Source organism: Silene latifolia, chromosome 3, assembly GCF_048544455.1.
Source record: "Silene latifolia isolate original U9 population chromosome 3, ASM4854445v1, whole genome shotgun sequence".
NCBI lineage: Eukaryota > Viridiplantae > Streptophyta > Magnoliopsida > Caryophyllales > Caryophyllaceae > Silene > Silene latifolia.
Window position 1 is genome coordinate 69,346,175 of NC_133528.1, and position 72,089 is coordinate 69,418,263.

The 72,089-nt window shown below is 38.5% G+C and overlaps 1 protein-coding gene and 1 long non-coding RNA gene across 2 annotated transcripts; one reads left to right on the forward strand and one right to left on the reverse strand.

Moving 5' to 3' along the window:
• Nucleotides 1–16,272: 16,272 nt before the first annotated feature.
• Nucleotides 16,273–39,368, reverse strand: LOC141649181 (uncharacterized). Its single transcript, XM_074457876.1, has 4 exons — nucleotides 39,136–39,368; nucleotides 19,992–20,742; nucleotides 19,233–19,376; nucleotides 16,273–19,143 (listed from the first exon to the last, which is right to left on the reverse strand). The coding sequence occupies exons 1-4, from the start codon at nucleotides 39,366–39,368 to the stop codon at nucleotides 16,273–16,275; spliced, it is 3,999 nt and encodes a 1,332-aa protein (XP_074313977.1).
• Nucleotides 39,369–46,812: 7,444 nt separating this feature from the next.
• On the forward strand, nucleotides 46,813–50,154 carry LOC141646130 (uncharacterized). The gene is made up of 3 exons (XR_012545365.1): nucleotides 46,813–46,963; nucleotides 49,261–49,324; nucleotides 49,974–50,154. It is a non-coding gene; the product is annotated as an uncharacterized LOC141646130 (long non-coding RNA).
• The last annotated feature ends 21,935 nt before the right edge of the window (nucleotides 50,155–72,089 follow it).

Below are 72,089 nucleotides of genomic sequence, written 5' to 3' on the forward strand. Positions count from 1 at the left end.
TAAATGTCTTGCGTTATTTGGATGGTTACTTTGGTCATATCTCCTTGAAATACGTGCTCATGGCTAAGTGGTCGGGCCTGTTTCCTTGTCTTTCTCCTCCATTTATTTATTGTTGCTTATGCCTTACCTGTTTATTCCATCATTTCTTTATTCCTTGTTGGTTTAAACACGTATAATCTCATGTTTAGTTATGATTCGATTCATTCTTATATTATCTAATATGATTGTTTGTTTATGATCTTTGTTATGTTCGTTTCGACATATTGTGGCTGGGAGAACCTTGAGTTACTCCCCACTGACTGTGGCGTTCATGTTTACATGAATGACAGGTTGTGAAGATGCTTATGTGGGGAAGACGTGTGGGCTAGCGAGAACTAAACCCTTGGACCTTAGTTTCTAATTTAGAAACCCTTTGTATGTTTATTTGTGGGATATCTTTTCCCCGCCTTCTAGACTTGGGTTGTAATAACCTAATTTTGTCTATTGTTGTATTTGTTTCTTTTCGTTAGTGGCACCCGCGTGCTATTCTTTAACTAGTAAATTTTAAAAGTTTTCAAAATCTCACAAATTTCCGCTTTAATTTATTAGTTATATTTTCCGCTTTATCGCGGGGTGTCACATGTTTGATTTGATTTTTGCGAGATCAAAAACTCGGATTTGCAAGAATTTGAATTTTTTTGAGAAATATTGACGTCGTGTTATCAATTTTGATTTTTGTGAAAAATGCGATAAATTTCGCAATTTTCAACTGACATGGAAACGATTCGTCGTGGATCGGGGCGACTAGCCCTTCCCCCTTTTAAAAAAGAAAAGAAAATCCGTATGTTTAAAGCTGCGTCATGGAAACCGTGTCGGATTTCGTAAAACTCGACAACAAGGAAATGTGAGTGTGAGAAAACACAAGATTCATGGATAGGCCTGAAGAGGCGCGAGCCTTAAGGCGAGAAAAGCTATGTGTCAGGAAGAAACACAAGTTGATAGGGACAAATCAAGGTGCAGATCCTGGGAATCAGCCCAAAGAGGCGCGGGCTCCTGGGCGAAGCAAGTGAGTTTCTCCCTTTTTTGGAAAAAAGCTCTGATTGTTTTGTAGGGACGTATGTGCTTCATTGTTTCATCATTCCAAACACGAAAAACATCTCTACGAAATACTTTCTTCTTCTTCCACAAAATAATTCATGGATACTTTCAAAAATAGGTTGCGACATTGGTGTCGGGATTTGTTGTCTCCCGAGAAGTATCAACTCATTGTAATGGGAGTTGGTCAATTGTTGGTGCTTCATTAAGTTAAGGTGCAATCCTCATTCCATGAAGCATGTTCTCGATTTTGGGATTCGAAACATCATGTTTTTGTTTCCCGAAAGGTGAAATTTGCCCTCTTACCGAAGAAGTGTGCGCCATTGGAGGGTTGCCGGGTTGTACTCTGGTGCTTCCTCCTACTCGGTTGTGTTACAAGAAGAAGTTTCGTTCAATGTTGGGCTTGTCGACGATCCAAGTGAGCTTTCTCCTTGCTCCCCATGGTGTGGATATGCTGTCTCTCATCAACATCTTCTCGAACCGGTTGGATGTTAATGTCTCAGAGGTGGCTAGGAGAAGGGCTCCTGCCTTTTGCCTAGTGCATGCTTGTCGATGCCTTGAAGAAGGAGGGGTCAAGATGGTACGGTAGTATGACCCTTGTGCATATAGTTGAGCAAATGGAGCACGGGTGGGATCCATCGTGGTTGGTGCTTGGCGAGATCATCCAAGCTTTGGATAAGAAGGGCTCTTGTGGAGAAGCTCCTTCGTTTGGAGCTCCAAGGATCCTCCAAGTGTGGCTCATGAAGAGGCTAAGGTATGTAGAATCTCTGGTTGATTCTTCTTCTTACTCCTTCCGTCACCTTACTATGAGAAAGAAGTTGTATTCGGATAGCTTTGCGTCCACCGAGACCTATTGGACCTCGAGATTGGTAGAGGAGGGTGGTCCTCATATCCATTGGCTGGTGTCGTGGTGGCACTAGAGGTCCTTCACGGGGTTGCCCGCTTCGGCCGCTTGTTCTTACTCCTTGATGGTTGTGGGCTTGAAGGTTGCTTCCTTCATTTATCCCGAAAGGCTTATGAGGCAAATACGCCGCCAACAAAAGGTGCCCGCTCAAGATACTCTCGCTCAAGAGAGTGTTTTTCGAAACTCCGAGCTTATGGAGATTTTCGAGAGGTGGTGGGCCACTCGGCCGACTTGGGGGGTATAAAACCCCATTGCCACCACATGGGTGACCCCCGCTTATGTCAAGTGGTCATGAGCTCAAACCTTAGAAGAAAGGTCCATGTTCCGTAAGGACGAGGTCGTCGATTTGAAGTATAGAGAAGTTGGCAAGGCCAACAGTGCTTTCTTTGACGACTTTGCCGGTGATGTTAGCCGGATGTAGTGAGGCCACCGAAGAGGAGAAACTCGGGTCCCAAAGAGATGACGGGCCTTGTATGGGCTCGGCTAAGACTGAGTATAGGGTCGTGCAAGAGACCGGATGCCGTTGCCGTTGTAGATCCATTGAGGATCCGTTCCGAAGAAGAAGTCCACGCTAGGCGGGCTAACAAGAAGAACAAGAGGAAGATGCACCCCGAGGGAAAAGGCAAGGGTAGAATGGAAGAGTGAAGACCTCCACTACTCGTTTTACTATTATGTTGTAATAGTGTTGTGTGTTTTTATTATGTTGTAGTAGCTATGTATTGTATTTTTTTTTTGTGCTAGTGTTACTATGTGAGATGTCTTAGTCGACATCCTAGCTTTGACAAGTTGTAGACTTGCTTAGCTTTATTTGTTGTCAAGTTTGTAATCCTTCTCATTATTAATTAAATAAGAGGATTGCTTGTGTTAAAAGAAGTTGCGAACGCTTGTTGCTTCTTCCATCCGTTTTGTAAAGGCAATTCAGTTTGAATTATCCTAAACATTGCACCTGTGAAAGTGGATTTTTGTGGGAAGAGAGAAAGGCTTTTCTTTCTTGCTTTTTTGTGGAAAAGGGAATGTTTTCCCCTTCTCTTTGTTTTGAAGTTGTCGGTGATTGTTTTTTTTTTTTTTGTGGGGATGGTTGTATCCTTCTTGTGTAAGAAAGGATTACCAACGTATCCACCTGAAGAGGCGAAATCAAACCATGCTCGTAGTTCGAATGTTTTGTTGATTTTGTTTGGGTGTTGTGGTTGTATCCTTCTTTTGTAACAAAGGACTGCCTACGTATCCACCTGAAGAGGTGAAATCAAACCATGGTCGTAGTTCGGGTGTTTTGTTTGAGTGCAAATGGATGTTACCTTTGACAGATCAAAAGTTGTTTGAAACATGGCACGGTGCCATAACTTAGACTCGATAGAACATGCAATTTCAAATCAGAACGCGTTGAGGAATTAACTTGAAAGGGATATTGTTGTCACTAGTTGTGAAACTAGGGTACAGTTTGTGGTCACTAGGGTTCAAGGGTAGTATTTCTTGAGTTGGTCTAGGTTGGTCGGGTTTGTGAAATCGTCCTCATCTAGGTCATTCAGTCACACTGCGCCTCCTGAAAGTATTTTCTTGACCATGTATGGCTCGGCCCAATTGGGTTTGAGTTTCCCCCTCGGATTGACATGCAGTGGTGCTCGAACCGACTTGAGGACAAAGTCGCCTTCTTTGATGTTTCTGGGTTTGACCTTTTTGTTGAATGCCCGTTGTATACGTCGTTGGTATAGCCGGACGTTGTGTAAGGCGTTGAGTCGTCGTTCGTCCAGAAGCGCGAGTTGTTCGAACCGTCGACGGGTCCATTCCGCCTCAGGAACTTGACTTTCCAGTAGAATGCGTAGAGATGGGACCTCAAACTCGACTAGTTGTACTTCCTCCATACCGTATTCTAGGTAGAAGGGTGTTGCTCCTGTTGGTGTTCGAATGGGGGTTCGGTACCCCAGAGTTCGAATGGGAGTTTGCTCGGCCAATCGCGGTAATTGTCTTGCATCTTTTTTATCATGGTGACAATATTTTTGTTTGCTGCCTCTACCGCTCCGTTGGTTTTGGGACGATAGGAGGACGATCGATGTCGTTTGATCTTGTACTTGTCCAGCAAGGCTTGTGTTTCCGCCCGAAAGTGGGAGCCTTGGTCGCTGATGATTTCATGGGGTACCCCATATCTGCAGATGATGTTGTCTTGGATGAACTTGGCCACTTGTTTGGCGGTCAAGACTGCATAGGACTGTGCTTCTACCCATTTGGTGAAGTAGTCGATGGCGACGAGGACGAAGCAATGCCCTTTGGTGCCTATCTGGTTGACTTTCCCGATGATGTCGATGCCCCAGGTCGAGAAAGGCTAGGGTGATATCATAGTGTATAAGAGGGATGGTGGTATGTGTTTTATGTTGGCGAAGATTTGGCAATTGTGGCAATGTTTGACGTAGTTTCTGCAATCGGCTTCCATGGTGGTCCAGTAGTAGCCTAACCGCATGATTTTTCGGGCTAGCATCATTGCGCTCATGTGAGGGCCACATTCTCTGTCGTTGACCTCTCCTATGACGTTTTTGTCTTTGTGGTGATCAATTCAGAGAAGAAGGATCCCCTGGGGTGTTCTTATGTATAGTTGTTCTTGGTTTATAACAAATTATGATTCAAGTAAATGGATGGCTCTTTGTCCTCTTGTATCAGAGCTGGGAGGGAATTCATTTTTGGTTTTGTAGTAGAGAATGGCTTGGTACCAAGGTTCGTCATGGTTTTCCTTGTCGTTGTTTATGGCATAGATGTGAGCTGACTCGCTCCTTCGCTCGACACATAGGGGCATCGATGTCATGTCGTCGGGTATGTTGACGAGTGCGGCAAGTTTTGCCAGGGCATCAGCAAATTGATTTTCCTCCCGTGGCAAGTGGAATTAGTCGACTTGGTCGAAGAGTTCGGCCTCTTGATTGATTTTTGCATGGTAGGGTGTTAAGCTGTCGCTTCGGATTTTCCATGATCCGGACACCTGATTGATGATGAGTGAGGAATCACCGTGGACTCTTAATCTCTTGATGCCAAGTGTTATGGCTGCTTGTAGGCCGATGAGGCATGCTTCATATTCGGCGGCATTGTTGGTGACGGTGAAGTCTAGCTTCACTGAGATCGGAACATGTTCCCCTTCCGGTGATATTAGAAGAATTCCTACCCCGAAGCCTCTTAGGTTTGATGCACCATTGAAGAATAGATCCCATGCGTCAGTACCGGCACAAAGGATGTCTTCGTCAGGAAGCGACCATATGTCGGTCGTTGGATCCTCGTTGACGGGATTTTCTGCTAGGAAATCGGCGACTGCCCTTCCCTTGATAACCCTGAGGGGTACGAACTTGAGGTCAAATTCGGATAGCATTAGAGTCTATCTAGACAGCCTTCCCTTTAGTACGGGTTTTTCGAAGATGTATTTGACAGGGTCCATCTTGGAGTAGATGTGGACCGTGTAGCTGAGCATGTAATGTCGCAGCTTCTTTGTTGACCAAACCAGGGCAAGGCATGTGTTTTCTAGTTGGGTGTATCTTGTTTCGTATTGATGAACTTTTTGCTGATGTAGTAGATGGCTCGTTCTTCGCCGTCGACTGTTTGTGCTAGCATTGCTCCCATGGCCGTGTCGGTGACAGTCAGGTATAGGGATAAGGGAATTCCCTGCTGAGGTGGCATGAGGACAAGAGGTTTGGATAGTATTTCCTTTATCCTGTCGAAGGCTTTTTGACAATCGTCGTCCTAATTGGTGTGATCGGAGGCGCGAAGCTTCTTGAAGATTAGTTCACAAATCATAGTGTAATACCACGGTTTTCTAAGTCTGTTACTCGGCCGAATATGGCTTACTCGGCCGAGTAAGTGCGTCATGTGTTTTTGGACAGTTTACTGCCCAGGAATACTCGGCCGAGTATGGGAATACTCGACCGAGTAGAGAAAACTCGGCCGAGTATACTCTATACTCGACCGAGTATCCGATCTGACGAGGTTTAATTCTGTGGTTTGAATTAGAAAGGATTATAGTTATATAAAACGGGATTTACAGTTCTTAATCATTTTAACAAAACCTAAGCAGTACAACGTAACTCTAATCCTCTCCAAATCTCTCCCTCAAGTGCGTGGATCGTTCGTGTGTCTAGTTCATTTTTCCTTTCGTCGATTGTGTCGGTAAGCCTCTGATTTCATAAGTTTCATTAATTTGTCTTTTAGGGTTTTGCCCTAATTTGTGGTTTGGGGGAAAGGGGTTTTTGCATGTGATAATTGGAATTATGTGATTGTTGTTAGGTGGAGACTTCATAGAGGAGCCATTCTAGCTTGTTAATTGTCTCATTGCAGTTTGTGCTAAGGTAGGGTTTTCCTACTCGGTTTACTGTTTAATTGATTTGAGATTATGTGGTAATTGTTTGTACGATTGATATTGTGATCATCTGCTATTGTTAGGTTGGAGTTTGGTGTTGGTGTTGTGATGGTTGTTGGTGATGTTCGCGAGGCGCGTCCTCGGCTGAGTGGAGTCACTTGCGGGAGTGGCTCCACGCCCTAGTTTTGCCCTCTGTGGAACCCGCTACAGAAGGGGATGTGCACATTAATGAACAGGGTTATCTCTCGTTGATGAGCGGGGATTTGGTGGGTACGGCTGCGGTCCCCCACTGGCAGGGCTACACACTTTAGTGTAGTGTGTAGTCAGTTACTTGATGTGATTGGGAGTTGGAGGCGGATGATGATCAGCTGATATCTTATCGTACTTATCTTGTTTTGATTATGCAGTAAACTAACCCCGTTGTTATTTTGTAAAATCTGTGGTGATCCATTCGGGGATGGTGAGCAGATTGTGACAGGTGATGATGATTATTAACTATGGGGACGAGATGGGGAGTCATCACTCGAGTCTAGCTTTCGCTGTCATGAGATTTATCTTTCGGTTTCAGTTGTTGAACATTTGTAACCTTTATTTTGGATTTGATTTTGGAACATGTAATCATTAACTATTTATACTTTAATAAATGTTGTTTTGGAATGGTAACTTTGATATACTAAACTCGGGCAACCGAGATGGTGACGGTCTCTCATGCTAGGGTGGCCCTGGTAAGGCACATTGGTATGTGGGGGTGTCACACATAGTGAGCTTGACTATGAAGTGGCTGATGTATTGGACTTGACCGAGAAATGCCCGAATCTCTTTCTCGTTCTTAGGCCGAGGCATTTGCTGAAGAGCCTTGATTTTGGTAAAATCAATTTCGATGCCCCTTTTACTGACGACGTGTCCCAGGAGTTTTTCGGAGGTGACCCCGAATGCACATTTATGAGGATTTAATCTCATGTTGTATTTTCGAAGACAAGCGAAGAATTTTTAAAGGGCACTGATGTGGCCGTCTCGCTCTTTTGATTTGACGATCATGTCATCGACATATACTTCCACTTCCTTGTGCATCATGTCGTGTAGGAGAGTGGTGGCAGTTCTTTGATAGGTTGCTCCGACGTTGATTAGACCGAAGGGCATGACAGTGTAGCAATACATACCCCATTGTGTAGTGAATTCAGTCTTGTGCATGTCTTCCTAAGCCATTTTGATCTAGTTGTATCTAGCATACCCGTCCATGAATGATAATAGGGCATGCTCGGCGGTGTTATCCACCAGGATGTCAACATGTGGCAGAGGGAAGTCGTCTATTGGACTTGCTTTGTTCAGGTACTTGAAGTCGACGCAAACCCGAATTCTCCCGTCTTTCTTGGGTACGGGGACTATGTTGGCCACCCAGTCAGAGTATTCAGACACTTTGATGAATCCGGCTTTGAACTGTTTGTCTACCTCTTCCTCGATTTTCAGGGCCCATTCAAAGCGCATACGGCATAATTTTTGCTTCACGGGTTTAGGTCCGGGTTAAATAGGTATCCTGTGCTCTGCAAGCTCCCTGTCGATCCCAGGCATGTCTTTGTAGGACCATGCGAATCCGTCCTTGTATTCGTGTAGGAGGTCGATGAACTACTTTCTTTTCGAGGGTCAAGGGTGGTCCCTCTCCTAAGTTCTTGAGGTGTATTGTCGGTCCCTACGTTAATAGGTTCGGTCTCCTCAATGATGGGTGTCCTATCCTCTCGTTTGTCAAGTTCTTTGGCTAGGTGCGGTGGGTAGTCATGGAAGGATTCATTAACCCTCAAAATAAACACTTTTAATTATAGATCTAAACAGATGATGATCTTTGGCATGCATAATAAAAATTAAATAAAGATTTAAGAAGAATACTTCTTACATTACGGAAATCGGATTAGGGGCACAAGTAAGATCACCTTTCTTACTTGTTCTTGAGCTAAAAATAATGGATGATTCCTTTAGTCCCAATAGTATGAGAACCTCCTATTAGTTGCACCAAGACAATCCCCTTAAAACTACTAAATAATTGACTAGATTACTTTAGCAGCCATCCTTAGAATATAATCTAATATTATTTTCTATTACTACTTCTAGTAACTTGAATATTAGATTTTAGAACAATTTATTTTCTAAAACTTATTTTTAGAGAGATAGGGTGAAAGTAAGAAGTGAGAATGTGTAAGAATAAATTTAGAGGAAAATAAGAACAATTCTTATTAGGAAAATTACTAGTTGACCACTAATAAAATTACTAGGGTACATTTGTAGACAATCCCCTTCTAGTAATTTTGTTCTTCTCAAAATTACTAGGGTATAGTTTAGGTTTAGTAGGTAATTATTGTGTTTACCACTAATAAAATGATTTTAACCATTTCACCTAAACCACCCTAAACCCGGTTCCTCTTGTTAATATGGAGTCCATTTTATTTTTGTCAATTTGTCATTTTGTCATATAATATGTGACATGTGACATGTAACATGTTATTAATAATATTAATGCATATTTAACAATTAAATATCATTACATATATTAATTTAATTATATACAACAATTGACTAGTAATTCACAATTACAAGTAAATAAAATGGTTTATGTTAATATAATCTACAACATATTACAATTATAATTAACCGTTCATTCTTATTTTAATTGTTTCATAAACAATACATATTTTAGTAATATAACATCTTAATTACTAAAACGAATCTCATTTAATCGAATTACAACAAGATTCATATTCTTACTCACATTCGTGAATTGTTCCATTTTAAGGAATTAATTAATATGTATCAATATACAATTAATTAATTTTATCTATTAAGGAGATCGTCACTCAAGTGTGACCTTTAGGGATCAACTGATCACCACCGTATAAACGACAGTAATTTCAAACTCTAGTCAGCCAATAATTACCGATTAATGTTGATCAGTTGACTTATAAAAAGAATCATCCCTTTACGTATTCTTATTATGAGTTTCAATAATGTGATCGCACTATTGTTGAGGATACATACTCCAACAATCTCCCACTTGTCCGAGACAAGTGTGCGTCACCAATTCTCTTGTCCTATTACTATCTCCCACTCAATGCAAGATGTCTTGCAGGTTGTCTTGCAAGTGATCATATCAAGAGTGGTTTCCTCGATCTGGAATGTAACTGTCTGACCGGAACTATCTACCAAAGATACCTTCCGAGCGTGGCCACGCATTTTCAGTTCACTACTACTCGAGTGGCCCTGAGATTTTTAAATAACCCTGACAAGGGGGTGGACAATTCCTATCGCACTATTCCCTTTGTTTAGTCACAGCTCATCATGACCCAAGAGATGCCCATTTGACCTCATTTACGAAAGTCATAGAGCATAACCCTAAGTCACTCAGAAACTGTGCCAACTTGGGCGAACAGTCTTTAGTCAAAGAATTGACTCAAAAGAATACTATAGTAGCTCTTGCCACGACCAGGCTATATGAATTACCAGAACTCTATAAGCGGTCACTGCCCGACAGAGTGTCCCTTACAGTCTGCCTATGTGATCGACTAGTCATCTCTTATGACCCTATGGCACTTGAACTTACCATCAATCGCATCACACTCTAGTCACTTGGAGACGTCACCTGATATAAGTGACTAGGGGCCAATACTATGTTAATCCAGTTCACTTAAATAGGGTTCAATATTGTCTCGACAACCTATTTGGAAAACAAAGTATTATGATAAAAAAATGTTTTGAATAAAACTCAAACGATGAATGTATTATCACATATGTAAAATTGATACTATATCAATTACTACATAATCTATAATCCATACTTAATACTGTATACAACTATACATCTCAAATCAATTGAAATGGCATGACTTATCATGCTAAGCCTATGAGAAGGCTTTGGTTAGTAAGTCTTAGCAACACATTGCACTTTCCCTAACCTTATTATATACTTTTTCCCTTGTTATGTATAATCTTTATTATAAAACTTTTGAGTACGTGTCTAAATCCAATCTAGACTTAGGCTTCCGAGCGTTGAATAGCTCCCACTGATCTCACAGTGAGTAGAGATAGGACCTTCGGTTATTGGAATGAATTACCGTAGTTCCTCCAATTCACAAAACCGAATCCTAACATCATCCCCTCTTTCTTGCATATCTCATTATTGTAAGTGTACTCAATTTCTGTTGTATATATCTCATTGTTCAACTGCCTAGGATGTTTCTAGCAGATATCCTCCTTAAATAATATAGCCAAGAAGGTTTTCCAACCATCCTTATCTGTTTAGAATATGGTTTTTGTGTAACTTATTGCACATAAATCCAATGATTATTTCTACATACTTATCCTCTCTTATCTATCACTATAGATTTGGATACTAAATATATCTTGCATCTCTTCCTAGTCTCCCAATCACTTATTCACGGAAGAAAGTATTGGCCCATCATTCTCAATGAATAATATTTTATCAACATATGAGACATAGAAGACATATCATTAGTGCTTCTTGAGTACTAAAGGATAGACTATATGGCTATATAGTGACTTTCACATAAATTCGATTTATAACTTTTCGTCATACTCTAAGTACACGAATTATAAGAATGGCGATACATCTTAGCTTAATGAATTAATCCCGCAGCGGAAGCAAGTGGATTCAATTTCTACACGTTCAATACCTTTGAACATGTCTAAACTCTTATAAATACAAGAATATTCATTTAACGCTAATATCCTCTTAGAACTATCTTTATAGGTCTGGATATCTTAGAGATGTATTATTCCTCTCCTAAGTCTTTCATCATTCACAATGATCAATATGTCCCTTACATATAAGACTATTAACACCACATTACTCCCACTAAACTCCATGTATAAATAGACTACTCGACAATTCCAGACATGTTTATCACATGATCAAAACATACAATTCAACTCCTTAACTTATACTTAAGATTTCTTCGTAAGTTTGTATCCTACCTTAGGATAGTTGCAATTTACAAAACTTATGCAAGATGATTTTTAAAATCCAACTATATCGAATCACATCTGAATATAATGAATTGTTGTTGTTGTGTGCAAGACCTTTGCCACCAACCAACCAAGCTAAATAAATATTCTCATGTTTATGCTTACTTCGGACTTTTGCGGAGTTGAAACTAGATAAAGCATCTTAATTAGTTACATGTTTGTTACTTTCAAAAATAACATGACTTCTGTCCTCTTAGATTTCGAAGAAATATTTACTGATTTTGACCAGGAAGGAACGTCTTCCTACGTCTTATTCTCAGTTTGTGGCTCTTGAACATTTTCTCCCACTATGTCTATAAGAAATAATCCTCTTTTCTCTAATAGACAACATCACGAGCCACAAACTCTTTGTTCTTGTGATCATGTAGGAAGAGAGACCACATGTTCACTATCGAAACAAGCTACAATTTAGGTACCATGCCTAACCATATCTCATATGAAATGTAGATGATTGCTTTTAATTATGTTTTGTTTTAGTGGAAATTTAAATGCGAGACAAATTTTTATAACAGAAACTACCTCCAACTTTATTGTAAAGATTCAATCATATCATAATGAAAGTGAACTTGTGATACCATATCACACTCCTTTTGGTGCATATAAAAGTCTTCACTTTATTGTTCCCAATTTTTAACAAAGTACTAATACTTTGGTTTTATAGTCTCTAGGTCTTGATACTTTTAAACATTCATTTGAACTTATTCAAAGAACTTTTCTTCTTACCTCATTAAGTGGATACTAAGTATCTACCTAGTTCGTTGGTAAAAGAGATGAAGAAGTAATAACCTTCTCTGATTGAAATTGTATTCGACCATACACTTCAAAGTGTAAATAGGGCGAACAACTGTTCTATTCATAATTCTTTTCTAGAAAGAAGTCATGAATTAATCTTGCTTTGAATACACGATTTGCACACACCAAGAGATTCCCAATCAAATGGTTTGGGACACTAGTCAAAACTAGTTTCTAAATGCAATTTTCAATCAAGAATTGAGAAATGATTGGGGTCACCAACTTGAGTTTTGCATATATGACATTTATTTTTAGTTTGAATATAATTACCTTGACTTGTATGGTCTCACCATAAACTTAATCGTGGTATATAAGGGCACAACGCTTGTTTTAATTGCACAATAGTGAAGCCCTTTGCGTTTTTCTACAAAAAAAAAATTGAATTATATTCTTATTTAGACTTAGTGTACATCATAACAATTATTGAGGTACAATTTTAAATACAAAACTAAAATGAGTACACTATAACACTTATATTTCCATGGATGAAATGGCAACTACCCTAGTTTCATTCATGTAAATTTCTGAATTTATTCTTGCTAGTCGTCGTACGATTATTCAATGTTAGGATTCTAAGGATTTACAAAACCCTCGGATTGTGTTATGAACACATCCTCCTCTAAATACCCATTTAGATAGGTGGTTTTGACATCCTTTTGCCATATTTCATAATCATGAAATGTGATAATTTCTAACATTGTTCATAATTTTGTATCAAATACTCATGACGTGATAATTGGCAAGAATACAATGTTAATGTCATAGATATTCAGGAAGGAATATGTTGGAGTCACACAACCAACTTCCTTGAGCTTTAGTTATTTGGGGTTTGTATCTATTTTAGTGTCTAACACCTTCTCTTTCGAGCCTAGTTCTATCCTTAACAATTAAGATAGATACTAACTTCTTATTGCTCCCACTCATTTCAAGAATTTCTACTTGATGAAGACTTATCTTCATGTAAATTCCTAGTTAATCCTTCACAAGGATTAACTTTATTGTGGTATTTGGTCAATCAAAATTTCTAACAAATTAATTAACCAATTTTACATCGTCACGTGCTTAACAACTTAAGTGCTTGATGGCAAGTGTTTAGGTTGAGCAATAAGACTTTTGAACCGTGGATGCATAGAAGACATTATCAGAACATATTTTGACCAATCTTTACCTCTAGTCATATTTCTTCACAAGAAATCATGCATAGGCATGTTAGGAATTTTAAGATGCTAATCTTATATTTGTATTGGATGATTCCTATCGAGTTCTATGGAATAGAACGATTCCTATGGAGCTAGTCCATTACCTATGATACGGTTCATTCGAGGATTTAGAAAGAGATTCTATTTGTTGATAGTAATAGTGGTTTAGCGGAGACTCGTATTACAATCGAATTGATATCATATATTAGTAGGAGCGATAATTAAGAACAATATTAAACAACAAAATAATGGGAAAAACAACATTCATCGTTAAAATATGAAAAACATTTTAGCATGTTTTAGCATTTATATAATGACCTCCACCCAATTATATAAATGATTCCGAGATCCAAATTCATATTAACTCGGGCACGGGAAACCGATACATCCCTCACTAATATAACTCGGTGGGTTAACTCCTTAACCGATTCTACAATTAGAACTCTCAGTCGATGAAATTACGTTAAGTTCATCTCTAGCCTCGCAACATAAGGCTAGTCTTCATGTCCCGTTGAGACCAACCAAATTTCGCGTGTAATAACTTGTTATTACCCCACTTACCCGATGAAAAATGAAAGTACCACGGGAAACCGAATCTACCCCAAATGTCAAAGGGATTCATGGGTCCTACTATTTGGAAAGGCTACTCTCAATTTTAAATATGTGAAAGGTCTTGTCGATTTATTATCTATCACCTTTTATGTGAACTATATAAGTGAACTACGATAATTATAATCGACACGGTCGAAAAACAATTAAATATGCATGTGTAGTTATGGCGATTTGGCAATGCATGCAAACATATAAAGCAAGCAAATAAAGTAAAGTAAATTTCCTAGTATGGCCTTTCCTAAAATAGAAAATCTTATATTCTATTACATATTCGAAAACCAACTCCATTGGTCCCTTGATTCTTCATGTGACACGCCTCCCAAGGACAAACACCGTCTTGATCGGATCTCCTTTCCGAATGGCACCGTCTTTAGAAAACTCCGGGATTACAAATAATTAAATAATACAATGTACATTGTACTTCCTATTATACATTTGTAAAATGAAATCTAATGAAATAAAATAAAAGTGATACGATAAATTACAACCGAATTAATATTCCCTTACATTACGGGCAATATCGATTAAGACTAAGGCCATACTAAGATAAAATTACATAATTCAATAATTATATAAATAAAATATGACATTCATCAAAGGAAAAAATTCAGCATTAATATATGTATCTAACATGCCAAATTATGTGCCAAATCGCCCTATTTAAACTTATATCGTAAATATAATCCGGTTTTATGAAAATTCGTGATTTTTAACTTCTTAAAATCACAAAACAATACTAAAATCTAATTTTAGTCCAAGTTAATTATCCTAATATCTTAGGACTCAAAAATTAGTTATTACTCAATTTTTGACAATAATTCAACTTGATTTAATATACATGCTCATAATAGACCTTAAAATCATAACCTTTTATGAAATAAATCCAAACTAAATTACAATAATTTAAAAATTAGAATTTTAAATTTTTGAACATTCTGGAATAATTCCATGACACTCATAATGTCAAAAATCAAGGTTAAAATTTTCGAATTTAAATCGAGAAAATATAGTGCTATATATCAGTTTTATCAAATAAAACATCTAAAGTATATGAAAATTAATCTAATCAATGTTCTAACTTTAGATCTGATATGTGGGATAATAATGCAACCTTAAATAATTTTCTCATGCCATGTAATTTATTTTAGCTATATATGCTAAAATGGTCACTATTTATGTCATTTTTACACTAAAAATTCATAAATCATGCAAGGTGAGTCGTGTTCATCTCAAATTTTACACACAATGAGTAAAAAGTGCATGTGACAACATATTAAAATTTCATGGCTTGTTTTGAAGTTTAACTAATTTTAACCTTTTTACCTCCATTTATTTCATTTTTATCTCATAAAAATTATAAATCATGCAAAATATATCAAATATATACGACATTTTACATACAATAAGTAAAATATGCATGTGAGGTCATATAAAAATTTCAAGGTCAGAAACTTAGTCTAACTATTTTTAGCATTTTAAACACCATTTTACTCAATAAAATGTAATAAAATTACTAAAAGTTATTAAAATGAGCCATAAATTACCATAAATCATCAAAATGACCTAAATTCATTTTAGGACCAGAATATATGACATGAAAACAATTTTGTGACTTGATTATATAAATCACAAAAATCTAGTTTTAATTTAGTCGGAAAAACTAAGCCGATTATGCATGCAACAACCAAAGCTCATGATACCACTTGAAAGGATTCATTAACCCTCAAAATAAACTCTTTTAATTATAGATCTAAATAGATGATAATCTTAGGCATGCATAACAAAAATTAAATAAAGATTTAAGACGAATACTTCTTACATTACGGAAATCGGATTAGGGGCACAAGTAAGATCACCTTTCTTACTTGTTCTTGAGCTAAAAATAATGGATGATTCCTTTAGTCCCAATAGTATGAGAACCTCCTATTAGTTGCACCAAGACAATCCCCTTAAAACTACTAAATAATTGACTAGATTACTTTACTAGCCATCATTAGAATATAATCTAATATTACTTTCTATTACTACTTCTAGTAACTTGAATATTAGATTTTAGAACAATTTATTTTCTAAAACTTATTTTTAGAGAGATAGGGTGAAAGTAGGAAGTGAGAATGTGTAAGAATAAATTTAGAGGAAAATAAGAACAATTCTTATTAGGAAAATTACTAGTTGACAACTAATAAAATTACTATGGTACATTTGTAGACAATCCCCTTCTAGTAATTTTGTTCTTCTCAAAATTTTTTTTTTGGGGAAAATGTAAGTTCTCATTGATATCAAATTGTCCCATACAAACACCTTTCATACACATCCATCATACAAGCATAATACTAGACTCAATGACATCGAAGGGACTCTACCCAAGCCAAGGCAGAGTTACTACGACTTTTGATAACACATTGAGCTAATCTCATTCTAACATCAGAAATAACCTTTCCTGCTAGACACTTTGGCTGAGGGACATACCCCTCAAGCCTACAACAGTTCCTACAAAGCCATAAATGATACATCAGGCACGCCAAAATCACTGCCAGTATCTTCTTCTTACAAGCAACAGCTTGTCTGTAAGTAATCCACCATCTGATGCAGTCCTGCATTGGCAACTGGATCTTACACCAGTCTGCAACCAGGGAAAGACAAAAAGCATTGTATGGGCATAAGAAAAACAGATGGTCAATGCTCTCTTCCTGCAATCCACATAAAAAGCACGTATTGCCCTGCACAATGTTCATTTTCAGTAACCTGTCCAGAGTTAATAGCCTCCTATGAGCTATCAACCAACAACAAAAGGAATGTTTTGGTATAATCCAATCATTCAGCATCCAAGGATACCATGGCACCAAAGCCCCATCAGGTTTTAGCCATTGATACCCCGCTTTTATAGTATAATGCTCCATACTTATCAAGGATAAAAAGAAAGGTTTGAGAAGCTGCTTCACCTGGCACACTTTCCTCCAAGCCCAACTACAACCACTGCCAGGATTATAGTCCCACCAGGAACACTGTTTTATATAAACAACATGTACACATCTCACCCAAAGGTGATCCTCTTTATTGGCAATCCACCAAACATACTTGCCCACATTTGCAATGTTCCACACAGTAAGATCTCTGAAACCCAAGCCACCTTGCTTCTTAGGTGTACAGACTTGAGCCCAAGAGACCAAGGCAGGGCTTTCTTTCATATCACTACCATGCCACAAGAATTCCCTGCAAATTGCCTCAATCTTAGAGATAACAGTCTTGGGCAAAATAAAGATCCTTGCCCAGTAGCTATGAAGAGAGCTCAGAACAGATTGTATAAGCTCCACTCTCCCTGCATAGGAGAGTTTTCTGGTCCCCAATCCTCTAAGCCTATCCACCATCTTCTCGATCAAACATTGACAATCCATAACAGAGAGTCTTTTTGGAGACACAGAAACACCTAAATAGGTAAAAGGCACAGACCCTCTCTTCATCCCAGTAGAGAGTTCAATGTCTCTAACCACATGATTCTCCATACCATTACAATAAAATCTAGACTTGTTACAGTTCATTACTAGGCCAGTAGCTCTGGAAAAGAAATTAAAAGCTTTCAGCAGCAGACCAATGGATCCCCTCTCACCCTTGCAGAAAAGAATGAGGTCATCAGCAAAGTAAAGGTGAGAGAGCTGGACCCTATTACACAATGGATGAAACTTGAAGTTTCTATGCTTCTGCACCACCACCATAATCCTACTCAAATACTCAAGGCAAATGGTGAAGAGGAGGGGGGAAAGAGGGTCCCCCTGCCTGAGCCCCCTTTTGCCCTTGAAAAATCCAAAAGTCTCACCATTAAGAGCAATGGAATAAGAAGGAGTAGAGATGCATTCCATTAACAACTTACAAAGATGATCTGGGAACCCCAAGGCAGCTAGCATGTTCCCAACAAAATCCCACTCCACTGAGTCATACGCTTTTTGAAGATCAAGCTGCATCATGGCCCTGGGAGAGCAGCACTTCCTATTATACAATTTGATCAAGTCCTGGCAAACAAGAATGTTCCCCACAATATCTCTGCCTTTAATGAAAGCTCCTTGAGAAGGACTGATGATATCAGAGAGAATTTGCCCAATTCTGTTGCAAAGAACTTTGGATAGACATTTATAGACTGTATTACAACACGCAATGGGTCTGAATTGTAATACAGTCTCAGGCATAGACACCTTAGGAACAAGGGTAATTATAGTATTATTGCATTGCTTTAGGAGCTTCCCATACTTAAAAACATTCTGGATAGCAGCAATCACCTTACCTCCAACAAGATTCCAATTATCCTTAAAAAACTGGCTGCTAAAACCATCAGGGCCAGGAGCTTTGTTCCCAGGTATAGAGAACATAGCTTCTTTAATCTCAGCACCAGAAAAAGGAGCACTCAGAATCTCACAGTGCCTAGCAGTGAGGCACTTCCCCTGCTGTACCACCTTCCTATTTATAGGGCAAACAGTCTTTGAGGTGCCCAGCAACGAGATATAATAATCCTCAAAAGCTTTTTGGATCTCCTGAGTAGAACTACACTCACTGCCATACATGTCCTTGACCATAAACACCCTATTCCTAGCTCTCCTACTTTTAATACTAGCATGGAAGAATGCAGTATTAGAATCACCCATACGAAGCCAATCAGCTTTTGCCTTCTGCCTGAGAAAGCTATCCCTAGCCTTCTTAAGCTCCTCCAATTCATTAGCACACACTTTCTCTGCATGACACAACTCCTCATTTAAAGGGTCATGTCTCAGCAGTTCTTGGTAATGATTCAAGGATATCTCAGTAACATTGGTAAGATTCTCAATGTCCCCAAAATGATCCTTATTCAACTTCTTCAACCCAGGTTTTAATGCCTTCAATTTCATTGCCACAATGTACATGGGGGAGCCATGAAACACCTGATTCCACCCAGTACTAACAATCTCTTTATACTCAGGAGCCATAGACCACATATTATAGTACTTAAAAGACTGACCCTTCCTTTGATCCTCCATTTCCATCCTTATAATGACAGGGCAGTGATCAAACAGGCCCTCAGGTAAGAAATGAGAAAAACTATCAGGGAAATCAATAATCCAATCATCATTTATAAGTACTCTTTCCAACCTACTATACACTTTAGAACCAACATCATGTTTGTTGTTCCAAGTGTAAAAAGCTCCCTTTGCACACAGATCAGCTAAATGGCAGTCATGAGTAACCTGGATCAGAGGCCTCATCTCAAAATTGGTGATAGGAGCCCCCCAATTCTCTCATTAGGTGCCATGATAGCATTAAAATCTCCACCTACAAGCCATGGCTCATGAATCATACCATGGTACTGACGCAGGCTATTCCACAATGGCTCCCTCTCAGCCAACTTATTCAGGCCATAGACCACAGTGAACCAAAACCACTTTTTCCTAGCTTTATCAAACACTTTAGAATGAATACTCTGAATTTGAATATCATAGACAGAAACATCATAAGATGAAGGGTCCCACATAAGCCAAATACGACCCCCTTTGTGGAGGCTAGAGTTAGTGCAGATGGACCAGCAATCAAACAAACAAGACCTCCCATTATTCCCCTTTTTTGGTTTAATCTTAGTTTCTAGTAAACCACAAAAAACTACATTATTCTTCCCTAATAAGCTTTTTATTTCTTTTTGCTTATTGGGATTATTCATACCTCTAATATTCCACACACATAGGCTACCCATTTGGAGAGATTGGCTTACTAGTCTCCCCTTTTTCCATCACACTATTCTCCAAAAACCCCATTCTGGTTTTCTGAAGAGACTTAGATAAGGATTCCATGAAGGAAAGACCTCCAGTTGAGAAAGTCCTCTTTTCTCCTGACCCATGCCTCATCAGCTTTGTTATAAATCTCCTGGGCACAGAGTTGTCCACCACTGGAGTATTTGGAACAAGTACAGGAGTTTTTATACTCCCAGCAGTAACAACAGGTGTTTGAGGCACAATAATTTTCCTGACAGTGGGAGTCACCACAGGAGGAGGGGTGTGCACCTTCTGGGTAGGTTTCTGGGCCACCCCCTAGGTTTCCACACCTTCTTCACCACAGGCTTACTACCACCATTCATGCAAACATCAGCCAGGTGACCCATACCCTTGCATTTGGAACATGACAGAGGTAACCAATCATAGACCACTTTGACCTGCTGAGACTTCCCATTCTCATCCAGAAACGTGATCTGATTAGGAAACGCCTGCCCAATTTCCACCTCTATCATAATCCGGGCAAACCCTAAGAAATTTTTTTGCAGAGTATTGTCATCACAGCGAATGAACTTCCCCACTGCACTACTAAGCTTCTTAAGGCTTTCAACACCCCAGAATTTTACATCCAAACCATACAATTTCATCCAAATTGGAACACTTTTCACATCATGCTTAATTAATTCTGTATCAGGCTTCCATTCATTAACAATAACAGGTTTATTGTCAAATAATAGATGTACATTCCCTAACACAAACTGTTGCTGCTCTTTCGTTTTGAAACGCACTAGAAAAATTCCATTTGGAAGGAAAGAAATCTTGTCAATCCTCTGGGCTTGCCATACTCTCTTAACAAACCCAGTAAGCACCGAGCTTGGAGGGTTCGCTCCTAGAACATAACAAAAAATAGACGACGACCAGAAACTTATCTCACCAGCAACATCCTCACGAGTGATTTTTATCGTCGGTGTGAACGGCGCTTCCGGTCTGATCTCCACAGGTTCCTCTTGTTCAAGTTCTTCCTCCTCCTCCAGAATTGATTCTAGGTCTGCTTCAAACTCCTGAGACGAAAACTCTAACTGTCTGTGGTGCGATTTCCCTTTATTCTTAGATTGAGACCCTAAATCAACAATTTTTTGTTTGTTTTTTGAATTTTTTGATTAGAAGAAGCTGAAATCTGAGGATTTTTGTTGGTTTTACGATTGCGAGCCATTGCTTGCACATAAAGAAAACACTCAGAATTAGAGAGGAATTTATCTCTCTAGATTCTCTCTCATCCCTCTATATCAAATTTCTACCTTTGTGTCGTTCTTCTCAAAATTACTAGAGTATAGTTTAGGTTTAGTAGGTAATCATTGTGTTTACCACTAATAAAATGATTTTAACCATTTCACCTAAACCACCCTAAAACCGGTTTCCCTTGTTAATATGGAGTCCATTTTATTTTTGTCAATTTGTCATTTTGTCATATAATGTGACATGTAACATGTAACATGTTATTAATAATATTAATGCATATTTAACAATTAAATATCATTACATATATTAATTTAATTATATACAATAATTGACTAGTAATTCACAATTACAAGTAAATAAAATGGTCTATGTTAATATAATCTACAACATATTGCAATTATAATTAACTGTTCATTCTTATTTGAATTGTTTCATAAACAATATATATTTTAGTAATATAACATCTTAATTACTAAAACGAATCTCATTTAATCGAATTACAACAAGATTCATATTCTTACTCACATTCGTGAATTGTTCCATTTTAAGGAATTAATTAATCTGTATCAATATACAATTAATTAATTTTATCTATTAAGGAGATCGTCACTCAAGTGTGACCTTTAGGGATCAACTGATCACCACCGTATAAACGACAGTAATTTCAAACTCTAGTCAGCCAATAATTACCGATTAATGTTGACCACTTGACTTATAAAAAGAATCATCCCTTTACGTATTCTTATTATGAGTTTCAATAATGTGATCGCACTATTGTTGAGGACACATACTCCAACAATTCACTCAAGTCAAATTTCTCATATTCGTTCAGAATTGCATTGCAGTTAAATTGAGACGAGTCATAAGCAAACTTAGCGTTCAGTAAGTCGACCTGAGCGAAACGCTCGGATAGAAAAGACATCTCATGGGCAGTCAGAGGCGGCACAGTAGAGGAGGTGTCCCTTGGAACAAGCTCCGAGTTGCTACCTTCTGCGGGAGTGGGGATGACCCTAGTTGACTCAGCCTCTGAGGCAGCCACAAGTTTGTGCTAAAATAGTGGAAATGGGACTTTGACCGGGACATCAGTAGCGCTAGGAGCTAAGACATACTCTAACTCAGACCCAGACTCAGACTCCTTCTCATCTTCACTTTTCTCTTTGAACATATGGCCTTCTCAGTTGTGATCTTGATAATGCGGCCCTGACTGTGACACCCCGCGATAAACCGGAAATTATAACTAATAAATTAAAGCGGAATTTTATGAGATTTAAAAAAACTTTTATTTACTAGTTAAATAATAACACGCGGGAGCCAAAAACGAAAAGAAACAAATACAACAATAGACAAACATAGGTTATTACAACCCAAGTCTAGAAAGCGCGGAAAAGATATCCCACGATTAAATAGATAAAGGGTTTCTAAACTAGCAAACTAAGGTCCAAGGGTTTAGTTCTCGCTAGCCCACACGTCTTCCCCACCTGTCATTCATGTAAACATGAACGCCATAGTCAGTGGGGAGTAACTCAAGGTTCTCCCAGCCACAATATGTTGAAACACAGATAAACATGAATATATTAGAACATCATAAATACAACCATTTGATGCAAGCACTGAAACTAAGATTCAAAACATGCGTAGTAAATCATAGATAAGGCATATGATACATCCATGTGAAACAGTCCAACCAAAACGTCAAAAATGATTATACAACTATAAATACGATAGAATATCATATGTCACGGATAAACAAGATTGCATAACAATACATGTGAATGGAAACCTTAGCCACGAACTTTGAAAACCAAATAACATACAATACACAAAATGGGACTACTAACATCACATAATAAGCAAAGCATCCGGCTCAGAGGCTACCTTTAAAGCATGTCCGAGACACAAGTCCTTAGGTACCTTGGCTCAGCGGTTACCATTAAAACATGTCCAAGGCACGACCTCTAAAGTATCTGGCTCAGCGGTTACCTTTAAAACATGTCCAAATACTACAAATAAGTGCCCGACTCAGAGGTTACCTTTAAAACAAGTCCGAGGCACAACACATAAAGTATCTGGCTCAACGGTTACCTTTAAACCATGTCCAAATACTACAAACAAGTGTCCGACTCAGAGGTTACCTTTAAACCATGTCCGAGACACAACAAACAAGTATCTGGCTCAGCGATTACCTTTAAAACATGGCCAAATACAACAAACAAGTACCCGACTCAGAGGTTACCTTTAAAACATGTCCGAGGTACAACAAACAAGTATCTGGCTCAGCGGTTACCTTTAAAACATGTCCAAATACAACAAACAAGTGCCCGACTCAGAGGTTACCTTTAAAACATGTCCGAGACACAACAAACAAGTATCTAGCTCAGCGGTTACCTTTAAAACATGGCCAAATACAACAAACAAGCACATAGTACGGGATTATTAATGTCACATTCATACTTATGGCTTGCATCTCACCATAAGTACGGATGGGAACATCAATCCCGACGATCTTATCGCAACTAGAGGGCCTATGGCTCACCTCTAGTAACCGATAGGACCAAGACTCAGGGACGGGATGATTAATGTCACATTCATACTTATGGCCTGCATCACCATAAGTACGGATGGGAACATCACTCCCGACGATCATATCGCAACTAGAGGGCCTATGGCTCACCCCTAGTATCCGATAGAATCAAGACTCTCTCAACCGAACAATACTAGACATGATCAAGAATATGACTCTTACAAGTACTTGTAATAAATATCTCATACTTGTATTATATTAATAAATATTCCATTTCATAAATTAACATGCCGGTTAAATAAAATATAATGAGTGATAATGAATAATTTACGTTATATGAAATATACGGGATAAAATGTGACCAAGTCCAAGTGGCTCGTTTATGAGCCCAATAAACAAATTATAAGGAGTCCAACAGTTAAATCAAATTAAGCCCAACAAACAAGATATGTTAGACCCAACTTAATACTCATGTAAAATTCAAACATATAATCATGTGAAGCCCAACAATTTGATCATGTGAGAGAAATATATATATAAAGAACAATATTTAACGGATTACGTTATATAAAGCACGAGACGGAAATTAATAATATTTCAAAGGAATCTCGAAAACGCCATAAAAGCACTTCAACCACGACACAAAGTAGGGGACTTGGGCAGTCAATATCACGACCCAACCAACAGCCTTACACGGCCTCACAACGAACCACATACGCAGCCCAAAAACAACCAGAGACGGTCCACGCAACCACTCATTTCACGGCTGCCAAACAGCCTGTAAACAACCCCAAAAACAGTCGCATAAACCGTTACACAAACCATCGAGGCAACCTGAAAAAGGCCCTCAAAACATACCCAACCAGGCCGTGAGCAGCCCCGACACAGCCATTACCCGACTACCTACAACTACCTTTCACACCACTCCATATTCCGTCTGAAATCAGTCCAAGAACAGAACATTAAAACGCATAAACCGAACTCAAACACGGGTCCTGCCGAGGCACTATGACACGGGGTTTCAAAGCACAGAAGGATGAATTGATCATGTAAATAGGCAAGCACAAAAACAGTCCGAGAAACTACTCTACCCGTCCCCAAAACCGAGTTAGTGCAACCATTCCCACTCGTCTAACTGAGTCAGAAACTGAGTTCACGCAAACAAAGCTCACGACAGAACGCTGGCTCGACACAGTCCACCCCAAACACTAATTTGAGACGATATTTACCAAACAAATGAAAGAAAAAGTAAAGAATTGAACTTTATCAAACAAGAGCATGAAAACGACATGTAAGACGGAAATTTTGACATTTGTCGAGTAACCTATCACCGTTACCTCAAACGCTCCTTATTCTTCAAATAAATGGTCCCAAAAGCTTCAATCTTCCACAGGGTCTTCGAAACCTTTGTCATGGGGCAAGAAAACGGAAGAGATTGAGGCAAAACCGAAACTTTATAAGACGGGTCAAAAACGAAAGTCATACAAGACCGCAACTTTCTTACCTTGAAAGAATGAGGAAGGAAAGGGGAAGCTAATGGTGCAAAAATTAGAGGGAAAGGTTGAGAATTGGAGGAGAAATCTGGGTTTGAAAGGGACGAAAATGGAGTTTGTACGGAGAGCTGTGTTTTAATGTTGTTGCTGCTTGTTTCGAAACAAAGGAGAAGAAGAAATGAGGGTGGGGCGAAGACGCGTCAACAGCACAACAACAATAATAGTATCAATAATAATAATAATAATAATAATAATAATAATAATATATATAATAATATATATAATAATAAAAGAATTATTTAAAAAGAGTAGAGTGTGAGTGGGTAGGTGAGTGTGTTGTCGATATAGGATAAGTCGAGAAAAGATTAGTATCACAAGTGGAGATGTGACGGTCTATAGCTGGACGGAATAATGTCTCGAGTCTATATTAACTTGAGACGGAAACTAATATTATTATTGTCACTATTATTACCCGACCAAAAATACGTATTTTTACATGAATTAAGCTTTAAAATATTCTTTTCATAAAAATCGTGCTCAAAATGAATTAATTGATTTAAATAATTTTAAAATATAAAATAATATAATTGAACGGTAAAATAAATTTACAAATGTCAAAATAGAAAATTCGCGGGTGTTACAATCACCCCATCTTTTAAAAGTTTCGTCCTCGAAACTTGAAAGTAGAAATGAAAGGTTATATAAAAATAAAACTGAACTTTTGAAATCGGTAACCAAAACATTAAAAGGTTACTTATCGTAAGAATTAAAATTCTTTCAAAAGTTTCAAACAAAATTTTCCGACAGAACCAGATTCTCATCAAAGGAACGGAAGTGTTCTCGTTGCGCATTCAAGAACATCGCATTCCAAATCAAAGATATGGTCAAAAGCAAATCATTTGTATAAATCAAAATCAAAATACTTTCGAAAACATTAATGAAGAGTTTTCAAAAGTATAAGTCTCATTTATGGAACGAAATTGCTCTTGTTGTGCACACAAGAACGTTAACTTTCCAAGTCAAAGACAAATTTAAAACAAAAATCACTCGCCGACAAGCGTAGAACAAGTTATCAAACGTCTCCAATAACAAGTTCTAACATCCTATCAACGTTAAAATCAAAAGAAAAAGTAATTCACTCAAATTTTCTTTTGCAGAACTCAAAATGGAAATAAAGGTTTTACTTTTAAACTCAAAGGTGAGTCAAATTCTTGAAAATATATCATTAAACTTTGACAAAGAAATCATAAATGGATCAAAGTTAGTTAGAGATTGAGCAAAATTAAAAGCAACTTGTGTATAACAATCAGAATCATGATAAAGAAGTCTATACTCAAGGAACAAATAGGGAAACTAAATCAAATTTTCACTTTCAAACCTTTAAAATAGGCAAAGTTTGTAAGAGTAATATAAACCTTTAGCAACGAATCGAAAATGGTAGCTTGAAATGTTTAGAAATTTTATGAATTGAAAAGAACTTAGATATCGTGAAAACAAGGTACGCTAAGAGAATTCAAACTTAACTAATCAAAAGAGCTATGATGAACTTCCTATGGTAAGAATTGAAGTCGAATCTACAAGCATGTCAAAGATAGAGTTTCACCGGTTACGAGTATCAAATTTAAAGGAGGAGCAGGATGAAACGAAGAAGAGAGGTATGAACGGTAATGCTTATGATCAAGGAGAAAGGGAAATTAGGCAACAAGGAAACGCCAGATACTCAAACCTCAAATAACAACATCAACCTAAGCGGTTCCAAAACTTCTTAGTAACAAAACTCATAACCACATAACTCCCAAGAATTTCCTCAAAACACTCAGGTTACTTCATCTTAAGTTTCTCAAAATGGTAAAATCCTCAATCAAGGATCCTAATTCCAAGCTCTAAATTCCCAGAAAAGGTTTCTCAAATATTCCACAAGGTTCTCCTATAGGTTAAGGTAGTAACAAGTTAACCCAAAGTCTTTTTTCATGAAAGTCCACTCTACTACACTCTTTTGAGAAAGATGCATAAACACCCAACTTTGCAAAATCAATAGGATCTCGAGTCCTTCTATCCTTTTACTTATTACGGATTCCCAAAAGCGGAGCTGCACTCATCTACAACATCATCCCATCATCTCAAGTACTCAATACAACCTCAAGGTTTATAAAACTATAGGGTTAACAAATACTTCTCAATACTAAGTCTCTCTCAACTAAAAAACTCTCAAGAGCCAACTAATATCAAATCACATCACCAATCCATTATGGTCACCATCATCTCCAGGTATATTCATTCAAATCCGATATCCTAGAACTTTACTTACCATTGAGTTCTCAAGAAGCAAGATCTTAGTTGTAACAACGCTTTGCCACCTCATATTTCCTCATCCTAACACCAAAAATTGAAACTATGTCCTTTAACTTAACAATTGGCGTCAACCATACCATTATCTCTTCTAGCTACTAAAACAAGCGCTAACACTTTCCAATAATGTAGCTTAATCTCACTCTCATTCCATACCTCAAGTAGTAATCAAGATCACTCACTTAGACCAACTAATAATCCCACAATTAGTATTTCTCATATGGTAACATATACATTATCAACCCCTCATATCCAAAGTGATTACAAAAGCCGATCGTAAATTTAACTAACTTACTCACTCAATCTTACACCTTCGATTCCACCACTCAATTCCACCTATTTCAAGTCAAGTACTAAGCACTGGTATCCCAAGACACGTCTCACTACACTTCCCAAGGTTTTTACATCCCAAACATAAACAACAAAGCCAGGTTCTACAACCTTAGTAGAAAATGCAACTCACACTTGACACACAGAATCCACCAATCAACCACACTCACTTCATGTCAAGCAACTAAGCATAAGAAACATCCAGGTATGTCCTACTAGGTTAGCTAAGTCTTTCTAACATCACAACCTCTAAAAGCTAGGGTTATAGGTCAACCACAAACAGACTTCACAAAGTCAAATTTTCCAACCAAGGTCAACATTCCTCAAAAGAAAGAGTACTATCAAAAGGCGTAAAAGGGAGGATAAGCAAGGGACAAAGGACAAGTTAGGGGTATAAGAGTAGCTTCCAAGGTAAACAGAAGAGAGTTTAGAAGAAGGATAAGCACCAAGAGTTAAAGAATAAGGCAGGGTACACAAAGAATGAGAAATATCTTCGAGAAAGTAGAAGCATTCTTCAAAGGTTGAACAAATCTTCGATGCTCGACAATAGGCACAAAGTCTTGATCACCACATTGGTAAGCTCACGGTCATTGATCCGAGGGCACAAAAATTATTAAAGGACAATCAACAAACATGTTAGAACCTAACAAAGAGCAAACACACTATAGACTACCACCTTAGGTCCTTAAGTCTACCCATCTCTCATTTATTATTTAAGGTCAAGTTCGATTTAATTTCGGGGTACACGTGTGTGCGTCGGGAGCAACATAGGCTCTGATACCAACTGTGATACCCCGCGATAAAGCGGAAATTATAACTAATAAATTAAAGCGGAATTTTATGAGATTTAAAAAAACTTTTATTTACTAGTTAAATAATAACACGCGGGTGCCAAAAACGAAAAGAAACAAATACAACAATAGACAAACTTAGGTTATTACAACCCAAGTCTAGAAAACGGGGAAAAGATATCCCACGAATAAACAGATAAAGGGTTTCTAAACTAGCAAACTAAGGTCCAAGGGTTTAGTTCTCGCTAGCCCACACGTCTTCCCCACGTAAGCATCTTCACAACCTGTCATTCATGTAAATATGAACGCCATAGTCAGTGGGGAGTAACTCAAGGTTCTCCCAGCCACAATATGCCGAAACACAGATAAACAGGAACATATTAGAACATCATAAATACAACCATTTGATGCAAGCACTGAGACTAAGATTCAAAACATGCGTAGTAAATCATAGATAAGGCATATGATACATCCATGTGAAACAGTCCAACCAAAACGTCATAAATGATAATACAACTATAAATACGATAGAATATCATATGTCACGGATAAACAAGATTGCATAATAATACATGTGAATGGAAACCTTAGCCACGAACTTTGAAAACCAAATAACATACAATACACGAAATGGGACTACTAACATAACATAATAAGCAAAGCATCCGGCTCAGAGGCTACCTGTAAAGCATGTCCGAGACACAAATCCTTAAGTACCTTGGCTCAGCGGTTACCTTTAAAACATGTCCAAGGCACGACCTCTAAAGTATCTCGCTCAGCGGTTACTTTTAAAACTTGTCCAAATACTACAAACAAGTGCCCGACTCAGAGGTTACCTTTAAAACATGTCCGAGGCACAACACATAAAGTATCTGGCTCAGCGGTTACCTTTAAAACATGTCCAAATACTACAAACAAGTGTCCGACTCAGAGGTTACCTTTAAAACATGTCCGAGACACAACAAACAAGTATCTAGCTCAGCGGTTACCTTTAAAACATGGCCAAATACAACAAACAAGTACCCGACTCAGAGGTTACCTTTAAAACATGTCCGAGGCACAACAAACAAGTATCTGGCTCAGCGGTTACCTTTAAAACATGGCCAAATACAACAAACAAGCACATAGGACGGGATTATTAATGTCACATTCATACTTATGGCTTGCATCTCACCATAAGTACGGATGGGAACATCAATTCCGACGATCTTATCCCAACTAGAGGGCCTATGGCTCACCCCTAGTAACCGATAGGACCAAGACTCAGGGACGGGATGATTAATGTCACATTCATACTTATGGCCTGCATCACTATAAGTACGGATGGGAACATCACTCCCGACGATCATATCGCAACTAGAGGGACTATGGCTCACCCCTAGTATCCGATAGAATCAAGACTCTCACAACCGAACAATACTAGACATGATCAAGAATATGACTCTTACAAGTACTTGTAATAAATATCTCATACTTGTATTATATTAATAAATATTCCACTTCATAAATTAACATGCCGGTTAAATAAAATATAATGAGTGATAATGAATAATTTACGTTATATGAAATATACGGGATAAAATGTGACCAAGTCCAAGTGACTCATTTATGAGCCCAATAAACAAATTATAAGGAGTCCAACAATTAAATCACATTAAGCCCAACAAACAAGATATGTTAGACCCAACTTAATACTCATGTAAAATTCAAACATATAATCATGTGAAGCCCAACAATTTGATCATGTGAGAGAAATATATATATATAAAGAACAATATTTAAAGAATTACGTTATATAAAGCACGAGACGGGAATTAATAATATTTCAAAGGAATCTCGAAAACGCCATAAAAGCACTTCAACCACGACTCAAAGTAGGGGACTTGGGCAGTCAATATCACGACCCAACCAACAGCCTTACACGGCCTCACAACTAACCACATACGCAGCCCAAAAACAACCAGAGACGGTCCACGCAACCACTCATTTCACGGCTACCAAACAGCCTGTAAACAACCCCAAAAACAGTCGCATAAACCGTTACACAAACCATCATGGCAACCTGAAAAAGGCCCTCAAAACAGACCCAACCAGGCCGTGAGCAACCCCGACACAAGCATTAACCGACTACCTACAACTACCTTTCACACCACTCCATATTCCGTCTGAAATCAGTCCAAGAACAGAACATTAAAACGCATAAACCGAACTCAAAACACGGGTCCTGCCGAGGCACTATGACACGGAGTTTCAAAGCATACGAAGGATGAATTGACCATGTAAATAGGCAAGCACAAAAACATTCCGAGAAACTACTCTACCCGTCCCCAAAACTGAGTCAGTGCAACCATTCCCACTCGTCTAACTGAGTCAGAAACTAAGTTCACGCAAACAGAGGTCACGACAGAACGCTGGCTCGACACAGTCCACCCCAAACACTAATTTGAGACGATATTTACCAAACAAATGAAAGAAAAAATAAAGAATTGAACTTTATCAAACAAGAGCATGAAAACGACATGTAAGACGGAAATTTCGACATTTGTCGAGTAACTTATCACCGTTACCTCAAACGCTCCTTATTCTTCAAATAAATGGTCCCAAAAGCTTCAATCTTCCACTGGGTCTTCGAAACCTTCGTCATGGGGCAAGAAAACGGAAGAGATTGAGGCAAAACCGAAACTTTATAAGACGGGTCAAAAACGAAAGTTATATAAGACCGCAACTTTCTTACCTTGAAAGAATGAGGAAGGAAAGGGGAAGCTAATGGTGCAAAAATTAGAGAGAAAGGTTGAGAATTGGAGGAGAAATCTGGGTTTGAAAGGGACGAAAATGGAGTTTGTACGGAGAGTTGTGTATTGTTGTTGTTGCTGCTTGTTTCGAAAGAAAGGAGAAGAAGAAATGAGGGTGGGGTTGGGACGCGTCAACAGCACAACAACAATAATAGTATCAATAATAATAGTAATAATAATAATAATAATAATAATAATAATAATAATAATAATAATAATAATAATAATAATAATAATAATAATAATAATAATAATAATAATAATAATAATAATAATAATAATAATAATAATAATAATAATAATAATAATAATAATAATAATAATAATAATAATATTAATAATAATATTAATAATAATATTAATAATATTAATAATAATAATAATATATAATAATAAAAGAATTATTTAAAAAGGGTAGAGTGTGAGAGGGTAGGTGAGTGTGTTGTCGATATAGGATAAGTCGAGAAAATATTAGTATCACAAGTGGAGATGTGAAGGTCTATTGCTGGACGGAATAATGTCTCGAGTCTATATTAACTTGAGACGGAAACTAATATTATTATTGTCACTATTATTACCCGACCAAAAATACGTATTTTTACATGAATTAAGCTTTAAAATATTCTTTTCATAAAAATCGTGCTCAAAATGAATTAAATGATTTAAATAATTTAAAAATATAAAATAATATAATTGAACGGTTAAATAAATTTATAAATGTCAAAGTAGAAAATTCGCGGGTGTTACACTGACGATCGGTCCACTTGACAGTTTTCCTCCACCCTTGTGTAGCTTTCTTTGGGTCAGTATCAGAGATTAAGGCAGTGGGATCGAACTGGTTATCCTTTAGAGCAATGTTGCTGATGTCTCCATAGCCGAGGTGTTTGATGTTATCTTCTCCGAAGAGGAGACTGGCGGCTTGTCCGTCCAGACAAGGGGTCGATTCAGATTTGGTTGACGCAGCTTTGGTGTTCTCGGGGATGAAGTAGTAGTCTTGAAAGACTTCTGGGTGTTTGACCTTTGCTACGGTGTCGTAGATTGGCTCGGGAAGCCGTTTTAGAGCTCGAATTTTCCCTCGAGGACGAAGTATCCATTGAGAGTCACGGCGGAGTATGACTCCGTGCGTTTTGCGCTTTCGTATTTGGAGATTCATTTCTTGGATGTCTTCATCGGCCGGCTTATAGCCTAGCCCAAAGGGGATGTTGGGGACCTTAGCTTGTTTCATGGGAGGCAAGGTACTCTTCAGCGGATTGAGAGGTAGGCCCGGGAAATAACCCTGGCGCATCAAAGTGCGGTTGACTGTGAGGTTCGAGAACGGGTCACAATCAAAGGATGCTGATTTATCGGTTAGGTTATTCACAGCTTGGAATCCCCACATATCACTATGGTCCTCTTCAATGACCTAAGAGGCTATTCCCTTCTGCATGATAGTCTTAATCGGGGATGCGGGAATTGTGATTGTTTTCTCGTTGAAAGGGACCCTGATTTTCAGATGGAGGGTTGAGGCGACGGCCTTGGCGGCGTGAATCCAGGGGCGTCCCAGAAGCATGTTGAAAGGGGCGTCGATATCAGCCACCTGAAAACTGGCTTGTCTTTCCAGGGGTCCAGTTGCAATGGTCAAGGTGATGAGCCCCGCAACCTTGCGACAGGTGCCACCATAGGCGCGTACTCCTTGATTAGTTGGGACCAAGTCAGCTTCCTTGATTCCCAGTTTATGACCCATCTTGAGGGGTATGACGTTGACGGCAGATCCGCCATCCACTAGAACCATAGGCACATTCTTTTTCAGGCATTGCACAGTGATGGACAGGGCCAGGTTATGGTTGGCTCCGAATGGAGGGAAATTTTCGTCAGAGAAGATGACCAGGTTGCTCAGGTCTGGGACATCCCTTGTCATGTACGCTACTACTTCTTCAGGAGAGGAGGTAGAGGGAACCGTCAACTTTCCCAAGGCTTGTAGCAAAGCCTGCCGATGTTTGAAGTATGTAGTGATCAATTTCCAAATTGAAATTTCGGCCTTCGCTTTTTGCAGTTGATTAAGGATCGAATTTTCAGGAACCGTGGGTTGCGTGTACATATCCGGGACGATTTGGTCATTCGTTGTTGGATTGGTCGTCGTATTGTTCGGATTTTGGTAGGGGCGTCCGGATCGGGTGAGGTGACCGATCTCTTTTTCCTGTTTCCCCTTTCCCACAACATTGTAGACATCCTCGGTGTTGTCTCTCCAGATACCGTTGATTTCGGGATCGAGAGGGTACCTTGGAGGGCTATTCCTCGGCGGCTAGTTTTTGTAAGGGAAGTTCTTGTGGGGTTAGTGTTTGTGGTGTTGATTATTGTTGGGTTGATTATTGTGGGGGTGATTATTGTGGGGTTGATTATTGTGGGGTGCATGCCAGAATGGTCGCGGGAGCAATCCTTTCTGGAACTAGGAGTTTAGGGTGCTTGGAGGACCCTTTCTCGGGCGTGGTGTTGGTGTTGGTGGGTTGAAAATCAACCGGTGTTAGGCGTCCTCAAGTCGGGTGATCCTTTTTGAGAGACTGGCTATGGCTTCTTCAACCTGCTGGAACATGGTGAGCACGGTTGCGGCGCTGAATACGAACATCCCATCTGGGGTGTCGTTTTCCAAGGCATTCACCTCGTCATCAGAGATGGCATGGATTCCCAAGGGGTTCGTCTTGTTATTTGGTTTTGTTGGCGGAGGTAAAGGTAATTCCCCTTTCTCGATCATATCTTGAATGACGTGCTTCAACTTGAAACAGGCTTTTGTGTCATGACCTTTGCCCTGGTGGTATTGGCAGTAAGCATTGGGATTCCAGAAATGGGTTTTCTTGGCCTCGGACGGGTCAGGAGTGGGCCCAATCGGCTGTAGTTTCCCTTGATCCATGAGTCTTTTTAGGGCACTAGCATAGGTTGTTCCCAAGTTTGTGAATACCCTTTTGGGACGCTCAATTTTCTATGTGGTTGGATCGAGGAGATTGACCTCATTAATTTTGTTTGTCTGACCATAAGGACGAGATCCGGTTGATGTAGATCCCTGATAGTCCCTACCGGTGGTTTTGGCTAGAACGCCCTTGCGTAGGTCGTCTTCAATGTGGGTTCCGAGGATAAACTGGACAGAGGTTTTTGACAGAGTTCTCCACCAGAGTTGATTCACTCGACTTACTGACCAATTGGGTGCTTACCCTCCTCCAACGGGTTAGGAATTCGGTGAATACCTCCTTACCATTCTGAGTCAAGACCTTCAGAGTGCGGGTGTTGGCTTGAATTTCGACGTTGTCGGCGTACTGTTTGGCAAATTCGATGGCGACTTCGTCCTAAGTGGTAATGCTCTTGGGTTTGAGGGAATAGTACCATTGGCGGGGGATTGGTTCCAGGGATGATGGAAAGATCCAGGTGAAAAGTTCATGTTTGACCCCCTTGATAAAAATGTAATCTTTGAAGGCCCGAATATGGTTAAGTGGGTCCTCCACCCCCCTTAAACTTGGGTACATAAGTCAAGGAGAAGTTGTTGGGTAGTTGATCCCCAACGGGTTCGAATCTTCAATTGTTCTCAAGGTGGATGTTATTACCACGAGCTAGGAGTTGCTTTTCCAAGAGCTCGAGCCTTTTCTCAGTTTCGGTCAAAGGCGGAGTGTTGTGTTCTTCGGTTTCCTTGTTTTCCAAGGTGTCGATACGGGTCTCGACACGGTCGAGGGTGACCTTAAGAGCGGTGAGTAGGCTAGCTAGCTGAGCAGTCGTGACGTATATGTTGTCATTGTTGTTTTTGGATGAAGCTGGGGAATGGGCCATGGCTCTGAGGCAGAAAATGGCTCACGTTACATCCCAATCCGACACGTTTTAATGACTAAAAGCAGACAACACAAAAGACGGAAAGACACTTTTAGACTCAACAAGACGAGGGCAATCGTGTGTGGTGCCACTGTACTGACTCGATTTATGATGTGACGGTGTTGACCGGGCTTTGACCCGCGTTCAACGTAATGGCGTGACGCCGTTGAACGAGTCTCGAGGTGAGACGACTCATAAGTAAAGACCCATAAGTACGTTTGTTTTGACTCGATAGACACGAGGCCGAATTAGAATAATGGACTGAAATTTTCGAAAATAGTGATTTCCAAAAGATTCATTTGTCGATTTATGGACGACTTCCGAAGAGTAGGGATCTTCAAAAGTCGGTCAGTTGAAAAGTTGTCTTAAGTTTGTTTTCAAAAAACGGGTTGAGTTCGAGTTGCGGCGGCTCTTAAAACAATGTACTGTTTCCAAAGACGGCCTTTGAGATCAAAAATCGAGTTTTGAAAGGTTTGAAAAGTTTGTGGTCCCGGGGACGGTGTATGGTCCTTGGGATTTGAAAAGGCCTCGAAAAAAGGGTGTGTCTTCTTTTCGGGTTTTGAAAGAGTCATTGTGTCGGCACGAGACGGGTTGAAATAAGTGTCTTGACGCGGCGATTATAACGGCGTAAAAAGGTGTTTTCGAAGCGGTTGTGAAAACCGGGTTTGAAAATCGTCCTTACGACGGCCTAAAAAGGCGTGCTTTTTGAAATGGTTGTAGAAAACCAGGTTTAAAAATCGTCATAACGACAGCCTAAAAAGGCGTGCTTTTTGAAATGGTTTGTAGAAAACCGAGTTTGAAAATCGTCATTACGACGGCATAAAAAGGCATGCTTTGTGAAATGGTTTGTAGAAAACCGGGTTTGAAAATCGTCATTACGACGGCCTAAAAAGACGCGCAACGGTCGGCGAAAGAACGAGATTTGAAATGGCCATTATAACGGCGCGAAAGGGTGTTTTGAAAGTTTGAAATGACACGGAAGGACTTATGATCACATAACTCATAAGCACTCACAGTTCATTATATTATGCATAATGCTGACACAGGTTTTGGCTTAAAAGGGTGGGTTACACACCAAGCGATCAAACCCCGATTTTCGAGAGGGATAACAATCCAAACAAAATGTGTAAGGAGGGTGCCCTAGCCTCGTACATTAAGGAAATGAAAGCTCTTTGACGAAACAGAAATGTGTAACGTCAACGGTATGCTTGACTCAATCGGGATGAGAAACGCCAGGATGAGAAAATTCACGCCGGCGGGACGAGCCAATTGGTCGATAAAGGTTAGGTTGTGGGCCTGGACAAGGAACCCGACCTATGACCGCAATATAAATTTATGCATTCCAACCAAGACCTCGTTCGAGTCTCACCATCTAGGGATCACAAAGACACAAGTGTCCTAGTTTTCCCCAGCGGAGTCGCCAATCTGTGGACATGGACCACCCACACGCCCAGCCGATCTGTGGACATGAGGCGGTCTTGAAAGCCATTCTCGGTGGCGTAAAAATGCTTTCGACCGGATCGCTTTAGATCGGTTGGTTTCGTCTCGGCAAGGGTCTCGAAACGTTGAAAGAGATGTTCGGAGTCGCCACCAAGCATTTGTGAGATTCTTGGGACCCATTCGAATCCACTTTAAACTTAGGTCAACCAAGGCAAAAAGCGGTGTTTGACATAGGTACCAAAGATAAGGAGTCGTCCCTCTTTAGTATCCTATCTCTAGAGTGACTCTCGTTCGCCCTGGATAAGGTCATCCACTATCCAAAGTTTCTGAGTAAGAGGTGAAGGTACGTATTGGGAAGCCCTTTAATCGGACACCCAATCCCGCCCGTGGTAGCAGCCTCTACTGATCGATCTTGGTTAGTTGAATACAAAAATTGATAAAACGGGTAAATGCATGAATGCGCATCCACAAGTTTAAACCTAACATGTGAGCATTCTATGTCGGTTGTTTATCCAAATATCAAATAATTTATGTCAAATTGGATTTAGTGTTGATTTGCATGCAAGACGGAAATTAAACATCCATTTACCGAGTTAGTTTGATAGTGCATAACGTGATCCATTTGTCTTAGAAAGGCGTTTTACAAATATAAAGTAAAAGGAGCAGGCTTGCCATCTGATCCGTCCTGTATTCGGGTTAACCAAAGTCGGGATCATCCTAGGCAAGTCCTGGAAAGGAGGCAGGACCTGCATCAGGCAACCTGTTGAGGCGCGAGCCATCAGGCGGTGGAAAGGGACCTGTCCTGGTTTGAAAACTGGAAAACAGTTGGCCGGTTGAGGCGCGGGACAGCAGACGATTCAAGGGATGTCTTCTGACTTGTGGAAAATGTTTGTAAAATGATTTGTAAGAGTGTATTTGAACCCGTCTATGTTGAAAAGATCGTTTAGACCGCTTTTGTGTTAATGTGAGGAACGGGACTTGAATAATCATCATTGTATTGGCGATATTCGATGTCGAGTTCGATTTTGCAAGTTTAACATGAATAGTTTTGAAAAATGATTATGAACTAATTGTACTAAGTCAATTTGTTTGTAATTAGTCAATGTTTATCATCGTACTCGGGTTTAAACCGACATGGTATATGGAACCAAGGATGATTATGCATATATGACTAATAAGATTGTTTTTTGAAATGTAAAGAAAAGAAAAAAAGGTTTTAAAATACCGTTTAAAATATAATTAACCAAATATTATCATCGAAACACGGATTAAACCGTCATGGTATGAAGAACCAAGGGTTAAAAATGGTTTATGGTTAAAAAGTTTATCATAAAGATGATTTGAAATGGTAAAAACCGGTTGTAAAATGAAATGAATAATGGAAAGAATGAACTCAAACACGTTTGAGTTCTGACCTGGACACCCAATTGAGGCGCGAGGTACCTAGTGGTGACTAGGGCTTTCTGTTTCCGGTTAAAACTCGGTTTTGGCTCATTCGATCTGTATTTTGGACCATGTTATGCATATTTTAGCATGTTAAGGTCATAAAAACAGATAAAAAGACATGATAGAAGAGGATTATTACACCCTCATACTTACATGCTAGGTTTGAGACGAGAAATCGACGGAAGTGTAAAAACTCGTTCGGTCGGAAAACTCCGTTCAAAACCATTTTAGCAATGTAAAGAGTGTTTAGTTTAGTTTAGTGAGTGTGTAGTTGGTCGAAATGGTCGGTCAAGTGATTTAATGCACGATGACGGTACCAAACAATGTGTATAGCTTGTATTTTCGATCGGTAGGTCGAAAACACATGTCGGCTTGTGACTTGAGAAGTCGAGTCTATAATGTTAAGGGAGAAATGAGGGGGCGGACACTCGTGTACCTTCAAATGGTGGCATTTGAGGGGTATTTATAGAGAAATGAGTGGTTGTGTGCGTTTTGAGAGACGTGGCCGCATGGGCTACTCGAAGAGGCGCGGGTCTTCGAGCTGTCTTGTCACTATCACGCCATTGAAATTATGATTTGTTTTATCCTAGGTTTTCGATGGCATGATTGTTGTATTTGACCATCAAGTATACCGTGTATACTTAGCATGGAAGCTTTGTGATGTTTGTTTATTGTGTTTGACTCGGTTTGACTCGTTATTGGAGTCGAGATTTGAATTTTGAATCGGTTTTTGGTCCGATGTCGGTTTTGACTCTAGTTAGTGTCATTGCGACCTCGTTGTCGTGCATTAAACACTCCAGGTACTTTTGAAAAGTTTTGAAAATGTTTTATTTTCGAAATCGTTTTGAGTTTTCCAACGTATAGTTATACAAAACTGTCGATTAAACGTAGCGATTTCTAAGCATGTTGTAATCCGATAATCATCGAGTTTTTGTCGGGGAATCAACAGATACTGGGTATCTACAAAGAGGTCAATGAACTGCTGTCTTTTCGAGGGGTCAAGGGTGGTCCCTATCCTAAGTTCTTGAAGTGTGTTGTCGGTCCCTACGTTGATAGGTTCGGTCTCCTCAATGATGGGTGTCTTATCCTCTCGTTTGTCAAGTTCTTTGGCTGGGTGAGGTGGGTAGTCACTTAAGTCAAATTCCTCATATTCGTTCAGAATTGCATTACAGTTAAATTGAGACGAGTCGTACGCAAACTTAACGTTCATTAAGTCGACCTGAGCGATAAGCTCGGATAGGACAAACATCTCATGGGCAGTCAGAGGCAACACAGTAGAGGAGGTAGCCCCTAGAACAAGCTCTAAGTTGCTACCTTCTGGAGGAGTGGGGATGACCCTAGTTGTCTTAGCCTCTGAGGCAGCCACAAGTTTGTGATAAAACAGTGGAAAATGGACTTTGACTGGAACTTCAGGAGCGCTAGGAGCTAAGACATACTCTGACTTAGACTCCTTTTCATCTTCAGTTCCCTCTTTGAACATACGGCCTTCTCCAGTTGTGATCTTGAGAATGCAGCCTTGACGATCGGTCCACTTGACAGTTTCCCTCCAGCCTTGTGTAGCTTTCTCTGGGTCAGCATCAGAGATTAAGGCAGTGGGATCAAACTGGTTGTCTTTAAGAGCGATGTTCATGATTTCCTCATAGTCGAGGTGCTTGATGTTGTCTTCTCCGAAGAAGAGACTCACGGCTTCCCCGTCCAGGCAAGGGGTTGATTTAGATTTGGTTGATGCAACTTTGGTGTTGTCGGGGATGAAGTAGCAGTCTTGAAAGACTTCTACGCCCGGGTGATTGACCTTTGCTACGGGGTCGTAGATTGGCTCAGGAAAGCCGTTGTAGAGCTCGGACTCTTCCTCGCGGACGAAGTATCCATTGTGGGTTAACTGATAGGGTCGGAGGATGACTCCTTGCTATTTGCGCTTCTCTAATAGGAGATTCATTTCCTGGATGTCTTCATCGGTCGGCTCGTAGCCTAGCCCAAAAGGAATTTTGGGGACCTTGGCCTGTTTCATGGGAGCAAGGTGCTCTTCAGTGGATTGAGAGGTAGGCCCGAGAAATAACCCTGGCGTATCAAGATGTGATTGACTGTGAGGTTCGAGAATGGGTCACAATCAAAGGGCATTTATTCATCGGTTTAGGCATTCACAGATTGGAATCCCCACATTTCACTGTCGTCCTCTTCAATAACCTGAGAGGCTACTCCTTTTTTCATGATAGCCTTGATCGAGGATCCAGGGATTGTAATTGTTTTCTCGTTGAAGGGGACCCTGATTTTATGATGAAGGGTTGAGGTGACGGCCTTGGCCGCGTGAATCCATAGGCGTCCTAGAAGCACGTTAAAAGAGGCGTCGATATCGACCACCTTTAAAATGGCTTGTCTTTCAAGGGGTCCAGTTGCAATGGTCAAGCTAATGAGCCCTGCGACCTTACGACGAGTGTCATCATAAGCGCGTACTCTCTGATTAGTCGGGATCAAGTCAGCTTCCTTGATACCTAGTTTATGAGCCGTCTTGAGGGGAATGACGTTGAGTGCAGACCCGTCATCCACTAGGACCATAGGTATGTTCTTTTTCAGGCACTGTACAGTGATGTACATGGCCAGTTTATGGTTGTCTCGAAAAGCATACCGATGTTCGAAGGATTTAGTAATCAGTTGTAAATGGATATTTTGGCCTTTGCCTTTTGCAGTTGTTTAAGGATCGAGTTCTCGGGAACCCTGGGTTGAGCGTCCACGTCCGGGACGATTTGGCCATTCGTTATTGGAATGGCTCTTGAATTGATCGGATTCTGGTAGGGGCGTCCAGACCATGTAAGGTGACCGATCTCTTTTGCCCTTTTTCTTTTCCCGAAGTCATGTAGACATCTTCGACGTCGTCTCTCCAGATACCATTGGTTTTGGAATTGCGAGAGTACCTTGGAGGGGTATTCCTCGGCGGATAGTTTTTGTAGGGGAAGTTCTTGTGGGGGTAGTTTTTGTGGGATTGATTATTGTGGGGTGCATGCTAGAATGGTCGCGGGAGCAATCATTTCTAGAACTGGGAGTTTTAGGTGTTTGGATGACCCTCCCTTGGGCGTAGTGTTGGTGTTGGCGGGTTGAAAATCAGTCGGTGGTAGGTGTCCTCAAGTCGGGTGATCTATTTGAGAGAGTGGCCATGACTTCTTCAACTTGCTTGAACATGGTGAGGATGGTTGCGGCGCTGAATACGAACATCCCGTCCGGGGTGTCCTTTTCCAAGGCATTCACCTCGTCTTTAATAGGTAGGATGAGGTGTGAGCAATCCAGGGTTGGCTCGTCATTAGAAATGGCATGGATTCCCAAGGGGTTTGTCTTGTTATTTGGTTTTGTTGGCGGAGGTAAAGGTAATTCCCCTTTTTCAATAATATCTTGAAAGTCGTGCTTCAGCTTAAAGCAGGCTTCCGTGTCATGACCTTTACCCTGGTGGTATTGGCATTATGCGTTGGGATTCCATAAACGGGTTTTCTTGACCTCGGACGGGTCCGGAGTGGGCCCAATTGGCTGTAGTTTTCCTTGGTCCATGAGTCTTTTTAGGGCACTGGCGTAGGTTGTTCCCAAGTTTGTGAATAACCTTTGGGGACGTTCAGTTTTCTTTGTGGCTGGTTCGAGGAGGTTGACCTCATCGATTTTGTTTGTCTGACCATATGGATGAGATCCAGTTGACGTAGATCCTTGATAGCCTCTACCGGTGGTTTTGGCTAGGACACCGTTGCGAAGGTCGTCTTCAATGCAGGTTCCGAGGCTAAGCTTAAGAAAAATATAAAATACTGATATTTGAGTGTTACTGAATATGGACAGCATGAATGAATGATCAATTGCATGATTGATGGTGCTTTTCAGGGTGGGACCTCCACTTTAGATGGACTTTGTTTTCTAATGTTTATCCTTTGGTGGATATGAGTACCTGACGGCTCGGGTTAAATTAGTAACGGTAGTATAGCGTTACGGCTTTGTCCGGTAAAATTAGCTGAAAACTTAAAAACTAACTAAAACCTTTAAAAAAAATAATCCCTCCATTATAAATCTCTCAGATAATTTTGTGTGTATCGAAGTCGTGACAACGGTATTTCGTGAGGAGGGCATATGGGACTGACTTGGTGTTTTTATCATTTATTAGGCAGGAAAAACATTACAATAACACCAGAATAACAACACAATAACATGCGGTAAAAAAAGAGAAAAAAAAATCAAAGTAGTAAAAAAAATCAAAGTGACACCAGAATAACATAACAATAACAGCAGAATCACAGTAGAATAACAGCACAATAACACGTGCTAAAAAAAAAAAAAAAAATCAAAGTCGTAAAAAAAATGAAAGTGACACCGGAATAACATCACAATAACACCAGAATAACAGCACAATAACATGCGGTAAAAAAAGAGTAAAAAAAATCAAAGTAGTAAAAAATCAAAGTGACATCGGAATAACATCGCAATAACACCAGAATAACAGCACAATAACAAGCGGTAAAAAAAAATAGTAAAAAAATCAAAGTAGTAAAAAAAATCAAAGTAGTAAAAAAAAAGTGACACCGGAATAACATCACAATAACAGCAGAATAACAGTAAAATAACAGCACAATAACACGTGGTAAAAAAAAAAGAAAAAAATCAAAATCGTAAAAAAATTCACAGTAACAGCAGAATAACATCACAATAACAGCGGAATAACAATAACAGCACAATAACATATGGTAAAAAAAAGAGAGAAAAAAATCAAAATCGTAAAAAAAATCAAAGTAACAGCAGAATAACATCACAATAACAGCGGAATAACAATAACAGCACAATAACATGTGGTAAAAAAAAAGAGAGAAAAAAATCAAAGTGGTAAAAAAAATCCAGGTAAAAAAAAGCACAATAATAGCATAATAACACGAGGTAAAAAAAAAAATAAGAGTAAAAAAAATTTCAAGTAAAAAAAATCCGGTACAAAAAGAAAAAGAAAAAAAGGTAACATAATGAGTAAATTAAAGAAAAACATAAGAGAAAACAAAAATCAAAGTGGTAAAAAAAGCATAATAACACGAGGTAAAAAAAAGAGAAAAAAATTAAAGTAAAAAAAAAAGTAACATTAGAAAAAAAGAGAAAATAAGTAAATGACAATGGTTTTATATGACATGTAAGATTTGATCTTGGCCACTCATCTCTAATATAATCTAGTGGTTGAGATTTCCCCAACTCACAACTCACCATCAGAACCAAAATCACCAAATCCAAATATATATATGAGGCGGGATCTCGTGAGTTTGGTTCTTACGGTGAGTTGTGAGTTTGGAAAATCTCAGCCATTAGATTAAATGGATTAGACGGCTGAAATTGAAACTAATATTAACAAAAATGTAACGCACCGTTCATACTTGATTCCTAATAACAAATCCTCAAACGTCTCTCTCTTCTTCGTCAGCAATCTCATTCCTCTTTCCATACTTCACTACAGCAGAAACCTCGTCGAATTTAGGGTTTCATCTCATAATTCAATCCATTCATAGGTAATTTATCTGATTATTTGTACATTTATGATCGTTGATGAGTTTTTGACGATTGCTTGCCTTTTTATTGCATCTTGTAATTGTTTTTTCATTGATTGTTGACTCGAATTTGTCAATTTGCTTAGGCTGTGTTCAAATTTAGGAAATTTATCATGTCAATCATTCGAAATTAATCAATTAGGTTCTACTTCTTTGAATTTGTTGTTTAGCTTTTCCTGAAATTCAGGAAATTTTTTGTTATGCCAATCACTCAATCGTGCGAAATTGTTGCTGCTGCTCGAATGGTGGAGGATGTGGTGATGGTGCTGCTGGTGAACGGAGGTGAATGGTGTCGAAATGGCTGTTGTGATGGCAGAGCTCGAATGGTCACAAGAACGAGCAGATGGAGATCGGGTTTGCTGCGGCTGTTGTTGTATGTCGAATTAGTTGACATGGGGGATTGTTGTTGATGCAGGTGAGCGAGGCAGAGGAGCAGGCGGCTGTCGGTGGTGAGGTCGGGGTAAATGGTGAGCTAGTGAGTGGAGTATGGTGGGTTGTTAGGTGTTGGAGTGGTTGATTGATGCTGCTGGTGTTACAGGTTGACGGAACGGCTGCCGCTGGTTGTTGTTGCGGTCGAATTGGCTTAATATCAATACTAGTGTCGGGTTTATGCGACTCAATTTCAGTATAAGTACTTACCAGCGGACAACTCGTCCTTGTTAAGCGCAATTGGTTGTTTCGAGTGTTATTAAGTACTCCGTAGGTCTTAATTTAGAATGTCCCTTAATGACATTTATTATTATTGTAGAGTCCAGATTTGATTGTATTCATTTCAGACTGTAGCAAATTATTGAATTTGTTTGTAAGAAATTCATAATGCAATAAAACATTATTCTTTTCGGATTACTCTAAACTTTTTTTGCCTTGCCTTGTCTTTCTCTTTTAATGCCTATTTACGATGTTTTTTGGCTATTTATGTTACTCTATGTGAATGATTTCTATAGTTTTGTTTCTAGAGGTAAATAATTACTCCTGTTACATCTAACTGAGGCACTGATCAAGCAAGCTTTGTGTAATGAAATAGGGGAATTTGTGATGTCAACTCCTATTTCTAAGTGACCGAAACTTCTAACAATGTGGTCTCGGTTTAAAATTAAAACTTCTGAATCAAAATTCATTGGTAACTGGTGAGTAAATGACAAGGAATATCGATTGATGTAATTCTCGATACATTTTTGTGAAGCAAAGGTCGATTGATGTAATTCTCAATACATTTTTCATTATGGGTCATTCAGAAATAGTCACTATACATTGGCTTTCTGGTGCCAAAAACAACTTGGATGGCAATAAGGGGTCACTCATTGACCTGTCAACTTTCTTCGTGGAGGGAAAAAGCGTAACCTTGACAGGAATAGCAAGAGGTGCCAGCATGAGTACAACCATTATAACAATGAAAGAGTAACAGACGGATTTCTGCATGGATACTGTACTGTGCAGTACTTTAGGGAGGCTAAGCTTAAGAAAAATATAAAATACTGATATTTGAGTGTTACTAAATATGGACAGCATGAATGAATGATCAACTGCATGATTGATGGTGCTTTTCAGGGTGGGACCTCCACTTTAGATGGACTTTGTTTTCTAATGTTTATCCTTTGGTGGATATGAGTACCTGACGGCTCGGGTTAAATTAGTAACGGTAGTATAGCGTTACGGCTTTGTCCGGTAAAACTAGCTGAAAACTTAAAAACTAACTAAAACCTTTAAAAAAAATTAATCCCTCCATTATAAATCTCTCAGATAATTTTGTGTGTATCGAAGTCGTGACAACGGTATTTCGTGAGGAGGGCATATGGGACTGACTTGGTGTTTTTATCATTTATTAGGCGGGAAAAACATTACAATAACACGAATAACAACACAATAACATGCGGTAAAAAAAAAGAAAAAAAATCAAAGTAGTAAAAAAAATCAAAGTGACACCAGAATAACATAACAATAACAGCAGAATAACAGTAGAATAACAGCACAATAACACGTGCTAAAAAAAAAGAAAAAAAATCAAAGTCGTAAAAAAAATGAAAGTGACACCGGAATAACATCACAATAACACCAGAATAACAGCACAATAACATGCGGTAAAAAAAGAGTAAAAAAATCAAAGTAGTAAAAAATCAAAGTGACATCGGAATAACATCGCAATAACACCGAATAACAAAGATAATAACAAGCGGTAAAAAAATAAAAAAAAAAAAAATCAAAGTAGTAAAAAAATCAAAGTAGTAAAAAAAAAGTGACACCGGAATAACATCACAATAACAAAGAATAAAAGTAGAATAACAAAGACAATAACACGTGGTAAAAAAAAAAAAAAAAAAAAAATCAAAGTCGTAAAAAAATTCACAAGAAGCAATGAGAATAACATCACAATAATGGAATAACAATAACAAAGACAATAACATATGGTAAAAAAAGAGAGAGAAAAATCAAAATCGTAAAAAAGTCAAAGTAACAATGAGAATAACATCACAATAATGAGCGGAATAACAATAACAAAGACAATAACATGTGGTAAAAAAAAGAGAGAAAAAAATCAAAGTCGTAAAAAAAATCCAGGTAAAAAAAAGCACAATAATAGCATAATAACACGAGGTAAAAAAAATAAGAGTAAAAAAAATTTCAAATAAAAAAAAATCCAATACAAAAAGAAAAAGAAAAAAAAGTAACATAATGAGTAAATTAAAGAAAAACATAAGAGAAAACAAAAATCAAAGTGGTAAAAAAAAGCATAATAACACGAGGTAAAAAAAAGAGAAAAAAATTAAAGTAAAAAAAAAAAAAGTAACATTAGAAAAAAAGAGAAAATAAGTAAATGACAATGGTTTTATATGACATGTAAGATTTGATCTTGGCCACTCATCTCTAATATAATCTAGTGGTTGAGATTTCCCCAACTCACAACTCACCATAAGAACCAAAATCACCAAATCCAAATATAAATATATATATATATATATATAGTTGAGTAATATGTGTAAGTAGTGTCATAATATGAATTAGTAACGACGATAACATTTTAGTTGGTGTGCAAGGTGTAACCAGAGTATATTTTTAATGGTAGGGCGTATGTGCGAACTTCGGAGACAAAGTTTATTTTAAGGGGGATAGACTGTAATACCCCGTACTTTTGTAATAAATTATTATTTTAATAAACATTATTAATAGAATTACTAGGTAGTCTATCGTACAATATGTGAATACGTCACTATATTATATTATATACTATAAAGAAAAGGGACCCACCAAATTATTTTAATAGGTGACAACAATTATAATAATATTATTACACTATACCCATCTAATAATCAAAACTCGTACTAAATTATTACTATAATACTAAACCCTACCCTTCCCCTGTTTTCTAAGACACACAAACAAAAACAAAGATAAGAAAAGAGAGGCAGATAGAGAGAGAGAAACACAGAGCGGCGACGACGGAAACAAGGCCGTGTGAGTACCAAGGTTGTTCTCCGCCAGCGTAGTCATCCTCACCATCTCCTTTCCGTCACCTATTTTCTCTAATAAATCAAAGGTATTAAGTATGTTTTAATTTAGCTTCTTTTAATTTGAGGCCTTTGTTACTTATTAATATAAATATAATGAGTTTTAATTCGGGTTTACACACAGGGACGGATCCAGGATTTGACTAAAGGGGTGGCACACTAAAAAAAATTTACGAACAACATTTATACATTAAAATTCTAACATAGTCATAAAGAAAAAATATACCAAGGAACTCTAAACCAAATAGCAACAAACCCAAGTGCATTATTCTAGAGGAAATATCCATTTTCGGCGATATAAGTTGTAGCGGACAAGAACAGTTAAAACTTGAACACAACCATATAATTCACATTAATCTTAGATAATAAAAAAACCACAACAAAATTAATGCAATGAAGAGGCGAAACACCAAACTAATGATTGAAACGATGTGAGTATTATACAAAGCTAGAGGAAATCATTCAAGTCCTTTGAATCATTAACTCAGCCCGATTGTTACCATACCAATCAAACATAGACTAATAGCACAAAGTTAGATGCAAAGGGGTTGTTGTTTGAATCTCTTGGTTTGGTGGGTAGTTGAATAAATCAAAAGAAAAACCAGAAAAATACAGCATCATTAGCTAAATCTTAAAAAAATCACACGACCAAAATCAATACATATAAATTACCTATTAAGTACACCAGTCAAGTCTTAGCCTTCATCAACCATATGCTCGCAAAAATTACAATGGTGAAGATGACGATGTGATTTTTTGTGACTTCCGAGTTCCGACTCCCAAAAGACTAGGAGCTTAATAGGTAATTTATTAATTGACTATCTGCTTACAATAGCTAGCAAAAGACGAGGAGCTAAATATGTACATCATTTTTTACTAAATCATTGAATAAGACCCAAGGGAGGCCCTTTGTGAAAATATCAGCACATTGGTCGCGAGACGGGGCGTGTCGGACACTTATATTGTCGCAATACACAATATAAGCTTCTATAATTACCCAATGTACAGAAATTGAACTCAAACAAGTATCCTACAAATCGAAATTAATTGCTAAGTGAGTGATTGATTTAGGGTTTGAGAAAAATGAGATAATTAACCAATCATCTAATCTAAACTAACTCAAATCTACAATTACACAAATAGATAAATAGATTAACAAGCTAATAAGAACAATTAACAAATTAATTAATCAATCAATCAAATGCTCAAAAATCAAATTTGGGGAAAAAAATTACTTACCCACTACCCAGGCGGCACTACGGCAGGTGGAAGGCCGGAGGTGAGGAGGTGGCCGGCGGTAAGGTGGTTGTATTTTGGATCTTGGTTTTGTTTTATTTGTAGAATGTTTATGTTTCTGTGGTATTCTATCATTCTATGCGCCTTTCCTCTTTTTTTTCAGATTTTCAATTTTTTTTTTTTCGCGCGTGAGGGCACGTGCCCTCACTTCCCCCCCCCAAATCTGCCCCTGTTTACACAGCCCCGTTTCAGACTCGTGTTAGAGCCGTTTTAGGTTGGGATTGGGCAGGAATGAAGGTGGGTTAATGGGTGGTCTTAGGATGATAGTTCAGGCCGTCTTGAGGTGTTTTATACAGTGCTTAGAAGTCGGAAAGTTGGCTGGACAGCAGCAGCATGTCGTGCTCTGTTTTCGTTTTTTCTCGTCCTAAGGAGTGAGTTGAATTACGAGTCTTGTACCTTGTCATAAGATGAGTATAGGACTGATTGGGTAGTAATTGTGAGTATTTTCGAAGTCGTTGCGTCGGGGCACTATAGCCTTCTAGTGTCGTGCGTTCTGGCCGAGGTAGATGAAGTGTGGTTATGATGGGGTAGGTTGCGCTAGGTAAGGTTGTGGGCATTTAGTATGGGTCTTAGGGATATCGGGGTTACGTTATGGGTACTGGCCGGGGGATGTAGTAATGATTTCGTGTCAGTTCGCTACCATCGCCATCTCTTTTCCTGTTCTGGCCGTGAGGAGTCAAGAATAAGGCGTTGTGGCTGGTTATAAGAGGGGTGGTCTGCTGTGTGTTGCATTCGTGTGGGTCGTTGGAGATGGTGATGATGAGGAGGCGTTGCGTGAGGTTTAGCTAAGGCTGGTAGTTAGCATGGGGGTAGGGTGCATATCGTGGTACTGTACGTAGTGTAAGTAGCAGTAGTTGTTACTTGTATAATGTAACCAACCAACCAGTAGTTAACATGTAGTGGTAGTAATTAGAAAATAATAGTAGTTAGTACGTAAAATATACCGTAGTTAGTTAGAGCAGATTAAGATTAATTATTCTTATTTAATAATTGGAATCCATCGTAATTGTTATGTAATTATGTTATGTAGGAGGTGGATTTGTAGAAGAGCGATTTTAATTATTATTGGCTTTTGATTGGAGTATTGCTAAAAGGTAGGGATTATCCTACTCAACTTATATTTATCTGTTTTTGTTAATTGTTCATTTATGTGGTTGTTGTTTATATATTGTGATTGTGATTACGGATGTGGACTTGAGAACATGGAGTTGAGTTGCTTATGAGTAGTGGCGATTGTCGTATTGTGATTGAAGGGACCGAATTGCTAGTCCTTGTGAGTTATTATTTGAAGGGACCGATACACCGCTAGTCCTTAGTTATTATTTGAAGGGACCGATATACCGCTAGTCCTTGGTTATTATTTGAAGGGACCGGTCTGAGTAACCGCTAGTCCTTGGGGCGTCAGTTGATCACTGGCCGCCCCTCAGAGTCTTTTCTCTAGTAGGTTCACTACTAGGGAGATGTGCACATTCGGAGCTGAGGAAGCGTTAAGACGGAGTTTGGGAGGAGTAGAGGTGATTGGAGTATAACATGGATGGTTGACGGTTATGGGTGTTACCATAACATGCGATTATCTTGACTGAGTTGGATTTATTATTATTGTACTAACACGGTTGTCTTTATTTATATTCTATTTATGTTCCATCAGTATTTGTTATGGCATTGTTTAGTTAGTCTCTACTCAACCTCGTGGTTGACCGTGTATTCGTGAACACCTGTGATGAACCGTTTTATGGGGAGCAGATTGATTGACAGGTACTTGAGTTAGCTGACTTGGGAGCTTATGGGATTGCGTAAAGATTTGGCAAGACTACCTAGAAGTCTAGATCACTTAGTTATTTTATTACTCAGTTGTATTTATTTCCGCTGCGAGTTTGTAATTTAATTAGTAAATTGTTTAAATACGTTGTAATAAGAGTGTTGATTAGTAAGTTTTAATAAAGTACTTTGGTTCTGTTTTAATTTGTGTCATTTTAACAAGTATTTCTCAATGTGAAACTTCGGGACGAAGTTTATTTTTAGGGGGTAGATTATGACACACCATGTGTAACACCCCATTTATTCAGGAGCCTTTAGCTAGACATTCCCAAATAAATAGGACTGTTACCATCTCGGTTTCCCGAGGTAATGTATAACAAAGTCCAACTCACCAAGGTACTTTAAATTAAAACTTTAATGATTACATATGTTTTACAATTTTGATCAACTAAGACTTAATATAAAATAATACAACTCGCAGCGGAAATAAAGTGATATAATTGTTCTATGTGATCTAGACTTCAACTATGGTCCAAGTCGAGCTCTCATCCCAATGCTCCCGAGTCAGCTAATCTTTAGTACCTGTCAAATCTGCTTCCCATTATGGTTCACCGCAGGTGTTCACGAATACACAGTCAACCGCGAGGTTGAGTAGGAATAAACTAAACAACAATAATAATCCAACCAAAATAGACATGCTTCGAATTCTCATCACTTCATCCGTACAACTCACTTACATCACTGGCAGTAGCACAACTCCCTTAACACCGTGCTATGCTCAACTGGCAGTAGTACTTGCATACCATGCTCACCTGGCAGTAGTAATTACTTACTATGCACAACTATCTCTGGCAGTAGTAATTACTTACTATGCTCATCTGGCAGTAACGATTACTCGCTATGCACAATTGGCAGTAACACCCTCCGTGTTATGCTCAACTCTTCAACCAAATATAACCACAACAAATACTCAATAACAATCTCGTCATACAGCTCAACCAACAATTTAACATACTCAAATACTTCATTCCAATATTAAATCACACTTATTACCTTAGTCTTATCAACCGTCACAATTAAACATTCATTCACTTAATAATAAAAACCCGAGTTGAGTAGGAAATTCCTACCTGGCAAGCGATTCCAATTAAGAAGCTCAAGAAATCCAAACAATTAAAGAAATCCGAACCCGATTATAATTTCTTCACAAATCGTCACCTATCATAAATATTATACTTTAATTATTAACTATCCAATTACTTATATTAATTTATTCAATTATAATTTAATTATCTTCATTATTTTCCGCTTAAATTATTATTATGTAAAAATCCGTCTTAAAACAACCCAAACTAATTATTATATTAAGTATAAATTAATTAATTGTAGTCCATTGTCTTCTAATTCACGTGAAAACAACAAACACACACACCCCCATAGCACAAGGCAAAACCGTGTTTTGACAGCCTTCCTTTACCCGTTTTTCCCGACACCACTAACCACCACTCACACCACCCAAGCCCGTCATCAACAGCCCGCAACACCATGACCCCCGACAACCTCCAACCACCATCCCAACAGTCCCCTACAGCTTCCAAATTCACGCCCTATTCATGACAACCACAAACATACAAATTACCGAAAACCCGTCACATACAACTCCACGTTTAACTACAACCTACGACCACCACCCGCCTCCGAAAACTCCACCCAACCTGGCCGCCTCTAGGCTGCAACCCACCTCACACATACACACCCTAACCGCCCGCCATACCGCCACCAGCACCACACAAAAAGCCGCCCTAAACAGACCCTCAAAACCCAACACAACTCGAACACGATAAGCACATACACCACCCTGCCACCACCGTGACACCTTGTGGCCATCACCGTGGTCTCCATTGACCCACGGTGGTCCCACCACCAGCCACGACCCCACGCAACAAACCATGACCACCCAGAACCGACACCAACAACCCACGATAACTCCTCCCCTGTTTCGCTTATTCCGGCCAACCACCTGCGCAAACCACCACCATTAACCGCCCCTGACCACCCACGGTGGTCGAATCGACCCCATGACGCAGCCCCACCAAGCCCAGGTCAGACGAGTCAAAGAAAAGGGTTTGTAACCCGTGTCAATTGCTAAACACGACTACCACAAAAACCTCCAGCAAACACCCCACTCCCTCGGTCAACGGTAGTCAACGGTCACTCCGTGGTGGTCCACGGTCAGTGTCAAGGTCACGGCTAGTCTAGAGGTGGTCTAAATTACGTATATTAGTTATAAAATCAATACATTAAATTGTGAGACGTTCTTACCTTTTATCGCTAATTGCTCCTTCCGTCTTAAATCTCCTCTTTCTTTCTTTGTGATTTGCTTTTCAGATTTATCATGTATTTATAGTCTAGGTTTGGGGAGTATATGAGGCCAATTAGGAAACTATTGTCTTTTTCAATTATTATTAGGAATTACCATATTATTATACTTATTATTTTATTATTAAATCCCGCTTTAAATCTCGACTACTCTCATACTAGGCCTAATATAATCAGCCCATATTTATTCACAACACACTTCCCAAAGCTTGGTTACTAGCTAAACCCAATTCCCGACTTGCTTACTTGACTTGCTTACTTATTTAATTATTTAATTACCGTCTTTCTCGCAACTATTATTAGAAATTTCATTAATTAATTATTTAAATTACATAACTTATTCCCATTAATTATTATTAAATTACAGGGTATTACACCATGTTTTCAGTTTATTTTGTGATAAATTTTGATAACTTTGATATGGTTGATAATTAGGGATGTCATTGGGGCGGGGCGGGGGCGGAGGATAGGTACCCCATACCCGTACCCGTCACCAAACTTTAACCCCCATACCCGCCCCACCCCCCATGACGGGTATAAAATTGCCCACCACCACCTGCCTGCCAGGCGAGACTATTAAACCCGTACCCGTCCCATCTACCTCCAATTGGTAGATACCCGCCTGCCACCCGCCTGCCACCCGCTTGTACCCGTTGGGTACCCGCTACACCCACCCAATTATTTTGAGAATTGGAGTCTAAATTCATTCGTTGTACAAAACTATAAATTATTTGTGCAAAAAATTCACTTATCCTGCATATATCATACAAATCCATCAAAAAGTCATACATATCCTGGACTACTGTTTAGTTAAAATTTCATGCTAATGTTTATAGAAGTCCATTAATAATTCAACTCAAAATACAACTTGTCAATGAAAAATTGTCCTTCATTACTTTAACAAAAATCAGCTGCTTCTTAGCACCAAAACAAGAAGCAGCAACGTCTTCAATTAGTCCAAGTCAGTTACCTGAAACGAAAAAAATTGACATTTAACGGAAAAAAAATGGCATATGCAGACAAAATATTACTTAACCAAGTTTAACATAATTGTTTGGTACCTCATCTTCCGTGATGCATTCTTCCTCCTCGAGCTCGTCAACTATTTGATCATATTCCACTTCTTTGAATCCATCGCCACCTTAAAATTGACATTAAGAGATTAGAAGAAATTAAAAGAGCAATATCATGATATAAGAAAGAAGATTAAAAAGTTTGTTGTAATAGAGGAAAATGTCTTGCCTTTAATATTGGTCCAAATCCAGTTTTGAGCACACATTAAAGCCTCTACTGTCGATGGAATAAGGCGACTACAATGTGCACTTAAAACACGCCCACCTGTACTAAATGCGGATTCAGAAGCTGTTGAGCTTATTGTGTTGATGATGACAAACCAAATGTTACTAATGTTTCTCTTAAGTTTTCTTAATAGGATTTACAAAGATTGATGATGATCAAAGTAGAATGAAGCCAAGGATGAAGATCGTCTTGTATTGTTTAAGGGTCCATAGGTTCGAGTTAGAAAAATATTAACTTTGCTATACTGAGGAAACAGTGTCGCCCACTGTTACCTTCCTGGACGGATGAACCATTATTTTCAAAAAGAATACATTTCTCTTTTATTTAATTGTGGCATCTCATCTAACTAATTTAAGTAATTAGATTAGTTAGTAAGATGTAAGTTTTGCCTAAACAAGTTAAGATTCCAAGTTTGTGTTTTTGAAAGCTTTTTAAAGACTTCCCCTATTTGCCCAAGTCACATGTGTGACTCTTGGCAAAGAAGGAAAGAAAACTTTTCTTGCTTGATTTTTTGACTACCCATTTTGGTGCAAGGAAAATGCTTTTGACTGAAAACTTGTGGCTTGCTAAACTTGATTTACTTTATATTAATTTAATATAAAGTAAACTCCACCCTTCTTCCTCTATATAAAGAGATGCTCCTTCTTTGCATAAAACACACTTTCATAGCTTATAAAATCTGAGAAAGAAATTGAAAACCTTTGCAAAACCCTTAATGCTTTCAAGTATTTAAAATCTTTTAAATTGAAAGTTTTTCATATTTCTTACAAGTCTCAAAAATGGTTCATTTGTTTAAGTATGGCTTAGCTTAGTATCTTTCTTCTCTTAGTAGATCGAAAATTGATCTCTCCCGTTCTTAAGTGAACAACTTAGAGATATTTGATCCTATAACTATTTGAGAACTAGATAGAGCTTAAAGAAACGGAGTAGTTTCTTGAGTAGCACAATCAGAGTAGATTGTGGGGATCTCATTGTAATAGAATAATTGTAGTTAGAGTTAATTACATTATCAAATTATTAATGAGAAGTAGATTGGACGTAGGCCTATAGAGTGTAGGCCGAACCAATTCAAAACTGAATGTGTTGAACTTATTTCGTTTATTTATTTCCGCTGCATTTCTTAGTTTGTCGTTTTTATTATCTTCAAGAGTCTACTATCTTTCATCACGTTGGTCATTGTTTTTACGGTTTATACAAAGACAACAAGTTACGATCCGTTATTTGTTGCCTTCATCATAACCAACGACACTTCTTTTAATCTCCATTTAAAAGAGGTTGTGTTAGGTATTTGAGATATCATTTCATTTAACTAACTTAAATCAATTAAGTTAAGTTAAAATTTTTAAAAAGTACCTAATTCACCCCCTCCCCCTCTTAGGTACTGCGGGATCCTAAACTCTTCAATTGGTATCAGAGCCTCGTGCTCTTGATCGAGGTTTATCACCTTAGAGTTTGAATCTTGGAAAATGGATCCCTCAAAACACTCCAAGATCCCGGTCTTTACCGGTGAGAATTTTGGATGGTGGAAGCTCAAAATGGAGCATTACATTAAAAGTATTGATTATCAATGTTGGAAAATCATCGAAAACGGACCTCTTACTATTAAGGAAACCGACATCCTTACGGGTTTTACTAAGGTCAAAGATGAGAAAGATTACAAAGAAAACGATTTTAAATTGGCCGAGAAAAACTCAAAAGCGATGTCGATTCTTCAACGGTGTGTTGGTGAGGCCGAAGTGAGTCGGATTTCTGGATGTCCTACGGCTAAATTAATTTGGGATTCCCTTGTACTTGCCTATGAAGGGACGTCTCAAGTTAGAAAACACCGTATTGACCTTCTCATGCAACAATATGAGATGTTTCACATGTCAAAGGACGAGTCCATAAATAGCTTTTCATCTCGCTTTTCGTGTATTATAAATGAACTAAAAAGCCTAGGAAGAAATTTCGAGTCCGAGGACATCATTCGAAAAATTCTTCGTAGTCTTACCACTAAATGGCAACCTAAGGTTACCGCCATAGAGGAAGCCAAAGATCTATCCACTCTATCTCTTCATGAACTAATGGGATCACTAATGGCTCACGAGTTCAATCTCGATAAGCATTCTAGTGAATCCTCAAGGGGAAAGAGTCTTGCTTTAGCATCCTCTTCAATTGATGATGAGGATGAAGAAGAAGATGAGTTTGCTTTGTTCTCTAGGAACTTAGTTGGAATGGTGAATGGCCATGGTCATAAAAAGTTCAACAATAACTACACGAAAAAACGCTTTCCAAAGAAAAGACCCTCCACCACTATTGGATGCTTTAAATGTGGTGACAAATCACATCAAATTAAAGAATGTCCTAAGTGGGATGAGATTAAGTCCAAAGATAAGCGAGATAAGGCTAAAAAGGACTACAAAAACCGAGTCATGTCCGCCATATGGGGAATGTCCGACTCCGAGGACGATGAAATCATCGAGGAGGAATTAGAGGCTAAAATGTGTATTACAAGTCGTCTCAAGGACAAAGTCTCAAAACCCTCTAAAACCGAGAATCTTAGATGTCTTATGGCTCATCCCGATGATTCTGACTCCGATTCCGACAATGAGGTAAAACTTCTAAAGGCCAAAGCTAGGACTTACTCCAAAGAAAAAGTATGTAAGCTTCTTGACAAACTCTTTGATAAGTGTCGTTCACAAACTGAAAAGTTGGATCTCATGCAAAATGAAATAGAGGAAATTGCTCAAGAAAACTATCACCTTAAAAGTGAACTTAAGGCAATGCAGACAGGCGAGTCTGTTGTTGCCTCTGATGAGGTGAAAAGAGTAAACAAATTGAACAAGGAGTTGTCTAACGAACTAGAGTGTCTTAGGTCGAACCCCAATGATGTTTCTGATCTTGAAAATGTCAATACCACTCTGATTTTACAAATGTCCATGATAACTAAGGAACGTGATGAACTTCTAAATGAACAATCCATATCTAAAGGTGTAATTAATGACTTAGTTGATGAGATAGAAGAACTTAAAACAACAGTGTCTCAGACTGTTGCCTCTGACAATGTCAAGGAAGTGTCAAATGAACTAGTCACTAATTTATCTAAAGAGAATGAGTGTCTCAAAGTCAACTTAGATGCCTACAAAAGGGAGATTAGAATGCTTCATGAAAAACTTGTCAAATTTCAAAACGAATCTCCCGAATGTAGCTCATCTAGATCCAAAATTGTTCATTTAGAAAATTGTATTTCTAGTCTTAAGCTTAATGTTCAAGATAAGATGAAAAATCTCATGGAATTGAATGAAAGATTTGTCAAAATGAGATCCAAGTACGAAGAGTCAAAAGAGAAAATGGGTTACCTTGTGTCTAAACTCAATGACCAAACCCGTGACATCATAGTTGAGAAAAGAATGTCCATTGAAAGTGAAAACAATGATGATCTTAAAAGAGAAAAGGAGAAGATTGTAGATCTCACCACTAGAGTCAATGATTTAACCAAGGAACTTGTTGAGGCTAAGAATGTGTCTAAAAATTGGGAAGGAAGTCAAAAGGTCTTAAATTTCCTCACTAATCAGTCCAAGAGATGTGACAAAACTGCCAGTCTTGGTTTCAAATGGAACAGTCAGTCCGACTGTTGCCTCAGAAAACCGGATCCTACTCAAACCGACTTTAGAAGAAGTAAATATGTTGGTCTTCCCGAGTACATCATTTGCAACTATTGTGGTAAAACTGGTCATGTCTTTAATGCTTGCAAGAAAAGACATAGTGACATTAACAAAAATATTAAGGTTGTAAAACAAGTTTGGATTCGAAAAGATTTGTTGCGAAATGTGAAGGATAAAAAGGGACCCAAATTTATTTGGGTTCCTAAACTCAAAATCTAATCTTGTGTAGGGCTTGGTGAGAGGCGGCCGCAATTGGTACTTGGATAGTGGATGTTCTCGTCACATGACGGGAGATAGAAGCCAATTCCTCTCACTAGAAGCTTATGATGGTGGCAAGGTAACTTTTGGCGACGACAAGAAAGGTGAAATAATAGGCATGGGAAAGGTCGGTAAGTCATCGTTACTTTGTGTCGATAATGTGCGGCTTGTCAAAGGTTTGAAACATAATCTCCTTAGCATTTCTCAACTTTGTGACAAAGGTAATATTGTGGAATTTAGTGCTAATTTGTGTCGAATAATTGATGCCACAACTCATGAAATTATTCTCGAAGGGAGACGTGTCAAAGATGTTTACTTAACCGACTTAAACACGTTATCCGGTCATACCATGTCATGCATGAGTGTAATGAAAAATGATCCTTGGTTGTGGCACAAAAGGTTTGGACATGTTAGTGCTAAAACTCTTAATACTCTTAAAAGACTTGACTTGGTAGAAGGATTTCCTAACATGAAATTTGACTTTGATAAAGTATGTGATGAATGTGATAGATGTAAACATGTTAGAAGTTCCTTTAGGTCTAAAAGAATTGTGAGTACTCTTCGCCCATTATAATTTTTGCATATCGACTTATGTGGACCAATGAGAACTAGAAGTAGAGGAGGTAGTCGTTATGTGTGTGTCATTGTTGATGATTATTCTAGGTTTGTTTGGGCACTTTTCTTGAGTTCCAAGAGTGAGGCATTTGATGAATTTTTAATTTGGTTGAAAAAGACTCAAAACAAACTTGATCTCAAACTTGTTTCCATAAGAACCGATCATGGAACCGAATTCGAAAATTCATCATTTAGCGCTTATTGTAATGACAATGGTATAGACCATAATTTTTCGGCTCCTAGAACACCACAACAAAATGGAGTGGTCGAACGAATGAATAGGACCCTTGAAAGTATGGCTAGAACCATGTTGTTGTGTAGTAAATTGCCTAAAGACTTTTGGGCCGAAGCGGTAAACACCGCTTGCTATATTCATAATCGAGTCATGATAAGAAGCATAATCAATAAAACACCCTATGAAATTTTACGTGGTAGAAAACCCAATATCTCATATTTTAGATGCTTTGGAAGCAAATGTTTTGTTCACAACAATGGTAAAGACAACTTGGGAAAATTCGATCCACGTAGTGATGAAGCGGTTTTTATTGGTTATTCCGACCATAGCAAGGCTTTTAAAGTTTATAACAAACGAACCATGCGAATTGAAGAAAGTGTCCATGTCATATTTGATGAATCTAGCATTCTTGGACAGGTACAAAATGATGGAGAAGATAATGAAGATGATGAAGATGATGAATTTGAGATAGGTCTTGTAAGAAAAGACTTTGTGTTTGAGGATGAAGAAGCTCCAAACAATGACGTTGGGCAACGATCACGAGCGCTTTGTTTCCTTCGATGCAAGCACCAGTTCGGGGGAACAAACAAAGACATGTTGCCTCGATTCAACATCTCATTCAGCAACAGATTCCCACGATTGTTGCCTCCACTTCAGAACAGACAACGAGTCTCGGACACTGTTGCCTCGGGAGAATCCTCGGACACTTTCCAGATCCTTTCTCTAATCAACAGACAACGATCTCGTAGATCTGTTGCCCGAGGGGGAAGAAACCCCTTTTGTCCTAAGAAAATGGAAGCATCAAAGCTCTCACCCTCTTTCCAACTTGACAAGTGATCTAAATTCCGGAATAAGAACAAGGGCATCCATACAAAACTTTTGTGCTCATAATGCCTTCTTATCCAAAATCGAGCCTTCAAATGTGACTATCGCCTTAGCCGATGATGATTGGCTAGTTGCCATGCAAGAGGAACTAAATCAATTCAAAAGGAACGAGGTATGGCACTTAGTCCCTAGACCACCCAACCATACCGTCATTGGTACTAGGTGGGTCTTTCGCAATAAGCTTGATGATTCGGGTGAAATTGTAAGGAATAAAGCTAGGCTAGTGGTGCAAGGTTATAATCAACAAGAAGGAATCGATTATGATGAAACCTATGCACCGGTATCCTGGCTTGAAGCCATACGATTACTCATTGCTTTTGCGGCTCACAAAGGCATTAAACTCTTCCAAATGGATGTCAAAACCGCTTTCTTAAATGGATATTTGGAAGAAGATGTCTTTGTGGAGCAACCTCCGGGTTTCTTAGACAATGATTTTCCTAAACATGTTTTCAAGTTAGACAAAGCTCTTTATGGTTTAAAACAAGCACCTAGGTGTTGGTATGATAGGTTGTCTAAATTTCTCATTGAAAACGGTTTTAGAAGAGGTTTCGTTGATAAAACATTGTTTTTAAAGACAGTCGATCTTTGAACTGTTGATTGTCCAAGTATATGTTGATGATATTATATTTGGTGCAACTAATGAACTTCTTTGTGTCTATTTTTCGGAACTAATGAAATCGGAATTTGAAATGAGCATGATGGGTGAGCTAGGATTCTTTCTTGGGCTCCAAATCAAGCAATCTAAGGATGGAATCATGATCCATCAACAAAAGTACATTAAAGAAATGCTCAAGAAATTTGGGATGACTCAAGGTAACTCTCACGACACACCTATGGTACCCGGATCCAAATTGGACAAAGATGAACATGGTAAGAATGTTAGTGAAAAGGTGTATAGAGGTATGATTGGATCGCTACTTTACCTAACCGCTAGTCGTCCCGATATTCTCTTTAGTGTTTGCTTATGTGCTAGGTTCCAAGCAAATCCGAAAGAATCTCATTTCAAAGCAGTTAAACGAATTCTTCGGTATTTGATTGGAACACAAAATCTTTACCTATGGTATCCCTTATATTGTCCCTTTGATCTTATAGGTTATTCCGATGCGGACTATGCGGGGTGTACGGTGGATCGTAAAAGTACATCCGGTGTTGCTACTTTCTTGGGCCCATGTCTTGTTTCTTGGGCTTCGAAGAAGCAAAATACGGTCGCTCTTTCTACGGCCGAAAGCGAATATGTCAGTGCAGCGCACTGTTGCTCTCAACTCTTATGGGTGAGACAACAACTTTCCGACTTTGGTATGTTCTACGATTCTGTCCCCATTATGTGTGATAATACAAGTGCTATAAACATTTCAAAAAATCCCATCCAACATTCACGAACTAAGCATATTGAAATCCGACATCATTTTCTTCGTGATCATGTAGAAAAAGGTAATATTAGTCTTAAATTTTGTAAAACCGAGGATCAAATTGTGGATATTTTCACTAAACCACTTGCAAGAGCACAATTTGAAAAACTTAGGTTAGAGGTTGGCTTGATTAATAACATGTAATCACTTTATTTATTCACATTATCTCATATGATTGACTAATTAGAGTGTATAAGTGCAAAATTTGATCACCCTGGCAAAGCATTTTAAGAAACCTGGTTGATGATTGTGTTTAAGTGTATTTATTCAAATTTGTGTTTATTTTCCAAAGATTTTTGTATTTTATGATAATGCAAGTCTTCCTCTACCCACCTCCACAAAACTCCCACCCACTGTCCAATATTAAATCCAATTAAAACCTCATCTAACATCCTACATTACTCTTCCCTTTTAAACCTGATAAACCCAACATACATTTTAAACCCTCCATCACCTCCAAGTTAAGTCAACAATGGCAACCACCCACATCTTCATCACCTCGTAATCCATGATAGCTACAATTTGACCTTGAAGAAGAGGAAAAGGAAAATTCACTCCAAATGCTCATCGACTTGCTCTTGAACGGCATCGCCAAAAGCGATCCTAGGTGACATGATCTGAAATCGTCAAAAAAAAAAAAAAAAAAAAAAAAAAAAAAAAAAACGCTGCTCTTCATTCATATTTGAAACGAAATATATGAATATGATTGAAGATGACCCAATGATTACAAAGGTTTGTGTGGAAGTTTCCAATAATCTTATGTTGAATTGAAGAAAAGAAAGTGGAAAGAAATCAAAGGTTTTGAATGTAAGAGATGAAGGAAAAGGTATCTTAATTGAAGAAATTAAGAAGGAATTTGTGGACATATGTCAAGATTAGATCTAAATTGAATACTCAACCGATTACAAAGCTTGCCAAGAGTGGAATTTGTGTGTTCGACAGACCGCTTAGGAAATCATTTTTGCTCCGATCAATGTTTTGCGTCCTCCGGGAATGAATCTTCCTCAACTTTGAAACCCGGTTTATCCTAAACCTAACCCACATATTAGCCCCTTATTTTGCTCACTTGCTTTATTATCTTATCTTAAGTTATTTGGTTTATTTACATTAATTTGCCTTCATATGTTTAAATACTCTCTATATCCTAACCTTGGTGCTTTGTTGTGTCCGTCTTCTTTTGCCTTCACTCTCTTGATGATGTCAAGAGGGGGAAGTGGATCTATAATGTGTACGGATGGTATTGTTCATACTCTTGCTAGTGTTCATAAGTGTTTAATATTAGTAATTTTATTCTTGTGTTTACTCTCTTTAATTTCTAATATGATCTTATCTCATTGCTCACTAATTTTAATGACTAGTTGATTTTGATTATCTTGTTAAGGGGGAACCAAAAGGGGAAAGACACATTATATTTGGCTTGTCATCATCAAAGGGGGAATTTGTTGATGACAAGCCAAATATAATGTGTCTTTCCCCTTTTGGTTCCCCCTTAACAAGATAATCAAAATCAACTAGTCATTAGAATTAGTGAGCAATGAGATAAGATCATATTAGAAATTAAAGAGAGTAAACACAAGAATAAAATTACTAATATTAAACACTTATGAACACTAGCAAGAGTATGAACAATACCATCCGTACACATTATAGATCCAAATGTTGAGCTTATTGTGTTGATGATGACAAACCAAATGTTACTAATGTTTCTCTTAAGTTTTCTTAATAGGATTTACAAAGATTGATGATGATCAAAGTAGAATGAAGCCAAGGATGAAGATCGTCTTGTATTGTTTAAGGGTCCATAGGTTCGAGTTACAAAAATATTTACTTTGCTATACTGAGGAAACAGTGTCGCCCACTGTTACCTTCCTGGACGGATGAACCATTATTTTCAAAAAGAATACATTTCTCTTTTATTTAATTGTGGCATCTCATCTAACTAATTTAAGTAATTAGATTAGTTAGTAAGATGTAAGTTTTGCCTAAACAAGTTAAGATTCCAAGTTTGTGTTTTTGAAAGCTTTTTAAAGACATCCCCTATTTGCCCAAGTCACATGTGTGACTCTTGGCAAAGAAGGAAAGAAAACTTTTCTTGCTTGATTTTTTGACTACCCATTTTGGTGCAAGGAAAATGCTTTTGACTGAAAACTTGTGGCTTGCTAAACTTGATTTACTTTATATTAATTTAATATAAAGTAAACTCCACCCTTCTTCCTCTATATAAAGAGATGCTCCTTCTTTGCATAAAACACACTTTCATAGCTTATAAAATCTGAGAAAGAAATTGAAAACCTTTGCAAAACCCCTAATGCTTTCAAGTATTTAAAATCTTTTAAATTGCAAGTTTTTCATATTTCTTACAAGTCTCAAAAATGGTTCATTTGTTTAAGTATGGCTTAGCTTAATATCTTTCTTCTCTTAGTTGATCGAAAATTGATCTCTCCCGTTCTTAAGTGAACAACTTAGAGATATTTGATCCTATAACTATTTGAGAACTAGATAGAGCTTAAAGAAACGGAGTAGTTTCTTGAGTAGCACAATCGGAGTAGATTGTGGGGATCTCATTGTAATAGAATAATTGTAGTTAGAGTTAATTACATTATCAAATTATTAATGAGAAGTAGATTGGACGTAGGCCTATAGAGTGTAGGCCGAACCAATTCAAAACTGATTGTGTTGAACTTATTTCGTTTATTTATTTCCGCTGCATTTCTTAGTTTGTCGTTTTTATTATCTTGACAAGAAGTCTACTATCTTTGTCACGTTGGTCTGTTGTTTACAGTTTATACAAAGACAACAAGTTACAGTCCGTTACACTGTTGCCTTCATCATAACCAACGACACTTCTTTTAATATCCTATTTAAAAGAGGTTGTGTTAGGTATTTGAGATATCATTTCATTTAACTAACTTAAATCAATTAAGTTAAGTTAAAAATTTTAAAAAGTACCTAATTCACCCCCTCCCCCTCTTAGGTACTTCGGGATCCTAAACTCTTCAGAAGCAACACTAGAAACAGGAATACTTAGGATGTCCCTTGCTATCTTTTGAAGTATGGGATATGTGGATCCATTAGTTTTCCACCAAATAAGAATATCGAAATCACCCGGAAGTGGCACATTAGGAGACTCTAGATACTTTTCTAGCTCAGATTTTTCTTGCACTTGATTTTCCTCAACCTCCAAATATTTAGCAAAGCCGCTCAATTTCCTTTTTCCGAGAGCAGAACCAAATGGTGACAGCCCAGAAGCATTGCTTTGTTCCTTTCCTTTACCCTTACCAACATTACAAGAATACTCACCAGCTCTCTCAAAAGATCTTTAACCTTCTCAATCTCAAACTCAATTTCATAATCCTCATAATCCTTATAAAATTGCTTGTAATAATAGCGAACAAGAGGTAGTTTATACCTAGGGTCTAATACGGCTGCAACGGCTAAAAGGGCGTTCACATCGCTCCAATACTTGTTATATTTTTCCAACATTTTGGTCGCCATGCCTTTTATCAAAGGATCTGATGAGGTAACCCAATTATTCAAAGCACATCTAATATCACATATATTTGAAAAATAAATATTGGCAGTAGGATATTTTGTGCCAGAAAATTCGTGGGTAGCTTCACTAAACAATTCTAACTTTTCACAAATTTTTTCAGCTTTCTCCCAATCTTCTTTGAGTGGTGCACACTTATAAGCATCTTCTCGGCCACATAAAACATCAAATACGTTCTTGTACTTGATTGCGATGGTAATAAGTTGAAATGGTACTCGGTTGTGTTGATGGTTATTGAGTTTTGTAGCATTTCTGGGCGAACTTCGAGACGAAGTACATTTTATGGGGGAAAGACTGTAATACCCCGTAGTTTAGTGAAATCTATATAACTAATTTACGTAATTCAAATAATTAATTAAAGGCATTTATATTTAATAATTGAAAATAGGACGGGATATATATAATAATAAAATAATAAATGAGTCGGGATTAATTGTCGGGCCGTGTGCATTGGGCCGCGTGCCGAGTATAGCACGAGTAAATTATTTCATAATAATAATAATAATAATAATAATAATAGCATGTGTAATTGTATTATAATAATTGTATTTGAATAATAATAATAATAATCGTAGTTGTATAATAATAGTCGTATTTGTATAACAATAATAATAATAATATGGTAATTGTATAGTTTCCTAATTGCTTCCTTATACCCTATGACCTATATAAATAGACCGTATCCATCATAAAACACAAATAATTAGAAAAGAAAAAGAGGAGCTAGATAGGAGATCGTCACAGGTAATATTCTAATCGTCTCATAACATACTCACCTTAAGACTAATATAACTCATTAAATAGACAAACGTTGACTGACCCAAGACCATGACACTGACCGTGGACCACCAGGGAGTGACCGTTGACCACGTGGATCACTGTTGACCGAGGGAGTGGGGTGTTTGCAGGGGGTTTTGTTTTGGTGTTGACCAGGAGTATCCCCTACCGACAGTTGGGGCAATCTCCTTCGGGATACTGAAGGCAATTTAATGGGTTGACCCCTCCCAAGTTTGACTTTTTCATTCGCAAGAATCAGGAATCGAACCCCTGACCACTTGTTTAAGAGATGAGAGCCCTTACCACTCACACCAGCCAACTTTGGTTGCAGGGGGTTTTGTGACAGTCGTGTTTTGCGATTAACACGGATTTTGAACCCTTTTCTTTGACTTGTATGACATGGGCTTGGTAGGGTTGGGTTATGGGGTTGAGTCGACCACGGTGGGTGGTCAGGGGCGGTTAAGGGGGTGGTTTGCGCAGGTGTTGGCCGGAAATTCGAAACAGGGGGAGGAGTTGATAGTTGTTGCTGGCGGTTTCAGGGGCTGTTGTGGTGGCGGTGTTGAGTCGAGGGGAAGGAGGGACCACCCCTGGAACCACCGTGGGTCATTGGTGACAACGGTGGTGGCCAGAGGTGGTGGGGTTGGTGTTGGAGAGTTAGTTGACGGGTTTTCGGTAATTGGTAATGTGGTGGTTGTTAGGGCGTGGGTTTGCGAGTGATAGGGGACGATTGGGCTGGTGTTTGAAGGTCGTAGGGGGTCGTGGTGTTGCAGGCTGGTGGTGACGGAGTTGGGTGGTGTGAGTGGTGGTCTAGTGGTGTCGTTATGGTCGGGTTAAAGGGGGATGGTGGAACACGGTTATCAAACGGTGTTTGAGTTGTGGGGTGTTTGATATATGACGTGGGTTTGTGTTGTAACGGGGGTTAACACGAGTTGATTGGGTGACTCGGGTTTCTGTAATTTAATCGGGTTTTGGAATATCGTAATGTTATAATTAATAGTAAATAATTAATGTATAATTGATAATAAATTATAAATAAAGTATAAAAATTAATATTGGATAAATCGTGATTTTATTAGGTGACAGAGTTGTTGAGACGATTTAATTGGGTTTCTACGTGTTGGATTGTTTTGCTTTGCTTTGCTTGGAGCGTTCTATACGGAATATTTTTGATCGAGGCCATTTCGTGTTCACAATTAAGTATATGTGGTCGTTGGTCAATGGTCGATACAAAACACAATTTATACTTCACAAACAACTCTACAATTAGTAAAGAGGCAAGTAAAGGTCGGATCCCAAGGGACGGGTATTGAAATGAGAATTCTATTGTAACTAGTAGTGTCTAGGGGGTGTCACAAATTGGGTTGATGTAGAAGGTTACTAAACTAGAATAACAATGAAAATAAACAAGCAAGATGAATAAAAAGGGGTGTAAACAATTGATTAAAAGCACTAGGGTGTCATGGGATCATAGGGGAATCATGGGATATGATCATACAAACATGTTCTCAAATTATAAGCAAGCAATTATTGTTGTGATAGATTGAGTTGGGTTATGTCTTACAATCCTAGGAAAGTTTGGGTCCCGGAGCCGAATCGATTAGATTGTACAACACCTACAAGTCGACTTAATCTTTCCTACTCAACACATGCATGGTCTAATGAGACTCGAGTTGGGTTATGTCTTACAAGTCTCATTGAAAAGATAGAAGATGATAGTAAATGCAAGGATTCATAGGCTTAGCATTTCATCAAATATAACATGTGCATGAATTGAGATCAAAACAAGCAAGCAAATAAGATATGAAAGCATATTGATTTAAGCATGAATCATCCCCCATGTTGGTTTCCCCTAATCACCCATTAAACCCTAGCTAAGAGACTACTCACTCATTATCATGTTAATCATGCTAGCAAGGTTGTCAATCATACCAACAATATGAAACATGATGAATAAATGAAAGTAATTAACAATATTTAAAAAGGGATTAAGAGATTATACCTACTAATGATTCCAATAATAAAGCAAGAATAATAGAAGTACTTGAATCCTAGATTGAGAGGTTGTCAATCTCCCAATAATAACCCAAATAATCTTCAATTACCCAAAATAAAGGAAGAACAAGAGAGAGATTAAAGAACTAAAACTTGGATTAAAACTTGATTAATACTTGATTACAATATTGAAAAGAGATTTGATTGATATTAACTACTCTAATTATTGACAAGATGAACATGCTCCTCTAATTAGCCTAATGGGGTATTTATAGTGAAAATTAGGGAGGATGCATTAGGGTTAACTAAGGGCTAAACTAGTAATTACACTTTTTAAGTTGAGCAAGGAGGACCCGGTATTTTTCGAGAGAAGGGCTTCTCTTTTCGTAGCTTGAAGAATGAAATCCGTCTTTGTCGGGAATCCGTGCGGATTAGAGTCGGGACGGCCGGATTTGGGCTGTGCAATCCGAGCGGATTCGGGAGAGGGACGCTCGGATTGTTGAGGGGAATCAAGCGGATTCCAAGGAGGGACGCTCGGATTGTCTTTGGCCGGACGGGCGGATTGTCCTGCAATCCGTTCGGATTGTTGGTCGGCGTCAATTCTTCTTCTTTTCTTCCCTTTTCTTCATAAATTCCTTGGGGATTTCCTTGGGGACGCAAGGATCCTTTCTCAACATTGTTCTTCTACTATGATATGTACAAAGGCCTTCTAGTCTTGTCTCTTCTTGATGCTTGGTCATTGAATACAATCAATTTAGCCTCGTTTTGCCATGAAAATGCAAGATTCTTACTCCTTTCCTACCAAGGGATCAAAATCTCAAAGAATATGCAAAACAAAGAACTAAAGATAAGAAATGACCCAAATAGGCACTAAAAAGCATGGGAACAAGGCTAATTCGGGGGCTAAATATGCGCTAATTATGGTCACATCAAATATCCCCAAACCGAACCTTTGCTCGTCCCGAGTAAAGAGGTGACAAAGACTAGGACCAAAACTAACCTATCCTAATAATAATAGCCGATATGAGATAATTAGCGGGTCTCACTCCGCCCCTTCAACTCACAACAAGACAACCATGAGGTAGGATGCCTTCTTGCAAGGCAAGGTGGGTCTTGCCAAAATGGCGACACATCCAAACATTAAAGCACATAAAATCAAGTAATGGATGCATCTACAAAAGAATAGCCACTTTCCTCATCTAAGTGGCGGAAATTATCTACAAGGGAAGCAATTCAAGGGTACACAATCCTTCATAGATGCAATTTGTTCAAACTACTAAGCCTAGAAGGATACCAATAAATCACATCCAAGATGTGTCAAGCTAGGGTACCTTTGTCCTCAATCGTTAAATGCTTTCGTCAAGAATAGACTCCCTATGGTGTTAGAAACACTGGAGGATCACGGAATTCCCCCTCTTGCCTAGACAAGAAGAAGGGTCGTCCCCTCTCTACCATGCACAAAAATGGATATGATGGATAAAGGGATCGATAGACATTTGAGTTTCACTTTGGGAGTTTGCTTTTGTTTTTGTTTTCCCCCCAATTTCTTGTGGCATTTGACATTTGAGAACACTTTCTTGCCATTTCTTTTTGATTTTTTGGCATTTCAATACTTGACAACTTTTTGCATTTCTTTTTGAACATTTTCAAAGTCACCCCAATTAGTAACGAGGGTGCCTTGTATTTGAAGCTTTAGGAGTCTATTTTTGCTCCTCTTTTCATTTGATGCATTTTTGCAAACTTTCTTTCACTTTTCATTTCTTTGAACTCAAATTGATTTCTTTTTGTTTTGTGCCCATTCCCTTTGATGACAAAAATATGGTAGAACATGGATGAATGATAGATGTATGCATGGTTTCAAGGGTCACCTTGGAATAAACGGTAGCCAAGGAGTTATCACACCACAAGGTACTCTTGACTAGGCCTTAAACCATGGGTCAAAGGATACTAGCATGACACATCCTAGGGTGTTTTACAAGTATTCTAACAAGCAAAGTCTTAAGAATAAAAAGCATCTACTAGGGCCTATATACACTTGTCAAGCTTCCCGAGTAGACGGTTTCGCAAAATTTTTCTAACATGCAAACTACATGCCATGATGCATCTAACATATACACATCCTAATGCAAATGATTCTACCAACTAATATGCCATATAAACTAAATGCAATCCTAAATTCACATTGTTTTACCGCATCAATCAAAATAAAGCCACATAGTCATTAACATAAAGAGGAAAAAGGAGATTGGAAAGATCATACCATGCGGTCTTCAATATCCTCATGTCTCGGATGTGGCGTAGTCAATCAAAGTGAACAAGGATCAAACAAACACAATATATACAAGACAATATATACAAAGGAAATGAACTTGTTTTTGGGTTTTCAATTTTCAAATTTTTATGATTAAATTTTTCAATTTTTATGGGTTTTTGAATAAGAGTTAAATGTTAGAATTCCCATCCCCACACTAATATGGGCATTGTCCTCAATGGCCAAAATGATGGAAATTATGCAAAGATGATGCATGATTTCTATACTAAATGCAATTCTACACTAAGTTATACTACATGATGCATGGTTTTTGTTATGACGGAGAGGATAATTTAGATTACCTCCCGTTGTGTATGCATCAACTTCCCCAAACCAAATGAGACACTATTGCTAATGTTCAAGGATGGGTATAGTTCATGCACACACTATGCTATGCATGAGACTAGTTTTGTCATTTTGGATTTTACAAATGGGAACAATAAAGAACACCTCAATGGTACCAAGGTGTGAGTCCTTTGATGTTGCTAGGACTAAACCAACAATGATCAAAATGAAATAAAATGCAAAGAGATATAGACAAACCATGGGAGTGTAGGAGTCTCCAAGGCTTGCTAGTCCTCCATCATGCTATCATCATCACCACTTCCCTCATGAGAAGTGGTCACATTGCCACTTTCCTTGGCACTTTCTTCTTCAATTTCTTCCTCATCTTGTTCATCATCATCTTCACCATCTCTTTCTCCATCTCCACTTGCTTCTTCCTCAATATTATCATCAATTTCCTAACCATTTCCAACAACCTCATTGTCTTCCACCACGTCCCTAGATGCACCCGGAAACAAGGCTTCTTTATCCGCCCAACTAGGCAAAGGACAAGATGGATCAAGGAGTCCTTGCCTAGCTAAATGTAGGAGGGGAGGATATTGAGCCAAATATGCATTCTTCCGATCTTCATAAGCTTGCTTGTGCATGGCTTGCATAAGAAGAGTGACATAGTCTTTCCCAATTTCAACTCCTTCCGGTTTGAACTCTTCATACACAAAGGGGTAAGGCGGTATAACAATGGAAGAGGAGGGGGTTTCATGATCACCCTTTTGTTGTTGAATGATGTACTCGGCTTCTTCGGATAGGGGAAGTAGATAGTTGGTCCGGTGGACACTTAGACGACAAATCTTCGCGGGTAAAGTGAATGATCGAGCCTCACTAGTAAGCCATCCACACTTGGTGTCAAGGGGGTTTTGAGCAACCCACTTGAACTTGTTAATCATGATAGGCATATCAATAAGATGGCCACCTTCCTTTGCCTTGTACTTGCTATCCTTATTGAAATTAGGATCAAAGTGCTTGGCTAGGACCGTGACTAGGCCGCCATTAACAATAACGGTTGTACCCTTATTCCCACTATCAACATGGAGCCATCTATCAACCAATAGCCTCAAAGAATTGAAAGGCTTGGTATGGATTCTTCCGACATTCAAAGCCGATTCAAGGAGAATAAAATCAAGTCTTGTGAAATGATTGGTGTCTTTCCTAGCAATTATGGTATTTCCCACAACTTTGTGCCATACTCTTATGCCCGGATGATGGACCAAAAGAGCACGACAAGCATGAAAATCATCAAATTTCTTCCCGAAGATTGCCTCCCAAAGAGGCTCGGGGTCATACTTTCCATAATGCTTAAGATATCTCGATTCATCGCTAAGACCCAAAATTTCACCTAATTCCTTAAAGGTAATGCGTCTACTAATGTTAGCTAGACGAAACTCAAGATTTTCCCTATCCTCAACTTTGGTAACTTTTAAAGAACTTAAGAATTCCAAGACAAGGGAAGGGTATGTCAATTCCTTTGTTTCAAACAATTTCTTCAAACCCATGGCATTGAAAAAGGCTTTTGTTTGTTCAAGAACACCCAATTTCTCCAAAGCATCTTTACATATGAATTTGGTGGATTGAATTGATTTCATAGCAAACTTGGCAAATGTCTTTCTATGGGTATCGGAAATAAAAGTTACCTCCGGATAATGCAAGAGTTGATCGATTACCGGAGTAGAAGGTGATGCTCCCATAGAAGTTTGTTGTTGTTGTTGCACTTCCAAGTTTGGTGTTGATACCACCATTGCCAAAGCTTTCTTTGTTTGGAGAGCTTTTTGCCTTTGAGAGAGAGCCTTTGCCTTTGGTGCCTTTGTTGCTCTCTTTGTCCTTGCCATTTGATGAACTAACCAAGAAAAGAATCAAAAATCTTCAATTTGTAGAATGCCCAAATCGATTTGAAGGTGAAAGGCTTTGCCTTTATGAAAACAAAAATCGACTCAAAGGTTGAAGATTTTGTTCTTGGTTTTGATTTTTATTGAAGATGGAGTGATTGATTTGTTGTTTGAAGGATGGTTTGATTTGATTTTGGTGGATTTTGTTGAGGGTTTTTGTTTTTGTGATGGAGAGGATGAGGGTTTTGATGTTTAGGGTAGTGTTTATGAATGAATGAATGAAGGAATGAAGGTGGGAGGGTATTTAAAGAAGTCGAAATTTTCGAAAACGCAGGGGCAATCCGTGCGGATTAGGGCCAATCCGTGCGGATTCTGCAGCTTCAAAATTTTCAGAAGCTCGCCTAAAGACGGGTGGATTCTGGGGAATCCGCTCGGATTCTTCTGTGATGGGACGGGCGGATTTGCTTCAGGACGGACGGATTTGATCCAGAGAAATTTCTTTGTTTTCTTGGTGCAAAGACGGGCGTCTTCTTCACAAGACGGACGGATTTTATGAGACGGGCGTCTTTCCAGAAATCCGCT

Bases quoted from the DNA above. Each gene is read 5' to 3' on its own strand.
- LOC141649181 (XM_074457876.1), bottom strand. From the start codon at position 39,368: ATGTTCAAAGAGGGAACTGAAGATGAAAAGGAGTCTAAGTCAGAGTAT. The intron at 19,377-19,991 runs GTGTGGAAACCT...ATTCAAATTCAG, and splicing joins GTAAGCCTGTGGTGAAGAAG to AGTATTCATTCTAAAGTGTT. The intron at 19,144-19,232 runs GTAGGTGGAGAT...CCTCTGATCCAG, and splicing joins TGATTCATGAGCCATGGCTT to GTTACTCATGACTGCCATTT.